The sequence below is a fragment of the Sus scrofa genome, chromosome 13 (genome assembly GCF_000003025.6).
Source record: "Sus scrofa isolate TJ Tabasco breed Duroc chromosome 13, Sscrofa11.1, whole genome shotgun sequence".
Taxonomy (NCBI): Eukaryota; Metazoa; Chordata; class Mammalia; order Artiodactyla; family Suidae; genus Sus; species Sus scrofa.
This window is the reverse complement of record NC_010455.5, coordinates 29620100-29690146: the sequence shown is the minus strand read 5'-3', so window position 1 is coordinate 29690146 and position 70047 is coordinate 29620100. Positions and strand designations below refer to the sequence as shown.

At 46.0% G+C, this 70047-nt stretch overlaps 3 protein-coding genes and 1 long non-coding RNA gene across 7 annotated transcripts; 3 read left to right on the top strand and 1 right to left on the bottom strand.

The window, feature by feature from the left end:
• Window positions 4182-13434, top strand: LOC100515578 (serine protease 45). 4 transcript variants are annotated; one of them, XM_013981592.2, is made up of 6 exons: window positions 4182-4407; window positions 6355-6381; window positions 11099-11246; window positions 11746-12020; window positions 12455-12618; window positions 12937-13434. In XM_013981592.2, the coding sequence occupies exons 1-6, from the start codon at window positions 4296-4298 to the stop codon at window positions 13150-13152; spliced, it is 942 nt and encodes a 313-aa protein (XP_013837046.1). In that variant the 5' UTR covers window positions 4182-4295; the 3' UTR covers window positions 13153-13434. The 4 variants fall into 4 exon arrangements, with proteins under 4 accessions (XP_013837046.1, XP_013837047.1, XP_013837048.1 ...); XM_013981594.2 differs by having other exon boundaries at window positions 4401-4480; XM_021068647.1 differs by lacking the exon at window positions 4182-4407 and adding an exon at window positions 5950-6260.
• PRSS46 (protease, serine 46) lies at window positions 24598-49699 on the top strand. The gene is made up of 4 exons (XM_021071126.1): window positions 24598-24868; window positions 26328-26945; window positions 27684-27847; window positions 49092-49699. Exons 2-4 carry the CDS (start codon window positions 26717-26719, stop codon window positions 49344-49346), a joined length of 648 nt encoding a protein of 215 aa, XP_020926785.1. The 5' UTR covers window positions 24598-24868; window positions 26328-26716; the 3' UTR covers window positions 49347-49699.
• PRSS50 (protease, serine 50) lies at window positions 51153-56572 on the top strand. Its single transcript, XM_021069805.1, has 6 exons — window positions 51153-51243; window positions 51314-51505; window positions 52628-52919; window positions 53885-54168; window positions 55375-55541; window positions 56030-56572. The coding sequence occupies exons 1-6, from the start codon at window positions 51153-51155 to the stop codon at window positions 56258-56260; spliced, it is 1257 nt and encodes a 418-aa protein (XP_020925464.1). The 3' UTR covers window positions 56261-56572.
• Window positions 57131-66242, bottom strand: TMIE. Its single transcript, XR_001300163.2, has 4 exons — window positions 65699-66242; window positions 62206-62323; window positions 58681-58830; window positions 57131-58378 (listed from the first exon to the last, which is right to left on the bottom strand). It is a non-coding gene; the product is annotated as a transmembrane inner ear (long non-coding RNA).

The window sequence follows — 70047 nt, the reverse complement described above, 5'->3', positions numbered from 1 at the left end:
AGATCCTCATGACACACAGTGGCAGCAAGAAAGAAACCCTGGAAGCTTCCCAGCCTGGTGATGCAGGAACCTGCCTCATCTATGCCTACACCTCGGCTGTGGCCTGCCTGCTGGGAAGGGGGGGTGAAACCCTCCCAGCTGGATGGTCATCAGCTTGACAGGTGCACATGATGCTTCATCTGCATCTTGGAGAACGTCTAGCGAAGAAGAGATGTCATCAATGGTGAAAGAGACTTCAACCTGACACTTTATCAACCTGGTCAGCTTGGTGGTGTTGGGAGTTGAGAAGGCATCAGCATGTCCACATCTGGCTTGTTGTCTGGGCTGGGAGAAGGTCCTCTGCTCCCCAGTGCAGGTCCATCTGTGAGTGCCCAGCCTCTGCCACACAAGCCCTCCTGGGCTATTCAGTCTTGGAACCCCCTTCCCAGTGCTCCAGTGGCCACATCCAGGATCACCCCAAGTTGTGTTGAGGCATTAAGGAGTGTGGAGATTTCAGATGTCCACTGAATAAATGCTTGGGAGTTTGTTCTTTTGTGTTCTAATGCTCTGCTCTCCTGGCAATTGTGGGGTTGCATATAACATACTCTGTAGTGGTTTTCATTTGGCTATGAAACTGTTCATGGTTCTTATTAAGCCCTAGAGGCAGAGGTGAGTCCACATGGGCTCTTTTGTGGGTCTAAAGATGGTTTTAGCCGGTTGGGTCCTGTTTCTTGTACTTCCGTTATAGTCAGCATGTCTGCAGGGAGTTTTTTAGCCTTATTTCATAGCCTCTGTAGCTCAGAGTAGAGGATCAAGATAGACTGGAACTAAGAGTAAGTAAAGTTGGGGCATGAGCAATATTCTTCCATCTCTACTCCTTCTACTTGCTGCTCACCTCCACTTTGTTACCAAAGATCTTCCCACAGGAAGAGTTATAAGAGAGATTCACTATATTAGGCACTGGTTCTTTACTCTCATTCCAGGACAGTATCTCAGAGTCTCCGTGTCTTGCTGTTGATTAATTCCCTCTCAATATCCTGTTGCCTGCCCTTCCAGAGACCACTGTTTCTGTTTCCATGTATCCCTGGGCTTCAGAATGCGGTCTGATGTGTTGCCCAAGGAAGGCTGGGGTTGAGAGACTGGGAACTTACACCAAATACAGTCTATTAGTAAGTATCGAACCAGGGGCTTTTGAAAATCAAATCAGCATGGTATGGGCACAATATCAGACATATGGATCAATAAAACAGTATAGAGAGCTCAGAAATAACCCCACACACCTATGGTCAATTAATCTTCCACAGAGGAGGCAAGAATATACAATGGGGAGAAAATATGCTGTTCAGCAAGTGGTGTTGGGAAAGTTGATGGGGGCATGTAAATCAGTGAAGTTAGAATACTCCCTCATATCACAAAAATATGGTTTAAAGACTTAAATATAAGACACGACACCATAGGAGTTTCCTGGAGGAGCAGTGGGTTAAAGATCTGGCACTGTCACTGCTGTGACTTGGGTTGCTGTTGTGGTGCAAGTTTGATCCTTGGCCCAGGAACTTCTGCATGCTGTGTGTGTAGCAAAAAAAAAAAAAAAAAAAAAAAAAAAAAAAGACATGACAGCATAAAACTCCTAGAAGACAACACAGGCAAAACATTCTCCGACATAAACTGAAATAGAGTTTTCTTTCAAGGCAATAGAAATAAATAAAAAATAAATCAAGGGACCTAAGCAGACTTTGTGCCACAAAGGAAACCATAAACAAAACAAGAAGACAACCTATAGACTGGAAGAAAATATTTGCAAATGATGTGACTGACAAGGGCTTAATTTCCAAAATATACAAACAGCTCATACAACTCAGTAACAAAACAACAAATTCATTTGAAAAATGGGCAGAAGACCTAAATAAACTTTTCTCCAAAGAAGATATACAGATGGCCAACAGGCATGTAAAAAGATGTTTGCCATCACTAATAGAGAAAGTCAAATCAAAAGTACAAAGCAGTAACACCTAATACTGGTCAGAATAGTCACCATTAAGAAATCTACAAATAACAAGTGCTAGGGAGGGTGTAGAGAAAAGGGAACCCTCTTACATTGTTGGGAATGTAAATTAGTTCAGCTACTATGGAAAACAATATAGAGGTTCCTCAAAAAACTAAAAATAGAGTTGTCATATGATCCAGCAATCTCACTCCTGGGCACATATCCAGACAAAACTGTAGTTTAAAGAGATAAATGACCTCTATGTTCATAGCAGCACTATTCGCAATAGCCAAGACAAAGAAGTAACCTAAATGTCTATCGACAGATGAATGGATAAAGAAGATGTGGTACATATACACAGTGGAATGCTACTCAGCCATTAGAAAGAATGGAATAATGCAATTTGTAGCAACATGGATGGACCTAGAGATTATCATACTAAGTGAAGTCAGTCAGAAAGAGAAAGACAAATACCATATATTACTTACATGTGGAATCTAAAATACAACGCAAATGAACTTATCTGCAAAACAGAAAGAGACTCAGGCATAGAGAACAGACTTGTGGTTGCCAAGGGAGAGAGGGGTGGTGTGGGAATGGATTGGGTGTTTGGAATTAGCAGAAGCAAACTTTTACATATAGGATGGATAAATCACAAGGTCCTACTGTAGAACACAGGGAACTATATTTAATATCCTGTGATAAACCATAATGGAAAAGAATGTGAAAAAGAATATAGACACATATGTCTAAGTGAATCATTTTGCTGTATGGCAGAAATTAATACAACACTGTAAATCAAATTAATGTAAATAAACTATACTTCAATAAAATAAAGTTTAAAAGGAAGCCACTGAATATTCATAGGTTAACAAAATATACCTTCTGTTCCTATACCATGCCAATCAGGTGTTCTTGGTCAACAGGTGGCTTTTCTCCAGCTTATGGCTCTGCTCAGCCCTGTGGTTCATGCTTGACCTACCTCAGGATTCCCTTGAGGGCTTGGTAAAATATAGATCACTGATTCTATTTCCAGGGCCCTTTTTTCTTCTTTTTTTCTTTTTGCTTTTGCTTTTTAGGGCTGCGCTTGTGGCATATGGAAGTTCCCAGGCTAGGGGTGGAATCTGAGCTATAGCTGCTGGCCTATGCCACTGCCACAGCAACACCCCATCCAAGCCACGTCTGTGACCTACACTACAGCTCACGGCAACGCTGGATCCTTAACCATTGAGCGAGCCAGGGATCGAACCTGCATCCTCATAGTTACTAGTTGTGTTCGTTACCAATGAGCCACAACAGGAATTCCTCCAGAGTTTTTAATACTGTAAGGTCTGGGGTGGGTCCTGAGAATGTGTAGCTCTAATAAGTTCCCAGGTGATACTGCTGCTGCTCTGGGGATTGTGCTTTGAGAACAACTGCTCTGCATTAACACAAGTAGAGAAAGAAACCTCCTCTTCACTGCCTTGGCATGGAAGTGGCACGTCACCTCTTCTCACCTACTTTTGGTGGAACTCATTATGCAGATCCCTTTAGATGCTAAGGTGGGAGAATGTGGTCCCCAGCGATGCATTCCCTACACTAGACAGAAGAAGCAGGAACTTTGGTTGTCATCTCCTAATCTGGGTCACATAGAGCAGATCCAAAGATAGCATTCTTCTACAAAAACACCCTGTTTTTCACCCTCTGAAAGCCCAAGGCCTGGCATCCCACACCATCTCTTTCAGTTTCCACCATCCCACTGGTAATCTGTGGAAGAGGATAAATGCATTTCCTTTCTCAGGACTCCACCAAGGCTTCTTGTTCAAGTCTTATTAGGTCCAGCTCAAATGTCACTTTCGTAAAGACATCTTCTCTGATCCCCTAGCTTTACTGTTCTGTTCTTGTGCTTTCTACATCTTTTCAGATTCTCGAATCAATATAAACTGTGAAACTCTCCGATGTATGAAGCCCAGGGAAACAAGGTTGTGGTTCCTAGGCTGGACCACAAGGTGCCAACATCAGTCCAGGGATTTGGCTGTGCCTTTGCCGGCGAGGCTTTGGGGCAGTCACCAACTAAAGGCACCCGAGGAGTGCTTCTATGGGACTGGCAACACAGAGTTAGGGTCAGATCCAGAGTTCCGCAGTCATGTTCAAGGAACCCAAAAGTGGGAGTACGTGCAGCTGAGCGGTCTCGCCTCTAGGGGCGCCATCACGCGTCCTGACGTTATCACGTGCTGGAGTTGCCGTCACGTGTCCGAGCTCCGTCACGTGCGGGAGGTGTCCGTGAGGCGTCGGGACGCTGTCTCGGCGTCTGGGGCTCGTGCGAGTGTTCCCTGCCACCCTCCGGGGCCTCATGGCCGCCTCGCTGTCCTGCTTCAGCGCTGGGTCTGCAGCCTCGAGGCCCTCAGGCCTGAGCCGCTGCGTCCTGCTGCTGCTAGTCCCGCAACTGCTGCTGCTGAACGCGGGTGAGGCGGCGCCTGATCCAGGCCATTTCTGGTCCTACTTTTCCGACTGCCCCTCCTTTTCTCCTCATTCGAGGTCAGGACCCTCGGCACCCACCGCAGCCCTATAGCCTCTAATTGCCCTTCCTGGCCTCTCCCAGGGCCCCTGAGCTGCGGGGAGAGCGGGGGTGGGGGGAGGACGCCTGTGTTTTCTCCTGGAGGCGTGGACGTCGAGGCCGAGACCCACACCACCCTCTTGAGGGTGAGAGGCATTTTCAGGTCTCTCACACTCCCTTCCTTATCCCCCTCCGTCCCCCACAGCTAGAGACAGGCGTTCTGGGCCAAATTCATGGTCTCTGAACACCGCAAGGAATATTCCCCAATTCACCTTGTTCCCAGACCCTCTGTTCCTAACCCATTGTACCGCACTAGCAGCTGCTTCCTTCCCTCAGGGAACACAGGCCCTCAGGTAGTGTCCCTTGACTCCCTCCAGCCTCTCGAAACCTCTCCTTCAGCATCACCCTCTCTTTCAGAATCAGAGATAGGCCTCCTGTTCAAGGTCAGCCTGCTCACCCCTGCTCTGGACTCAGGGCCCTCTCTGTGCTCTGCTCCTTCCAGCCTCCTCCGTCTTAGATCTTCATCCTCTGCCTTTCTGTTGGCTGTGTTTCTTGATCCTCTCTCTGTTCCCCTCACTGCCAGATTTCTCAAAATGAGTTTTCACTTAATGTTTCCTTCTAGTGCTTCCTTACTTCTCTCTTAAACCTTAGTCTGGCGTCTCTTGTCATTGTCCGTCACCTTTCTACTTCTTCCTCCTTTTTCACTTTTTTTCTAGTCCCCTGGCTTATCTCAGGCCGTGCCTCCTGATTCTCTTCTCAGGGTGACTCCCTTGCTCTTCTGTGTCCCTCCCAGGGCGCCTATGCTCTATTCGTCCCTGACATTGGTCGGTGTTCTCTAGGGTGCTGTCTGGGTTCCCTGTTCACTGCTGCCTGGGTAAACTCGCTTGCCCTGGGCGTTGAGCTGCTATTTATGTGATGCTGCCTCACAAAACAATGTTCTTGGATGTGCAGCCAGCCACTGGGTATCTGTACCTGAATGACCTAGAACCGTCTCAACTCCTTGAGTTCTAAACTTAGCCCTCTTCTTCCTATAAACTGGATGCTCTTACTCTGTCCTCTTGCTCAGTGGATAGTAGTCATTCTGTTCTAAAATCAGAAACTGGGGGAGTCAGCCATCTCCATGTGTCCCACATCCAGCTTACCATGTCTTTTCTCACTGCTACTTCTTCATTCAGATCTCACTTCTTGCCTGGGTTCTGCAGAACCTCTGGTGGGATCTTACTGCCTGTCACCTTCCTATCTCTTCTCCATACTGCCTTCACAGTACAAGCCTGACTGTGTCACACCTCCATTGGCCTCCCTCCTCCCAGAGGGGTGTTACCTAGGTTTCTTGGCCTGACTTTTAAGGCTGCTTATGATTGACCCTTGACTTTCTTTCCCTGGTATCATTTCTTGCCATTACAGGCCTTGGCCTTTATTTTCTGGCATCTCCAGCCTACACCACGGTTTTTTTTTTTTTTTTTTTTCATAAAGAATGTCATTGTTGTTTTTCTGTTTTACCTTCTCATCTTTAAGATCTGCACAATAACTCCTGTCACAGAAGCCTCTCTGTCTACCACCTCTTCTGGGCTTACCTGACACCTGTGGCCTTGTCCTGACATTGATCTCACATGGGTGATTGTGAATTTACTTCTGTCTCCCCTGCAGAAAACCCGATCCTCAAGGGCAAATACAGGATGTATCTTCTGATACACCTCTGTGCCCCCTGCCCTGGCCTTGGGCTCCAGGCTGGAAACAGAGTGGGAAATTAGGAAGTATTTGGTAAATGAATGAATTAATTAGTGAAAAATATACCTCTTCGCCATCATCCTGTTACAAACTCTTACTTCATCTCTGTCCCTCTTTTCTCCTCCAGGTTACAAGGGAGACAACATTAAACCAGGTGGGTAGGGTGAGCCCCTACCTCAGGAAAACCTTGGCTCCCGGGAGGGTTTGTTCTGAAGAGGGTCAAAGAGATAGTGTCTCTGGGTCTATAGGAAGTAGAAATTTAGTTTAAATGGCTTGCCTTCTAAAGAACACCCTATGCCTGCTAGGACCTACGGACTCAACAATGCACAATGAAAGAGTATCTGGGCTTCCTGTGGGAATGCAGAGCCTCTTCAGATTCAACCCAGGCAGCATCCCATCAGGGAACACATCCAGGAAGCTGATACAGACCCTTTCCCACTCAGAAACATTTTGAGCACTAAACCATTCAGTTGCAGATGGAGCATCCTGGGCCCTGTGGCAATGTCTGCAGAGTGTGGATCTTCTGAGGTCTTCCTGCCTTTCTTCCCTTAGACCTCAGTAGTGAAGGGTTGAGTTGCTTCTGCTTGTTGACATGCTTCCATTGTCACGTCCACCCTCTTTTGTTAGCAATTAAGTTATTCCTGCTTGTGGCCGTACCCCACTCCTATTCCCCCTCTTTACCCTCCTCCCAATCTTTCTTGCAGATTTGGTGTGTACCTTTCTGTTTGTATGTGTTCTTGTAAAAATACATATTGTGGTTTTTGTGCATGTATTTTTAACTTACATAAATAGTATGTGCTCTAGATCTTTTCCTGTTTCTTCCTCTCCCCACTCGGCCCCATTTTTTTTTTTTAATTTAAATTTTTTTATGGCTGCACCTGAAGCATGTGGAAGTTCCTGGGCCAGGGAATTGAATCTGAGCCACAGCTGTTACCTATGCTGAAGCTGAAGCAATACCAGAACCTTTAACCCAGGGATTAAATTTGTGTCTCCATAGCAACCTGGGCCACTGCAGTCGGATTATTTTATGGCTGCACTTGCAGCATAGGGAAGTTCCCAGGGTAGGGGTTGAATTGGAGCTGCAGCTGCTGGCCTATGCCACAAGCACAGCAAAGCAGGATCTGAGCTGCATCTGTGACCTACACCACAACTCAAGGCAACACTGGATCCTTTAACCCACTGAGCAAGGCCAGGGATCAAACCTGCGTCTTCATGGTGCCAGTCAGATTCGTTTCCGCTGAGCCACGACGGGAACTCCTCATTCAGCCCCATTAAAAATTTTTTTTTATTGGAAATAATTTTAAACTTAGACTGCAAAAATAATACAAGGAACACACACCTAATTTTTCAGAATCAGTTGAGGATAACATACAGCATGACTTTTTATCTCTAAATACTTTTGGTGTGTGTTTTTAGAAAATATTCTCTTAGGAGTTCCTGCTGTGATGCAGTGGGATAGGTGGCATCTCTGGAGTGCTAGGATGTAGGTTCAATCCCTGATCTGGCATAGTGGGTTGAGGATCTTGCATTGCTGAAACTGAGGCATGGGTCACAGCTGCAGCTCGTATCTAATCCCTGGCTGAGGAACTCCATATGCTATGGGATGGCCAAAAAAGAAAAAAAATTCTCTTAGATAACCACAGTATACTAATTTCAAAAATTTACGTCTATGGCTTATTTTTATCTACTGTCCATATTCCAATGGAGTCAGCCCTCTGCATTCCTACCAGCAGTTTGTGAAGGTGTATATATTGCTACAGACCTTCCAACCCTTGGTAGATAAAGCTTTTACATTTTTAGCCAATTGAATAGGTTAAAAAATTGCTTCTTAGTTTAATTGATATTTTTCTTATTACTAATGAGTTTGAGCATGTCTCAGTGTGCTATTGGCCTCTTGAGTTTCTTTAATAAATTGACTGTCCTTATCTTTTGTATGTTGTCTGTTCTTTTTTCTTACTGATTTCCTAGCATTCTTATGTGATCCTAATAAAAGTCTTGTATTGATTTTATTTTATTTTTAAAATTTTATTTATTTATTTATTTTTGGCTGTACTCATGGCATATGGAAGTTCCTGGGCTGGGGACTGAATCCGAGCTGCAGCTCTGATCTGTGCCAAAGCTGTGGCAACACCAGCTCCTTTTAACCCACTTTGAGGGCTAGGGATTGAACCTGCACTGCCACAGAGACAATGCTGGATCTTAACCAGCTGCACCACAGTGGGAACTCCTGGTTTTATTTTTTCTAATTTATATTTTCTGCATTGATTTCATGTATTGCAGATACTGTTTCCAAATCTGTCATCTCTCTGTTAACTTTGTTCCTGGGGTGAAAAATCCTTGATTTTTTAGTAATCAAGTGAATGTTTAATGCTTTATGGTTGTGGTTTGAGGTTTTGTTTAAAGAATCTTTTCCCATCCCATGTCACATGGTTGGCTGTTAACTTTACAGTTTACCTTTTACCTTTAGATCTTTAAGTACTACAAGAAAGGAATGCAGTTTTGTTTTTCTTATTTCTTTTATGGTGAGCCAGTTTTCCCAGACTGTCTACTCAACAGTCCATCCTTTACTCACTGTTTGTGGTGGCTCTTTTATTTACATTAAGTTCCTGTACTCTGTGGAACAATCTCAAGCTTTCTATTCTTTTTTTTTTTTTTTTTTTTTTTTTTTTTTTTTGTGGTCTGCTGTCTGTCCTTGTTAATAACCTGCTTGTTTTTGTTATTTTGGTTTTGCTGTGTGTCTTGATATCTGCTAGGACAAATGTCCCATCTTCTTCTTTTTCAAAGACTGAATTGTTTGTGAACGTTTGTTTTCTGTTTCAGTTTTAGAGTAAGTTGATCAAATTTCTTAAAAATTCTAACTGGGAAAGTGACTTTATAGATTAATTTTGGGAAAAAGTATATCTGAAATATTTAGTTATTCAATTTAAAAGTTGTGGGTCGGAGTTCCTGTTGTGGCACAGCGGAAATGAATCCGACTAGGAACCATGAGGTTTCAGGTTCGTTCTCTGGCCTCGATCAGTGGGTTAAGGATCTGGTGTTGCTGTGAACTGTGGTGTAGCTTGCAGATGTGGCTCGGATCTGATGTGGCTGTGTCTGTGGCGTAAGCTAGTGGCTGCAGCTCTGATTTGACCCCTAGCCTGGGAACCTCCATTTGCTGCGGGTGCAGCCCTAAAAAGCCAAAAAACAAACAAAAAAACCCAACAACAACAACAACAAAAACCTGTGGGTCTTTATTTATAACAGTCATTTTCAGTGTCTTTTATTAGAGTCATCTTAAAATGTACTACTACAGAAATCTTGCATGGTGTTGGATACGTTAATTCCTCCATACCTTATAATTTTTATCTATAAAATATATCTTATTTTGAAGGTACTTGTGCTATATTCATGTTGGTGTGGTGGAGACATGTTATTGATTTTAAAAGTAAGTTACTGAAGTATTATTTACACCCCCCAAAAGTGTGCAGTTTATGTATCCAGCTCAAGAAATTATCACACAATGAGCGCACCTGTGCAGTCTCCATCCAGGTCAGAAAGTAACGCAATACCAGCACCTGGAAGCTCCCTTATGCCTTCCCCAAGTACCATTATTACTGACTTCTGACAGTGTAATTTTTTGGTCTGTTCCTTAATTTGTGTGATGTTTGCTGTAGGTTTGTGGCATATAAATTTTATAATTAAGGATTTTCTTTCTGTTCCTAGTTTGCTAAGTAAGAGGATTTTTTGTTTGTTTTTGTTTTTTTACTTATAAATCTGTTTTGAAGTCTTCAAATGCCTTTTTCTGTGTCTACTGAGAAGACTGTTTATGTGGAGAATACACCGAGAGCACTTCCATTGCGGGACCACCCTTGCACCTCTGGTACAGTTTGTATTATCATGGTGCATTATTTTTTTTTAAACGTTGGCTAATATTTTATGTACAATTTCTACGTCTGTATTCACACTCATACAGTCTTACAACTTGATTGTTGGAACTGCTTGCAAACTAATAGTGTGTAAGCTGTGAGAAGGGGGGCTTCTGTTGGCTTCATGCTGGGGCTTTTTCTAGAGTGGTCTTTGTAAAGATTCTGACATGGAAGTCTGCAACTTTTCTTTTCCTTTTTTTTATGGTATTAACTAAGCCACAAACTTTATTCAGATTTCATCAATTTCTCACTAATGTTCTTTTGTTGTTCCAGGATGCTGCTTTATTTTTGCCATAGCATCTATCACATTCTGAAATTAAATTTTTTGGTCATTTTTATGTGTCTCTTTTCCATCTCCCACCAGAATATAAGCCCTCTAAGGGTAATGATGCATTTATCTCTTGTTTACCCCTGGGTCCTCAGTGTTGAAGAAATGACCTCGTATGTAGAAGGTGCTAAGTGTTGAACAAAGGAATGAATAAATGCTCCTGGCAGGCAGATCTGATATGGTTGGAACTTTTCTTAACTCTGAGTAGACTAGGTACAGAGGCCTTGTGCATCTAAGAGATGCAACAAGCATTATAGCCTTTTAGGAACATGGCCTAGGGACTTATCCCAGCACCAGAAAATGCATTTCCTGTCCTGGGGTTCCTTCTGTGCTTCTCCCTTGTTTTGAGGGTCTGTGCTGCTTGCTCCCTTTGTGTCTTAGTATTTCTCTCCTCATTCTGTTATGTCTCTCTGTCTCTGTCTTGATGCTCTTGATCTCTGCCATTGTTATTTATGTCCAGCTCAGTGCCTTTGGGTAGGCCACTGCTCTTTTCTCACCCTTAGTTCCCCCTTTGAAATGGAAACAAGCCTCCAAGTTTATAGCCTTGTGCAAATTGCTCTGGGGGCATCTTGTTATCAGTCATTCTTATCCTCATCTATGTGGCCACTGTATCTCCCCTGGCATGCTTGCTCCTGAAGCTTGTGGCAAACCCTGGTGGTCGGAGAATTTGGATGTGACCCGCCATTGGCCCTGGGAGGTGAGCCTCCGCATGGAAAATGAGCACGTGTGTGGAGGGGCTCTCATTGACCTCACCTGGGTTGTGACTGCTGCCCACTGCATCCAAGGGTGAGTGTGGCCCATGGAGACCAGGAGCTGCAGTGGGGCCAGCCTAGCTTCCTCATTTCCTCCATGAAACAATGTGGGGTGGGGCGGGGGAAAGAGAGGGGATGTCCAGAACATGGAAGAGGCATGTTCATGATCTCACAGGGACCAGGGACTGAGCTAGGGGAGGAGCCCCAAGTGACAAAAACTGAATCCTAAACAGGGCAACAGGAAAACCCAGCATACACCCTAGCCCTCACACACATGAGAACATGCATACATGCTAACAGCTGCATGCCTGAACTCACAACACACAGACCAGGCCACCTGGATCAGCTTGACTGATGAATGATGAAGCAGTCATATCTCTGACCCCAAGAACCCCAAGCTGGGTGAGCAAGATGGAGTGAGCAGGGCAAATGAGGTAGGACTTTTGCTAAGGGGAGTGTCCTTGGTGGAGGTAGGAGCAGAGTGTTTCTTGGGAACTTGACATCTACCAGGTGGGGCTCTGTGTCTTCTGTAGCACCAAAGAGTATTCAGTAGTTCTTGGCACCTCCAAGCTGAAGCCCACAGACTCCATGAAGGCCCTCTTGATCCCTGTGAAGGACATCATTATGCATCCCAAGTACTGGGGCCGGACATTCATCCTCAGTGACATAGCCCTTCTCCAACTTGAGACTCCTGTTGTCATCAGCAAGTATGTGCAGCCCATCTGCCTCCCGGAGCCCAACTACAATCTGAAGGTTGGAACACAGTGCTGGGTGACTGGCTGGGGCCAGGTTAAACAACGCTTTTCAGGTGAGCAGGAATGGGGGTGGGTGAGGTGTGGTACCCTAGAGGGTGTACCCCTTTTCTTCGGGCAGAGGGTCTGCTTGAGATGCCTGAAGGAGGAGCAATTGTCAATCAGGTAGTAGAGAGCAAAGATCAGAGGCTGGAGAGGAGCAGCATGGGGATACGGTCTCAATTTCTAAGTGGTTGCATTGAAGCTTGGATTGTAGCCTGCCTGTTCAGGAGCAAAAGCTTCCCAGAGAATGGGATCCTGAAATAGCCATAGAGGGCGAGGTGCTTGCCAGACATGGTCCACACCACAGGGGGAAGGGCCAAGTGAAGGAGGGCAGGGAGGTGTGAGGGGATGTGGCTGAATTTCAAGGATGGAGGTGACAAGAACCTGGGAAGAGGCAGGGCTGAGTGGGATGGGGAGTCAATTCTCACCCCACTGGGCTCCTCCACAGCCAACTTCACAATGACTCCAGAGCTGCAGGAGGCTGAGGTGTTTATCATGGACAACAAGAGGTGTGACCGGATTTACCGCAAGAAGTCCCTCATCCCCCGCTTCGTCCCCCTTGTCCTGGAGGACATGATCTGTGCCACCAATTATGGAGAAAATTTGTGCTATGTGAGTTTCTGGGAAGTTTCTCTCCTTCAGCTGGGATGACTCCATGTGGTGGTGGTGGTGGGGCAATTCCCTGGGGAGGGGTTTGCTTGGCCTGTCTCTTTGTCATCATCATCAGGCAATGCTCTGCTCCCATCTTCCTTCCTTGTAGCTTTGATTTTGCCTGATATTCTGGGTTGGGGTCCCCAACTCTAGATAGTGATATCCTAAGGATTGAAAGAAGCTTCCAAGCAGAACTCAGAGGGTGGGCATTCTGGGTTCCCCAATCCCTTGGTTCGCAGTTGGGCCCAGAACCTCCATCACTCCTCTCTCTTTGCTTAGGGGGATTCTGGGGGTCCATTGGCTTGCGAAGTGGAGGGCAGATGGATTCTTGCTGGGGTGTTATCCTGGGAAAAGGCCTGCACCAAAGTACATAATCCAGGCGTGTATACCCGTGTCACCAAATACAGCAAGTGGATCAAGAAGCAAATAAGTAAAGGGGTTCTCTCAGGCCCCTACACCTCTGTTTGGCTCCTACTACTGTTCTGGCTGCTGTAGCCCCACATGGGCCCCTGATCTCCCCTCTCCCTTTTTCTCCATGCTTTGCCTCTGCTGAATGGGGCCAGATCAAGGCTGGACCAAGGTCATGGGTCTGTATTCAAAAAGAGTCGGGGTGGGGAAAGAGTGGCCCCTGGGAGACTGAGTCCTGCTTTGGCCTCATAGTGGGGAGAGATGTGGTAGATGACAAGGTCTTGAGTGACCAAGAAAAGGGAAATGTGGCCTAGAATGGCTCTGGAATTGGGGACTAGGATAGCAGCGATTAAATTTGTGCAAACATGAGCTGACTCTGTTCTCTTTTCTGGGTGCCCAGGGTGTTGGGGGTTGGTGAGTAGACAGGATCTCCTGAAATTAATTCTGCCAGGAGGATCCCCACAGTGAACTGATGATTTTTGTTGTATCACTTGTGCTAGGACATAGAGAAAGGGCCTGGGCCTGAGGTATCAGCTTTCTTTTTTTTTTTTGTCTTTTTTTGTCTTTTGTTGTTGTTGTTGTTGCTATTTCTTGGGCCGCTCCCGCGGCATATGGAGGTTCCCAGGCTAGGGGTCGAATCGGAGCTGTAGCCACCAGCCTACGCCAGAGCCACAGCAACGCGGGATCCGAGCCGCGTCTGCAACCTACACCACAGCCCACGGCAACGCCGGATCGTTAACCCACTGAGCAAGGGCAGGGACCGAACCCGCAACCTCATGGTTCCTAGTCGGATTCGTTAACCACTGCGCCACGACGGGAACTCCCCAGTTTTCTTACTGTAAAGTAGAACTGCAGTAAGGAAGCAATTGAGACACACCCTGTAGGTGACAGTAGGAAGGACACACATATAGTGCTCCAAAATCAGCTTTCTTTAAAAAAAAAAAAAAAAAAAGGCATTTAAAAAAAAACTGATTACAGAAGTTCTTCTTCCATATTTTTAAAAAGTAAAAGCAATATCTGAATTTTTGTTGTGACTTAACCCCCAAATTAAAAAATACATGTAAAGATTCTGCCTTGCTCATTCTCCCTCACTGCTGATGCTCCTCCCTTCCCCAGAAGTAATCATTGTTAGCATCCTTAAATAAAATCTTATGTTTTTTAAACAAATAGATTTTATATATGTATTATTAATAACCTACATTAAAAAACTATGTCAGTATCTAGAGCTTTTCATAATTTTACATTATTGCATGTGTTCTTTGTGGATGTAATGTATGTTATTATTTTTTTTTTTTTCTTTTTGCTATTTCTTGGGCTGCTCCCGCAGCATATGGAGGTTCCCAGGCTAGGGGTCGAATCGGAGCTATAACTGCCAGCCTACGCCAGAGCCACAGCAACACGGTATCTGAGCCGCGTCTGCAACCTACACCACAGGTCACAGCAACGCCGGATCCTTAACCCACTGAGAAAGGCCAGGGACCGAACCCGCAACCTCATGGTTCCTAGTCGGATTCGTTAACCACTGCGCCACGACGGGAACTCCTGTATGTTGTTGAACCAGTACCTAGTTCTAAGCTGTTTCTGACTTGTCAGCATTGTGGCAGTTTTGCCACGAACATATTCCTTCATACTCGGGTGTGGCAAGGGAGGGCACACTGCAAATCCTTGCTACAGCTGTCTTCCTAGGAGTGGGCTCAAGGGAGGACTATCAAAGGAAACACAAATTTAGTAATTTTGGATGAATAATATCCAATTTACCCCCTTCTGAAAGCTGAACCAATATACATTCACACCTGTGCTGTATGAGAATGAATGTTTCTCCTTTTTGCTAAAAATGGACATTATTAATCTTCAAAAATTTTGCCCATCCAGTGGTAGGAAATTTTATCATTGCTGTTTTAATTTGTATTTTCTTGATTGGAAAAATGTTTTTTTCATGTGTTCATGGAAAAAAGGTGTACCTTTTCTCTAGTAAATCTTCTGTTCATATGCCTATTTTAAAAATTAGATTGTTTATCTTTTTCTAATGGAAAGTCTGTCTTTCCTGAATATTAAGCTTTTGTCAATTGTTTTATAAATATTTTCTCTAGTTTTGCCACTTATCTTTTAGAAATATGTGCAATAGGTGGGTAACTTTCCTGTAAAGACTTTTAAAATTGTTATTGAATGAAATCAGTCTTTCTTTATGGATTTTGTACCTGGCTTAACATGGCCTTATCCATCTCCAGGTTATAAAGGTATTTTCACATATTTATTTTAATATTTTGATAAATTAATTTTTTTATGTGTAACTGTAATCCATTTGAAATTTCTGTTTATGTGTAGTGTGAGGTGGGGTTCTAACTCTGTTTTCAACTGGAGAACAACTAGTTGACATTGTTGCCTTGTAGAAGCAGTCCTTTTCCTGATGGTTTGAATTTTCACATTTATAATAATGAAATCCCAGTGTATTCATGGATATTTTTTTGAAACCTCTGTTATTTCCCACTGATCTGTTTGTCCCTGAACTAGTGCTGTACTGTTTCATCAGCTTTATGTTATGTTTTGTTAAATGGTAACAAAAGCTCTCTCCTTTAAAAAAAAAATTGCCTCATCTACAAAGTTTGCCTTCCATATAAGCTTTAGAATCAGTTTGTCAATTTTCATTAAAAATATTATTGGTATTTGAATTGAAATTAAATACACAGACTAATCTGGGGAATACTATCACTATCACCAGGAGTATGGTATATGTCTCCATTCATTTGGCTCTTTTCTTTATCGATATCTGGAAAAATACTAAGTTTATTTCTAAGTATTTTACAAATTTTAGTTGTGTTTGTTGTGGTTGTTATCTTTTCCTATTACATGTTTTTTGAATTCTGTGTGTTAGATTTTGTTTTGTTTTGTTTTGTTTTAGGGCCACACCTGCAGCATATGGAATTGCCCAGGCTAGGGGTCGAATCAGAGCTACAGCTGCTGGCCTATGCCACAGCCACAGCAGCGTGGGATCCAAACCTCGTCTGCCACCTAACCTACAACACAGCTCATGGCAATACCAGATCCTCGACCCACTGTGTGAAGCTGGGGATTGAACCCACATCCTCATGGATACTAGTTGGATTCATTTCTGCTGCACCACAATGGGAACTCTCAGTGTGTTACATATTTTAAAGCAGTTGAAGGATTTTTTTTTTTTTTTTTGTCTTTTTTAGGGCCGCACCCACGGCATATGGAGGTTCCCGGGCTAGGAGTCCAATCAGAGCTACAGCTGCCAGTCTACGCCACAGCCACAGCAACACCAGCTCCTTAACCCACTGAGCGAGGCCAGGGATTGAACCCGCAACCTCATGGTTTCTAGTTGGATTCATTTCCACTGTGCCACAACAGGAACTCTATTTTTTTGGGGGTAGGGGGTCTTTTGTTTTTTGAGGGCTGTACCTGTGGCAGGCATATGGAGGTTCCCAGGCTAGGGGTCTAATAGGAGCTAGAGCTGCTGGCCTGTGCCACAATCACAGCCACAGCAATGCAGGTTCCAAGCCACGTTGGTGACCTACACCACAGCTCACGACAACGCCAGATCCTTAACCCACTGAGCAAGGCCAGGGATTGAACCCACAACCTCATGATTCCTAGTCCAATACATTTCTGCAGCACCACAATGGGAACTCTGAGCAGTGAACTCTTAAGATGACTATGTAGTTGTTCTTAATTTGTTCACATTAGTAAAACACATTACTAAATCTCAGTAGATTTCTTGGGTAAATACTGTAATACACTGTGGGTTCAATTTCTAGCATTTTTTAAAAATTTTTTTGTCTCAATGTTGGATAGGCCTACAGTTTTCCTTCTTGTTCCACCCTCAGTGTCATTGCTGTGCTAGCCTCTTAAAACAACTTGAGGAGCTTTCTGGTATTTTCCTATGCCCTAGAGCAGTTTAGTTATATAATACCAGCATTATCTCTTCCTTACCTTTGGTAGATTGCATGTAAAACTCCCTGAAACTGATGCCTTTTTTATTTTTATTTTATTTTTCCATTTTTTATTACTCAAATGAATTTATCACATCTGTAGTTGTGTAATGATCATAACAACTGATTTCACAGGATTTCCATCCCACAGCCCAAGCACATCCCCCCACCCCCCAAACTGTCTCCTCTGGAGACCATACGTTTTTTAATGTCTGTGAGTCAGCATCTGTTCTGCAAAGAAGTTCAGTCTGTCCTTTTTTCAGATTCCACATGTCAGTGAAAGCATTTGATGTTGGTGTCTCATTGTATGGCTGACTTCACTTAGCATGATAGTTTCTAGGTCCATCCATGTTGCTAAAAATGCTGGTATTTCATTCTTTTTGATGGCTGAGTAATATTCCATTGTGTATATGTACCACCTCTTCTGGATCCACTCCTCTGTCAATGGACATTTAGGTTGTTTTCATGTCTTGGCTATTGTAAATAGTGCTGCAATGAACATCGGAGTACATGTGTCTATGCGAGTCGTGGTTTTCTTTGGATGGATGCCCAGGAGTGGGATTGCTGGATCAAATGGTAGTTCTATTTTTAGTTTTCTGAGGAAACTCCATACTGCTTTCCACAGTGGTTGCACCAATTTACAATCCCACCAACAGTGTACTAGTGTTCCTTTTTCTCCATACCCTCTCCAGCACTTACTGTTTGTAGACTTTTTGAGGATGGCCATTCTGGCTGGTATAAGGTGGTACCTCAGAGTGGTTTTGATTTGCATCTCTCTAATAATGAGTGATGTTGAACATCTTTTCATGTGTTTCTTGGCCATCTGTATGTCTTCTTTGGAGAATTGTCTGTTTAGATCTTCTGCCCATTTTTTGATAGGCTTGTTTGTTTTTTTGGTATGGAGCTGCAGAAGTTGTTTATAAATTTTGGAGATGAATCCTTTGTCAGTCGATTCACTTGCAAAGATTTTCTCCCATTCCGTGGGTTGTCTTTTTGTGTTGCTTAGGGTTTCCTTTGCTGTGCAGAAACTTTGAAGTTTGATTAGATCCCATTTGTTTATTTTTCTTTTTATTGTCAATACTCTGATAGGTGGATCGGAGATGTTGCTGTCGTTTATGTCAGAAAGTGTTTGGCCTATGTTTTCCTCTAGGAGTTTGATAGTGTCTGGTCTTATATCTAGGTCTTTAACCCATTTGGAGTTTATTTTTGTAACTGATGCCTTTTTTAGAGGACAAATTTTTGACTATTTAAAAAAGATCTTTCATAGTTATTGGCTTTGTTAGGTTTCCCATCTCTTTTTGCATTAATTTTAGTGAAAAGTTCAATTTAGATTTTAAAATTTCAAAGTGCCATGTAAAATTTGAACTTATGGCTCCAATCTTATTTCTAATGTTATTTACATGTGTACTCTCTCATGTGTCTTAATTATTAAAGATTAGAATTTCCAATTCTTTTCCGTTTTTTAGGTGTTTCAAAAAACAACACCTGGTGTACTGTCATTGGTTAGCTTTATGGTAGCCATCCTGCCCACATACTAACACAGATCCTAGTCAGCAGCCCACACCCTCTGTCACGTTGCTTATCATCTTCAGGGAAAAACTGTCTCACTTCTAGCTCCCAAGTGAGTGGCTCATTGATTTGATCTAACTAGCATACCTCCTTCAACAAAAGTATGTTTAGAGGAGAGACCTGCATACTCTCTCTTAATGTGGATGAAGAAACAGAATGATGTTGGCAACCATTTTTCAACAAGGGGACCAACTCAGAGTGAAGCTGCCATCACCGAGGAGAGGAGAGAAATTTTAAGCTTGTTTGAGTGGAAGTGTCTCTTACTTGGGAAATCCTAAGTGATACAAGCTAACTTTTGATTTTAGTGATCAAATCACTTCTCTTTATTTCATGAAAGTTCTTTTAGCTTTAGTAATCCAACCTTCTACTTTGAGCATGCTTGTTTTGTTCTTTTTCTACCTTCTTGAGTAGTATGCTTAATTCATTATTATAGACTTTTTGGGTTTCTAATTCCATAAAATTTCCTATCTCACTTTGGCCATATTTCACAGGATTTGATATGTACTGACTTAAGTGTCATTCATTTCTATATATTTTTTTTGTGGGGGGGTGGGTGCAGGCCACATCTGCTGCATGTGGAGGTTCAGTTCCCAGGCTAGGGGTCCAGTTGGAACTACACCTGCTGGCCTGCACCACAGCCACAGCAATGCAGGATCCAAGCTGCATCTGTGACCTACACCATAGCTCATGGCACCTCCAGATCCTTAACCACCAAGCAAGGCCAGTGATTGAAACTGCAACCTCATGGTTGCTAGTTGGATTCGTTTCTGCTGTGCCATGATGGTAACTCCCATTTCTACATTGTTTTTAATTTCATGCTATTTTTTCTTTTCTTTCTTTTCTTTTTTTTTAGTCTTTTTTGTCCTTTTAGGGCCACACCTGCGGCATATGGGGGTTCCCAGGCTAGGGGTTGAATCAGTGTTGTAGCTGCTGGCCTACACCACAGCCACAGCAACATGGGATCCGGGCTGTGTCTGTGACCTACACCACACCTCATGGCAATGCCAGATCTTTAACCCACTGAGTGAGGCCAGGGATCGAACCCCCATCCTCATGGATACTAGTTGGGTTCGTTAACTGCTGAGCCGTGACGGGGACTCTCATGCTGTATTTCTTAACATGAGAGTTATGTATGGGTATTATTTAATCTGATATATGGTTTAGGGGAGGAGGAGGGGCTTTTTCTCTACTAAAATCATTTCACAATGTGGACTTAATTATTCATTTCAGAATTAATGGAAGTCTTTGTGCCTAGTATTTGGTCATTTTTATTGAATATTTCTTGTGCATTTGAAATGAAAGTGTGTGTTTTGAAACAGTTTCCTAGCTATAATTTATTGGGTCAGGCTTGTTGATTGTGTTATTCAAATCCTCTCAACACTTGAAATATTTTATGTCTTTATAATCTGTTGATTTCTAAGACAATTAAGATGTTGTCTATTTCTTCCTTAAGTTCTAACAAGTCTTGCTTTATGTTTGTAAGCTCTGTTGTTAGGAGTGCAAGGTTCATGCCTGCTGTACTATTTTGATGGGTTATATTCCATCGGTGTAAAATATGCCTGTTGTCCCTTTTACAAAGATGCAACTCATAAAGTTCACTCCTAACTCTGCTGTTCTAATTGCCAAGGGTATAATTTTACATTTTTTACATGTTTCCTATAGATTTTCCTTGGGGTCATTTTGTATCTTTGAGCATTTAATTCATTTCTTTTTGATCTTTGTTATTCACTAATAAATACCTTTAAGATTATGGATTTGCTTTGAACATACCTAATTAAGTTTTTAAAATAATCGCCCTAATTATTTTCATATTATATGTATATATATTTTTTTCTTTTTTTTCCTTTTTTGACTGTCCCACCGCATATGGAATTCCCAGTCCAGGGATCAGATCCAAACAGCAGTTGTGACCTACACAGCAATGTGGGATCCTTTAACCCACTGTGCCGAGCTAGGGATAGAACCTGAGTCCTGGCTCTGCAGAAAGGCTGCCAATCCTGTTGTGCCACAGTGGGAACTCTAGTATATTCTAAATAGTTTATAGAATGTTTCTATTTCCATGAAATAAGTTAACCAAGTTTGTTTTTAAAAATTTCAAGTCATTTGGTTTATTTCACTTACTCATTGTTATTAAATCCTTGTTTCATTGCATCATGGTAAGAAATGTGGCACAGACTAGTTCCGCTTTTAGGGAAGTTATTGTGGTTTTCTTAGTAGTGTAGTGTGTGGTTGATTTTTATAGATGTTCCATCCCTCAAAGAGACAGAGTTGGAGAAGATTCTCCCTCTACAAGTGAGTTTTTTCAGTTTCTCATATATCACTATGTTTTATGTTATTGATGACCAGACCTTTATGATGCTACAGTCATTATAATTTTTATCTTTTTCAACATAAAGTAGCTTTATTTTTATGTATAAAGCTTTTTTCTAAATTACATCTTTAGAAATTAGTATGTGAGTGGATTTTTTTATACCCAGTATAAGAATCTTTGGCTCATAAAAATAGAATTTAGAGGGTTTTTTTTTTTGTTTTTGTTTTTGGTGTTTTGTTGTTGTTGTTGTTTTCTATTCACATTGGCAGTGATAATGGATGTGCTTGGTCTTTATTCCGATGTTTTGTTTTATTGGTTGATTATTCACCCCAAAGTATTACTTTCCCCAAAGGCAGAGGAGTAAAGAGCATTTTGCTTCTCTGGGTTTTCTTCTCTCTCCCTCCCTTTTTCTCCCTCTTTCCCCCAGAGAAAATCTGATTGTGGGGCTAATCATTTTCTTGATTTTCTACCATGTATCCCTAAGAATAGTTTGTGTTGGCCCCCCCCCCCTTTTTTGGCCACACTTGTGATATATGAAAGTTCTTGGGCCAGGGATTGAATCTGAGCCACAGCTGTGACCTGTACCACAGCTGGAGCAGTGCTGGATCCTTAACCTGTTGTGCCAAGCAGAAACTCCTGTGTTCCCTGTTTCTGAATTTCATGGAGTATGTACTTTTTGATGTCTGACATCTTTTACTAAACAGTGTATTTATGAGATTCACCGTGTTGCTGCATGTAGGGGTGTGTTCTTGTTGTTGGTGAGTATTCTCCATCGCACCTTCAAGGGAAACTGGGTTGTTTCTAGTTGGGGCTCTACCCAGCAACACTGCTATCAAGTGTCTCTTGTGTCATTCCTGCTATATGTATGCATGATTTTTCTAGGGCACACAGCTTCTAGTGGAACTGCAGGTTTTGGGGTAGGCACATTCTCTGCTTTACTAAATGATTCCAAACTTTTCCACACTGCTGGCCCCAGCACATCTCCTCTAGCAGTGTGTGAACTATCCCATTACCACATGTCCTTGACAACACTGGCAACAGTTTGGAGCAGGAATGTGCTGTCCTCATTGGCATTATGAGAAGCATGGGCTCCTTGGGGTGGGAATCTCAAGTGGTGGGGAGGGGTCCCAGATGTCGTTTATTCTGCTGATTCATGAAGACCCAGGCTTGCAGGCTGCTTCCTCTCAGAAATTCACCTTCCCAGGCCAAAAACACCTGGTCTCCCTCTACGCATGAGCTGTTCTGTTAAAATGCAGAAACTGGAGTTCCCATCATGGCGCAGTGGTTAACGAATCCGACTAGGAACCATGAGGTTGCGGGTTCGGTCCTTGCCCTTGCTCAGTGGGTTAACGATCCGGCGTTGCCGTGAGCTGTGGTGTAGGTCACAGATGCAGCTCGGATCCCGTGTTGCTGTGGCTCTGGCGTAGGCCAGCGGCTACAGCTCCGAATCGACCCCTAGCCTGGGAACCTCCATATGCCATGGGAGCGGCCCAAAGAAATAGCAAAATACAAAAAAACAAAAACAAAACAAAACAAAAAACAGAAACTGTGGGGAAAAAAGAAAACTCCAGTTCCAACTCAATCAATTACACCGGGAACTAGCTGCCTTAGAGCCTCAGTTTCCACACCTCCAGAGGGGCCATGAGAAGCGCCTCATAAAGGATCTTGGACTGGGCACTGGTGGTATCTCAGAGGCCAGGCACCAGATACTTTCATAAGCTAGACACCTGGCACTATCATGGGCTCAGGATTGGGCATCAGGGACACTATCAGGGCCAAGGCTGAGCCCAGGAGACACTGTCATGGGCTAGACACCAGGTGCTGTCACAGGCTCACGAGCACCATTCCAGAGGGGTGCCTGGCAGTATCACACCATGGCCCTGGCAGGGCTTTGTCACAACTACACTGTCTCTTACACCTGCAACCCTGGAGGAGAGGCCTACTCCCTCCTGCCCTCATAAACAAAGCATGGGTTCTAGAATTCTCACACAGTGGAGATATCCTGCCCCACCCTGCCCCCAAGTCCCATTATGAGGATGAGAGAGGACTGTGCACCTGTTTGCCATGGCATGTGGACCAGGAGATCTTCAGGGCCTCACACCTCCATTCCCTTCGGCCAGAGCTGAAAATAATTTCTATCTTGAGGGTAGGCCTTTGGTAGCATGGAAGAGAGGCAGGAGGGCTCTGTTTTACCTGGGTACCCATGTCAGCTGTCCTCATGCCTGAAGGGCCTCCATTTGTTCTTTCTTTCTTTCTGTCTGTCTGTCTGTCTTTCTTTCTTTCTTTCTGTCTTTCTTTCTTTCTTCTTTTTAGGGCTGCAACTGCGGCATATGGAGGTTCCAGGCTAGGGGTCTAATTGGAGTTGTTGCCGCTGGCCTACACCTATGTCAGCTGTCCTCATGCCTGAAGGGCCTCCATTTCTTCTTTCTTTTCTTTTCTTTTCTTTTCTTTTCTTTTCTTTTCTTTTCTTTTCTTTTCTTTTCTTTTCTTTCTTTCTTTCTTTCTTTCTTTCTTTCTTTCTTTCTTTCTCTCTTTCTTTCTCTCTTTCTCTCTTTCTTTCTCTCTCTCTCTCTCTCTCTTTTTAGGGCTGCAACTGCGGCATATGGAGGTTCCAGGCTAGGGGTCTAATTGGAGTTGTGGCCGCTGGCCTACACCACAGCCATAGCAATGCGGGACCCGAGCCATGATTTGACCTACATACACCACAGGTCACCACAACACCGGATCCTTAACCCACTGAGCAAGGCCAGGGATTGAACCCGCTTCCTCATGGATACTAGTCGGGTTCGTTAACCACTGAGCCACAATAGGAACTCCCATTTGCTCATTCTTGATGAGCACATCATCACCAGACTGCATGGTGTGCTAAGCCTGTGGTCCCAGTGTTGAGGCAGTTCCCATTTGCAGGTGACCATGAACATGAGGAAAGAGTCTTATTAAAAATGGAAACTAATATCCATGGAATGGGTGAGCTTGTTTGGGAAGCACAATTTAGGACAACTGGGACTTGTGATGAGGACAATGTGATATATGGGTGACTGCTCACTCACATAAGGCATCATGTACATGTCTTATGTCTCAACACCCCATGAGGTGGGCCTTATCAGCACTCCCATTTCATAATAGGAACCCAAGGCCTGTAGAACTAAGTGCTGTGGAATCAGGATTCAATACCAGTTTCCAGTAGACTCTTTGGGGCCTCATGTGACAGAAGGTATCTGGGCTCCCACCCTAACTAACCACATGTAATCTTGTGGTGGCAGCTCTGGTTCAGGTCACCTGCCAGCTGCTCATTGTGCCACTTGGCAGAAAACATGCTGGTGTGACATCTGTTAGTAGGGGTGTGTCCCCTGACTTAGGGATATTCCTTTCCCTTCAGTGTGTGACTCCCTTTCGCCGACCAGTGCCTTGTTGAGTGAGTGAGTGAACGAGAGCCTGCCTACTCTGATGCCCTCAGGTATCTGTGACATTTGGGGATGATGAGGATGTACACTGCTGCTCGTAGCTGACTGCTCTGTCTGTGATGATGTGGGGGTGGGGGCCTGTAACCCTGTAGGGACAGAGGTCATGAGCCAATATAGGGGTTCCCATTGCCACACATGAGCGCAGGCAGTGGCATCAGAGCACAATTTGTGAGTGGGAGTGCTTGGACTTTGAGATTCCAAGAATTAGAGGTGGTCTGCAGTGGAATCTGAGCCACTGAGTGTCCCCTGTGTATGGAATAGTGTCCCTGTGCCTATAACACAGGTTGATGTGCAACACCGCAAGTCCCCAAATGATCCATCATGACCTCCCCAGATTCAGCTGCTGTTCTTGATGCTGGCACCTGGTGCTGCCATCTCCAGGCTGAGTCCTGCAAATCTTGCACAAGGTTTTGGAGAAGGAGATTGGCGTCAACCTTGTCCTGGATGTGAATTCTGAGGGGTGCTGTTCTCTGAAACTGGGTTGCCCACTGTGGATGTGCAGCATGGAGGTAAAGCCCAGCCTTGCTTCCTGGAATCATCACTTTTTAAGTGGCAAAATTCATTCTTTGGGCCCCTGGCTCCCCAGGGCTTCAGCTATGTGAGAGAGGGAAGGGAAAGGCTCTGGAAGCCCCTTCTTTCCTCTTTTTGTCTAGATTGGGGCAGTTTGTAATCTGGAACAAGGTAGTTATAAACCCACCACAGTGTATGAGAAGCAGTGGAAGTGTGGCTCCCCCTTGGGGGAGACAGCAAGCCACTGGACAGAGACATTGGCAAGAATGGAGCAATGAGAGGTCAAGGCCAATATAACTCCATGGAGACGTTGGGGCTTGTGTGGGTTCCTGTGGATCCCTGTGGCCAGCCACTCATTGAAGGTAAAGGTGATCAGCCACGGATGTGTGTGGCAAGAGAACCAGCCATCCAAAAGTGATAGTAGAACCAGGAGCCCTGGAACATAATAGAAAAAGCCCAAACATCAGTGTTTTGAGACCCTCTGAGGGATTTCTATGAGGCAGGAACCAATAGATATTTCTGCTTATGTATATGAGTCACAATAGGTTATTAGCCTAGTCTGTTTATTGTTGTACCCCCTCCACCACCATCATGGATCCCCCACCCCCAGGCAGGTACAAGCCTTGGTTGCTGCTGCTGAGTCCTGAAGCTCTGGTTGGCATTGCTTGCTGAACTGCTAAGGGAAACCCTTTCTGGAACCATGTCTGCTTGAGAAGTATAAATACATGTCCAAATTTGCCTGTATGAGAAATTCCATGACCACATGTTACAACTTATTGACAGCCTAAACTTGACTGCAGGCTATACTTAAGAACCCTTTTTATTTGTCTTTACTTTTGATTGCCAACCTTTGCTGTAAATTTCTCCTTTCCTGTCCTAAATGATGTTCAGTTATTAAATACCAGTCCAGGATGGTCCAGCTCAAAATCTCAATCTCATATCCAGTTCCTCCCACTCCTGCAGTTGGGGCCGGTGAGAGGCAGGGAGGGAATTGGCAAAAATCTCTCCTCACTGCCTGGTATGGTCACAGAGAGTGCACCTCCAGGGCTGGTCTTTGAAGGGGGCACTAGAGTTGTATAGTATGATGTTACTACCCATTGCTTTCTGGCTACAGCTGAATTAGCAGCACTGCTCATTGTGCACCATCACTTAATGCTTGACTGCACCCCTCTGATTCTCTCTTCTTCACTCCCCTAACCATCTGCTTGCATGAACAAGGGGGAAGGGGAAGGGAAGAATCCTGGGTTGATGGACTGTAACAAGCCTTGGAGGGGTTGTCTGGTCCCCATTGTTTGGAGGCTCTCTTTATAACGTGGGGCCCCTGCTGTTTCTGGGTCTTTGATTGCCATTTCAGGGATGGTGGGAAAAGCCCATGTGCATGTGGCAGTAGTTGCTTGTGACGGCCAGAAGTCTGAGGGCTGCCCTTTGCTACCTGAGAGTCTCTACCTTTTTCCTAAGGGTCCTGGTTCCAGGCCTGTGGTCAGTCTCAAATCTCCTGCAAGAATGTCAAGGGGAAACTAGTGGAGGTAGGCAAATGGCCATGGCAGGTGAGTATCCTATTCCTGGGCATGAACATTTGCAGCGGCTCCCTCATCCACCACCAGTGGGTCGTTACAGCTGCACACTGCTTAGAGAGGTCAGTCGGGGTGGCCAGCTGGTCTCAGGGGCTTTCCTTTCTGGCCTGGGAGGCCCTGTTGAATCTGGGGATGTGGGAGTAGGGGCCTGGTTGCATAGCCCTGTGCTCAGCCTGAGTCTCTCCAAGACTCCACATTTGACCTCATTGCTGGTGATCTGCCTCCTACCCATGGCCCTGCAGATCCAAGGACCCCAGATCATATTCTGTGAAGATGGGAATTCAACAGCTCTCAGAAAATGGCACTGAGCTCTCGGTCACTCGCGTCAGGATTCATGAGGATTTCATCAACCTCATATCCCAGGACATTGCCCTCCTGAAGCTCAAGGACCCCATCTCCTGGTCCCCCCTCATCCAGCCTGTCTGTCTACCTAGCCCTAAACTCAAGCCATCTCTTGGATCCATGTGCTGGGTGATTGGGTGGGGACAAACTGATACTCAAGGTAAGAGAGGTCCCAAGGTACTTGTCTCTTCAGAACACAACTCCACCACATGCTTCTCCATCCAGTCCTTTATTCACTCATTCCCTCCATCAGCAAACATTTCCTGAACACTTACATGTGCTGCACATGTCCTGTTATCTATTGATGGGAAGATATACGCAGTGCCCAATATGAAAGACATACATGGCATATATGGGCTTAGGTTCCCAAAGTTAAATCCAATGTCAAGTTCTCACTTTGCAGCCTGGAAGGAAATTAATCTTTGGCTATTAATGGGATTCCCTGGCTGCAGGTCCACAAGGTCCATGGTCTCAGGAGGTACCTAGGCATTGGGCAGCCATTATATACACTTGTTCCCTTGAGGTCCTAGAGACGAGGAGACTTTGTGGGTGCCTGCCCTCCAGGGGGTGGCTCACTTTGGGCTCTAGAGTCTTGCTACATTGGCAGATAGCCATGGAGCAGTGCTCAGCCACTCACCCTCATAGAACCTGAATTATTGGAGTATTCCCTTTTGGCCTTATTCAGTGCCTAGATGTCGGTCTGAGCCCCTTGAGAGACTTTTGATTAGACTTTTCAATGAGCTTGGGCTTTTTCAAATGTCAGACTATGTGTTGGGGCCTTTATAAATAACTATCCCAGAAAATGGCCCTACCTCCCACATTGCAAAACTGACCCGCTTCAAATGGAGATGTGACAAAGAGTTGAAGGGATGATGAAGCAGGATCTCTCTCTTTTCAGTGACCTCAAAACCCTCCTACAGGCTTCAGGAGGTGGCTGTCAGGATTGTAAACAATAAGATCTGCAATGAACAGTACAAGTTCCTCTTCTTGAAGGACCAGAAGAAGCTTATTGGGAGTGACATGATATGTGCCAGCGCACAGTGGGGCACAGATACCTGTCAGGTGCGCCATGTCTGGGCTCGGGCAAAGGCAACTTTCAGGGGTCATGCTTTCCTTTCCACATGACACTGGGAGACGTTTTGAAAATCTCCTTTCCCTGGGCTTCACTTTCCCAATCTGTAAAGTAAGGGTGAAGTTACTTTTTGCTCATGTCCACAATGATAGCTAATAATGGCAGTACTTCTCAGGTTATTTGAACACTTCTGAACACTAGTCACATGCCCAGATCTGGGCTAGGTAGTGGCAGAACCAATTTTGCATAAATGGCACCATTCTGTAAACAAGCTTCTGCTTCTTGTATCTTCTAGTCAACATTGTTTTTGAGATTTATCCATACTGATATATGCTGCTCTAATTCCTTAACTAACAGCTCTATCTATGATATTCTCTTTTATGAATATGCTACAATTTCTTCATTCTCTCATTTATAAACACTGAGGTAGCTTCTAATTTTTCATATCACATACTCTGCTGCTCTGAATATTCTTGCATACATTTCCCTGTTTACATGTTCCAGAATTTCTCAACATGGTGCATCGTGCAAGGAACTGGTGTGTCATAGGCTGCACATACTTTCGTCTTTAATAGTCATAGCCAAATTATTTTCCAAAGTGATTGTATTAATCTATATTCTTACAGTAGTGTTTGAGAATTCCATTGCTCCATATCCTTGCCAACTTTTGATATTGTCAGACTGTAAAATGTTTTCCATTCTGATAGAATAACTATGGTGGATGGATGAAAAATAATATACCATTGTGGTTGCATGTATATTTGCCAGTTATTAGTGCAATTGTGTATCCTTTCATATGTTTATTCACTATTCATGATTCTTCTGTGAATCTCTTGTTCTGATATTTCGCACATTTTTCTGTTGTTTGCCTTTTTATTTGTATATTTTGGGTATTGATTTTATGTTCATTGTGTATGTAGCAAATATTTTCTTTGAGTTTTTGAAGCTATTTTGTGCATATTGGCTTTTGCTGAACAGCAATTTAGATTTTAGTCAAGCATATTTCCATTTTCCCTTTTAAAAAAAATCCTTCCTATTCCTGAGGTAATAAGGTCATCTTCCTATGTTTTCTTTTTCCTGAGAGTTTGGAAATTTTGCTTTCCGCATTTATATCTTGAATCCACATGCATTCATTTTGTGAATGGTGTAAATAAGGGTTCTATTTTTATTTATTTCTGCAGATGGACTACCAATTGCCCCAGTGCCATTCAGTGAAAAAAACATTTTCTGTACTGGCTGTCACCACTTCCTCATAAATCAAATTTCTGTATCCACAGGGGCTGATTTCTTGTGTTAAACACCTTAATGTTTTTGTTCATGTTTAATACAAGTATTTTTGTGTTTTTTTAAAATTGAAGTATATATAGTTAATTTATTGTGAAATAGTTTCAGTATTTTTGCAGATATATTCTATTTTAGGTAATTATAAGTTAATGAATTTAATTATATGTGCTATACAGTATATCCTTGTTGCTCATATATTTTATGTATGGTAATTTGTATCTGTTAATTCCATACCCCTTATTTGTTCCTTTTTTCTTTCCCTTTGGTAACCCAAATTTTCTATATCTGTGACTCTGTTTCTGTTTTGTATATACATTTACTTTATTATTTTTAAGATTCCATACATAAATGATATAGCATTTGCTTTCTCTGACTTATTTCACTAAGTATTATATTCTCTAGGTCCATCATGTTGCTGCAAATGGTAATATTTCATTCCTTTTTTTTTTTTTTTTTTTTTTTTTTTGCTTTTGAGGGCCGCACCCATGGCATATGGAAGTTCCTAGGCTAAGGGTCCAATCAGAGCTGTGGCCGCCAGCCTATGCCACAGCCACATCAGATCTGAGCCATGTCTGCGACATGCACCACAGCTCATGTCAATAGCAGATCCTTAACCCACTAAGTGAGGCCAGGAATTGAACCCTCAACCCCATGGTTCCTAGTTGGATACGTTTCCCCTGCACCATGATGGGAACTCTCCTGTAAATTTTTTTGATGATAGTCATTCTGACAGGCATGAGGTGATACCTCAATGTGGTTTTTTTTTTTGTCTTTTTTTTAGGGCCGCATCCACAGCATATGGAGGTTCCCAGGCTAAGGGTAGAATTGGAGCTGTAGCCGCTGGCCCACACCACAACCAAAGCAACACCAGATTCAAATGGCACCTGCGACCTCCACCACAGCTCACGGAAAGGTTGGATCCTTAACCCACTGAGCAAGGCCAGAGGTCAAACCTGCATCCTCATGGATGATAGTCAAATTTGTTTTCTGCTGAGTCACAATGAGAACTCCTGATTTGCAGTTTTTTTTTTTTTTTTTTTTTTTTTTGTCTTTTTGCTATTTCTTTGGGCCGCTCCCGCGGCATATGGAGGTTCCCAGGCTAGGGGTCTAATCGGAGCTGTAGCCACTGGCCTACGCCAGAGCCACAGCAACGCAGTATCCGAGCCGCGTCTGCAACCTACACCACAGCTCACGGCAACGCCGGATCGTTAACCCACTGAGCAAGGGCAGGGACCGAACCCGCAACCTCATGGTTCCTAGTCGGATTCGTTAACCACTGCGCCACGACGGGAACTCCTGCAGTTTTTTTTTAATGATTAGCAATGTTGAACATCTCTTCATGTGCCTGTTGGCCATAGGTCTGCTTTGGGAAAATGTCTGTTCAGGTCTTCTGCCCATTTTGATTTGACTACATTTTTTTTCCAAATTTTTTTTAGGGCCACATCTGTGGCATGTGGAAGTTCCCAGGCTAGGTGTCGAATCCGAGCCGCAGCTGCCAGCCTATGCCACAGTCACAGCAATGCTGGATCCAAGCTGCATCTGTGACCTATACCATAGCTCATGGCAAGGCTGGATCCTTAACCCAATGAGCAAGATCAGAGATCGAGCCCATATCCTCATGGATACTATTCAGGTTTGTAATCCACTGAGCTACAATGCAAACTCTCAGACTATTTTTTTTTTTTTTTTGGATATTGAGTTGTATGAGCTGTTTGTATATTTTAGATATTAACTCTTTGTCAGTCACATCATTTGCAAATATTTTCTCCCATTCCATAGGTTGTCTTTTTGTTATGTCATTGGTTTCCTTTGCTGTACAAAAGTGTTTAACTAGGTTCCATTCATTTATTTTTCATTTTATTTCTTTTGACTTAGGTGACTGATCCAAGAAAACACTCGCTGTGATTTGTGTCAAATAGTGTTTTGCCTATTCTAGGAATTTTATGATATCATGTCTTATATTTGGGCCTTTAAACCATTTTGAGTTATTCTTTTATGTTTGTGGGGGAACTGTTCTAATTTCATTGTTTTACACGTTGCTGTCCAGTTTTCCAAGGACCACTTGTTGAAGAGTGTTTACTCCATTGTGTATTCTTGCCTCCTTTGTTGTAGGCTAATTGATTATAGGTTTCTGGGTTTACTTCTGGCTCTGTTCTGTTCCATTGATCTATGCGTCCATCTTCTGTGCCAGTGCCATGCTGTTTTGATTGCTGTAGCTATGTAGTATAGCCGGAAGTTTGGGAGAGTTGTATCTCCAGTTTTGTTCTTATTTTCTTCAGGAATGCCTTGGCAATTCATGGTCTTTTGTGGTTTCATATAAATTTTGGGATTATTTATTCTGGTTCTGTGAAAAATATCCTGGGTATTTTGATAGGAATTGTATTAAGACTATAGGTTTCTTTGAGTAGTATGGCTATTTTAATAATACTACTTTTGAAATCCAAGAACACAGGATATCTTTCCATTTATTTTTTCTTTTGTTATTTTGCATCTTCATTACAGTATTTGTTTTATCCAGCTTTGGCACACTTCATTATTATTTTTTTTAATTTATTATTTTTTTCATTTATAATGATTTTTATTTTTTCCATTATACCTGGTTTACAATGTTCTGTCAATTTTCTACTGAACAGCAAGGTGACCCAGTTATGCATACATGTATACATTCTTTTTTCTCACATTATCATGCTCCATCATAAGTGACTGGACATAGTTCTCAATGCTATACAGCAAGATTTCATTGCACCCGCATGTTCATTGCAGCACTATTCACAATAGCCAAGACATGGAAACAACCTAAATGTCCCTGACAGATGATTGGATTAAGAAGATGTGGTATATATACACAATGGAATACTACTCAACCATAAAAAAGAACAAACTAAGGCCCTTTGCAGCAACGTGGATGGAACTAGAGACACTCTTGCTAAGTGAAGTAAGTCTGAAAGAGAAAGACAAATATCATATGATATCACTTATATCTGGTATCGAATATACAGCACAAATGAATCCATCTACAGAAAAGAAACTCATGGAATTGGAGAACAGATTTGTGCTTGCCAAGGGGAAGGGGAGGGAGAGGGAGCCTAATACACACACACACACCCACACCCACACACACCCACACACACACGCCTAATACACACACACACAATCTCCACATCATCTTAATCTGTCAGTGGGCATTTAGGTTGTTTCAATGTCTTCGCTATTGTGAATAGTGCTGCAATGAACATAGGAGTGCATATATCTTTTTCAGTGGAAATTTTGTCTGTAAACCCAGCAATAACCCAGCAATCCCACTCTTGGGCATATATCTGGACAAAACTTTTTGCATACAGTGACAGTTTTACCTCTTCTCTTCCAATTTGGATACCTTTTATTTCTTTTCTTTTTTTTAGATTAAAAATTATTTTAATGAATTTATTTTAAATTAATATAATATAAAATAATATTAATAAAATTAAAATTATAAATTAAAACATTAAACAACACTGAAAATCAGCTATACTCTAATAAAATAAACTTTAAAAAAATTTAACATTGCAATGATACAAGTACACATGAAATAATAGAGATTTTGGAATATACAGAAGATTACAGAGAAGAAAATCCAAACCACCCATAATAGATTCACATATTCAGCAAATACTCATCAGGAACCACCAGGGCCAGGGAATGGAATGGTGAATAAGAGACCCCATCTCAACCCTCCTTGAAATCATCACGCTCAAGGATACCTTTTATTTCTTTTGTTTATTGGAATGCTGTGGCTAGGACTTCCAATAATATGTTGAATAAGAGTGGTGAGAGTGGGCATCCTTGTCTTGTTCCAGATTTTAGTGGTAAGGCTTTGAACTTTTCTCCATTGAGTATTATACTGGCCGTGGGTTTTTCATAAATGGCTTTTATTATGTTAAGGTATGTTCCTTCTATACCCACTTTGGTAAGAGTTTCTATCATATGAATGGATGTTGGACTTCGTCAAATGCTTTTTCTGCATCTCTTGAGATGATCATGTGGTTGTTGACTTTTCTTTTGTTAATGTGGTGTATGAAATTGATTGATTTGTGTATGTCGAACCATCCTGATGAAACTGGGATGAATCCCACTTGGTCACAGTGTATGATCTTTTCTATATGTTGCTGGCCTCAGTTGGCTAAGGTATTGTTGAGAATTTTTGCATCTATGTTAATCAATGATATTGGCCTATAATTTTCCTTTTTGGTAGTATCTTTGTCTGGTTTTGGTATGAGGGTGATGGTGGCTTCACAGACTGTCTTTGGGAGTGTTCCTTCTTCTTCAACCTTTTGGAAAAGTTTAAGAAGGATGGGTTTAAGTTCTTCTTTGTATGTTTTGTAGAATTCGCCTGTGAAGCCATCTGGTCCTGGTCTTTTGTTTGTAGGCAATGTTTTATTACATATACAATTTCATTTCTAGTGATTGGTCTGTTCAGTTGGTATATTTCTTCTTGGTTCAGTTTTGGTGGGCTGTAAGTCTCTAGAAAGTTGTCCATCTCTTCTAGGTTGTCAAATTTGTTGGCGTATAATCGTTCATAGTATTCTCTTATGGTTTTTATTTTTATTGTTTGTATTTCTGCAGTATCTGATGAGATTTCTCCTTTTTCACTTATTTTGTTTATTTGAGTTCTTTCTCTCCTCTTCTTGATGAGTCTGAACAGAGCCTTGTCAATTTTGTTAACCATCTCAGCTCTTGGTTTTATTGATTTCTTTTCTATTGTTTTTTGAAATTTTTTTTTGTCTTTTTTTTTGCCTTTTCTAGGGCTGGCTCCTGTGGCACATGGAGGTTCCCAGGCCAGGGATCTAATCAGAGCTGTAGCTGCTGGCCTATACCAGAGCCACAGCAACGCAGGATCTGAGTCACATCGGCGACCTACACCACAGCTCACAGCAACGCCGGATCCTTAACCCACTGAACAAGACCAGGGATCGAACCCACAACCTCATGGTTCCTAGTCGGATTCGTTAACCACTGAGCCATGACAGGAACCTCATGTGTTTTTTCTATTGTTTTTTGAATCTCTTCTTATTGATTTCCTCTCTGATCTTTATGATTTCCTTCCTTCTGCTGACTTTAGGTTTTGTTTGTTCTTCTTTTTCTAATTCTTTTAGGTGGTGGTGTAAATTGTTGATTTGAGATTTTTCTTCTTTTCTGAGGAAGGCCTGTATCATTGTGAACTTCTCTCTAAGAACTGCTTTTGCAGCATCCCATAGATTTTGAATGGTTGTGTTTCATTATCATTTGTCTGGAGGTATTTTTTAATTTTCCTTTTGATTTTCTTGTTGACACATTAGTTTTTTAGTAGTATGTTGTTTAGTCTCCATGTAGTCAGTTTTTTCTCATTTCTTTTCCTGTGGTTGATTTCTAGTTTCATGCCATTGTGGTCAGAAAAGATACTTGAAATAATTTGTATACTCTTAAATTTGAGGTCAGTTTTGTGCCCCAGTACACGGTCAGTCCTTGAGAATGTTCATGTGCACCTGAAAAGAATGTACGTTCTGATTTTTTTGGATGTAATGTCTTGAAAATGTCAATTAAGTCTAACTATTCTATTGAGTCATCTATTGTGTCAACTATTCTATTGACCTCTGTTGCTTATTGATATTATGTCTGGAGGATCTGTCCATTGATGTGAGTAGGGTATTAAAGTCTCTTACTATTATTGTATTCCCATCAATTTCTCCTTTTATGTCTGTTAGTATTTGTTGTATGTACTTGGGTGCTCCTGTATTAGGGACATATATATTGACAATTGTAATATCCTCTTCTTGGAAGGCAGCTGTGCTCACCACTATACCATCAGAGCTAATGTAATATCCTCTTCTTAAATGGATCCTTTTATCATTAAATAGAGTCCTTCTTTGACTTTCTTTATGACCTTTGTTTTAGAGTCTATTATGTCTGATATGAGTATTGCAACTCCTGCTTTTCTGTCTTTTCCATTCGCATGAAATATCTTTTTCCATCCCTTCCCTTTCAATTTATATGTGTCCTTTGCCCTAAGGTGAGTCTCTTGTAGACAGCATATATATATATGCCTTTTTAGGGCCACACCTGCAGCATATGGAGGTTCCCAGCCTAGGGTTCGAATTGGAGCTGTAGCCACTGGCCTACACCACAGCTACAGCAACACAGGATCTGAGCTACATCTCTGACCTACACCACAGCTCATGGCAATGCCAGATCCTTAACCCACTGAGTGACACCGGGTATCAAACCTGCATCCTCATGGATGCTAGTCAGATTTGTTTCCACTGAGCCACAGTGAGCACTCCTCTTGTAGACAGAATGTTGTAGGCTTTTGTTTTTTTATGCAATCTGCCACTCTGTCTTTTGATTGGAGCATTTAGTCCATTGACATTTAGGGTAATTATTTATTTATTTATTTATTTATTTTTTTGTCTTTTGTCTTTTGAGGACCGCACCCATGGCATATGGAGGTTCCCAGGCTAGGGTTCTATCAGAGCTGCAGCTGCCAGCCTATACCACAGCCACAGCAATGCCAGGTCCAAGCCGTGTCTGTGACCTACACCACAGCTCACAGCAACGCCAGATCCTTAACCCACTGAGCAAAGCCAGGGATCGAACCTGAAGCCTCATGGTTCCTAGTCAGATTCCTTTCCACTGAGCCACGATGGGAACTCCATTTAAGGTAATTATTGATAAATATGCATTTATTGCCATTTTTTTTTGTTTTGTCTTTTTGTTGTTGTTGTTGTTTTTGTTGCTATCTCTTGGGCCACTTCCGCGGCATATGGAGGTTCCCAGGCTAGGGGTTGAATCGGAGCTGTAGCCACCGGCCTACGCCAGAGCCACAGCAACGCGGGATCCGAGCCGCGTCTGCAACCTACACCACAGCTCACAGCAACGCCGGATCGTCGTTAACCCACTGAGCAAGAGCAGGGACCGAACCCGCGACCTCATGGTTCCTAGTCGGATTCGTTAACCACTGCACCACGACGGGAACTCCTATTGCCATTTTAAACCTGGTTTTCCAGTTGATTCTATGTTTCTCCTTTGTTCCTTTCTTTTTTGGTTGGATGATTTCCTTTAATTTTATGCTTGTGGTCTCTTCTTTTTAGTTGTTGTGAATGTAATATTTGGTTTTGATTTGCGGTTGCCCTGTTTTTTTAGTATATTAACCCCTTCCTATATCTGCTTTCTTTAGCCTGATAATCATATTGGCTCAAACACATTCTAAAAAAAAAAAAAAGAGTCTAGATTTTCTTGCTTTCCTTCCCCACATTTTATTATTTTAAAGTCCTTTTTAAATAACTTCATGTTTGTCCTTTTGTTATTCCTTGTGTTTATTATAGCTTTTACAGTAGGTATTTTTTTTCCTTTTAGATCTGTATACTGGCTTGTTTAAGTGATTGCTTTCCCAATTGTGATTTCCTCCATCCTATTTCTTCGTGCTTCTTTTTTATTTAGAGGAGCCCTTTCAGCATTTCTTTTAGAATAGGTTTAGTATTGCTATACTCTTTTAGTTTTTGTTTGTCAGAGAAATTCTTTATTTCTCCTTCTATTTTATTTTATTTTATTTTATTTTATTTTTTTGCTATTTCTTGGGCCGCTCCCGCGGCATATGGAGGTTCCCAGGCTAGGGGTCGAATCGGAGCTGTAGCCACCGGCCTACACCAGAGCCACAGCAACGCGGGATCCGAGCCGCATCTGCAGCCTACACCACAGCTCACGGCAACGCCGGATCGTTAACCCACTGAGCAAGGGCAGGGACCGAACCCGCAACCTCATGGTTCCTAGTCGGATTTGTTAACCACTGCGCCACGACGGGAACTCCTATTTCTCCTTCTATTTTAAATGATATTCTTGATATCTCTTTCCTTTAGATTTGGAACGTTTTCAGCCATAATTTCTTCATATATATTTTCAGTCCCCTTTTCTTTTTTTTCTACTTCTGGAATCCCTATATGTATAGATTTGCTCACTTTATATTATCCCATAGATCTGTTATATTGCTTTCATGTTTTTTTCATTTGGTTTTCTATCTGCTGTCCTGATTGGGTGATTTTCATTATTCTATCTTCCAAGTCGCTAATTTGTTCCTCTGCATTATTCATTCTGCTCTTCAGTGCCTTTAAGTCAGTTTGAGTCTCTGCAAATGAATTTTCTAATTTTTCTTGGTTCCTCCTTATATTTCTAGTTCCTTTCTAAAGTAATCTGCATTACTGTTTTTATCCGTTCTTTTTTTAAAGTCTTTTTAGGGCTGCACCTGTGGTGTATGGAGTTTCCCACACTAGGGGGTCAAATCGCAGCTGTAGCCACTGGCTTATGCCACAGCCACAGCAACACTAGATCTGAGCTGCATCTGCAACCTACCCCACAGCTCACAGCAACACTGAATCCTTAACCGACTAAGCAAGGCCAGGTATCAAACCTGCATCTTCATGGATGCTAGTCAGATTTGTTTCTGCTGAGCCACAATGTGGAACTCCCATATCCGCTCTTAATTCCTTCAGTATTTTCACTGTCTCCTTTTTGAACTCGGTGTCTGTTAGACTGCTGAAGCCTGCCTCATTGTTTTCTCCTTTGAGAGAATTCTCCTGTTCTTTTTTTTTTTTTTTTTTTTTTTTTTTTTTTTTTTTTTTGTCTTTTTGCTATTTCTTGGGCCACTCCCGCAGCATATGGAGGTTCCCAGGCTAGGGGCCCAATCGGAGCTGTAGTCTCCGGCCTACGCCAGAGCCACAGCAACGCGAGATCCGAGCCGCGTCTGCAACCTACACCACAGCTCACGGCAACGCCGGACTGTTAACCCACTGAGCAAGGGCAGGGATCGAACCCACAACCTCATGGTTCCTAGTCGGATTCGTTAACCACTGCGCCACGACGGGAACTCCTCTCCTGTTTTTTTTTACTGGGAATTGTTCTTGAGCTTCTTCATTTTGCTTTTATTTTTCTTATTCTGTGAGTTTGGGGAGAACAACTTCTGTATTCTTGGAGAACTATTTATATGTGCAAGCATCCCTGGATATTTGTTAGGGATTACTATTTATTCTTAGGGTGCTGTGTGTGCTTCCAGGGAGGCGGGGGTAATGGGCAGGGCTAGTAGCCAGTGCCTGGTTTCTGGGCCCTCAACATGGCAAGGACCTACAGGAAGGTAGCACAGCCTGCTCCTAGTTGTAGGGCCCTGGAAAGTGAGCATGATCAGGCAGATGTAGGCGGTGCCCGGAACGTTTGGCAGTGGTAGCAGCAGGGCAGGTCTGTTCCCAGGGGAGTGAGAGCGACAGTGGGTGGTGCTTGGTTGCAGAGCCCTCTTCTTTGCTGACCTCTGAGGTGAGTGGTGCTGCAGGTGGAGCCTGTTCACAGACCACTAGTGGTGGTGTGCCTTTGAAGTCTGAGATGACTGCTATGGTTTGCCCCTGCCGCCTGTAGATCACACAAGAGGTGCTGCATTGTGCTTAGGCCCCTGCTGCCCTTAGCCCACACAAGAGGTGCCTGGCCACCCATAGTACAAGAGGTGTCCCGTTGTCTCTAGCCTGCGTTGAGTGACACTTCACCACCCCTAGCCTGTGCCAGAGGTGCCCCACCCTACAAGAGTCCTCACATATGCAGGGAAAGATATTCCTATGGTGATCTGCTCTACTCCTCTTGCCCTCCCCAACAATGACGCCTTGCTTCTCCTCCAGGCCCAGACCTCCTCCTGTGTTCCCTCAGCTGTGGCACTCCACTCCCCAGCCCATGGCACACTGCTCCCTAGCCCCTTAGGCTGTCTCCACACAGTCAACCCTAGTCCTCTCCCTGGAGCTGACCTCCAGAGCCTGAGTCTCAGTGCGCAGCCCCTGAGGTATGGTTTCTGGGGGTGGTGGTATGCACGGTCTGTGTGGCTCTCACTCTGCTTTGCCCTCCTCAGTCCAGCTGCTGTGCTTTTCTCCACGACTTTGAGGTCCCTCTGTCTCAGCTGATTTCCCTGTTGGTTTGGTGGCTTCCCAGAGTGTAGGTTCCTTTCCTCTTTAATAGCTCCCTCTCAGATGTGATAGTCTGGTCCTGATTCCTTCTCTCTCTCTCTCTTTTATTTTGTTCTACCAGTTAGTAGAGGTATTTTTACCCTTTTGGGAAGTGTAAGGTCTTCTGCCAGCGTTCAGTAGATGTTCTGTGTGAATTGTTCTACATGTAGATGGCTTTTTTTGATGTGTTTGTGGGAGAAGGTGAGCACTACATCTTACTGCTCCACCATCTTGATCTTTCTCCATTTCTTTCAGTCATCTTCAGTTTCCTTCATCAGTGTTTTGTAGTTTTTAGCATGTAAATAAAAACTTAATCCTTGGTTAAGATTATTCCTAGATATTTATGATGCAAATTTATTTATTTATTTATTTATTTATTTATTTATTTATTTTAGGGCTACACCCGTGGCATATGGAGGTTCTCAGGCTAGGGGTCCAATCAGAGCTGTTGCTGCTGGCCTACAGCATAGCCACAGCAACGCCAGATCCGAACCACGTCTGTGACCTACACCACAGCTCACGGCAACACCAGATCCTTAACCCACTGAGTGAGGCCAGGGATCGACAAGGAACCAGCAATCTCATGGTTCCTAGTCGGATTCGTTTCCACTGCGCCACGATGGAAACTCCAATGCAATTTTAAATAGGTTTTTTTTTTTTTTTTTTTTTTTTTTTACTGTCTTTCATGTATGTCATTATTATTGTTTATAAATACAACAGATTTCTATATATTAATCTTGTATCCTGCAGACTTAATGAATTCATTTATTCTCATAGTTTTGGGCAGAGACTTTAGAATTCTCTATATAGAGTTTCATGTCATCTGCAAGTGACAGTTTTACCTCTTTTTCAATTTGGATGCCTTTTATTTCTTTTTCTTGTCTGATCACTATGGCTGGGACTTCCAATACTATGTTAAATAAAAATGACAAGGATGGACAAGGATGAATTTAGTGGAAGGACTTTCAGCTTTTCACTGTTGAATGTTAGTTGGCTCTGGGTTTGTCATAAATGTCCTTTATTATGTTGAGGTATGTTCACCCTATACCTACTTTGATGAGTCTTATGTAGGCAGCCTAAAGAGAGCCTTTTTCAAAAATCCAGTCAGTCACTCAGTGTCTTTTGATCAAAGCATTTAGTCCATTGATATTTCTTTTTTGTCTTTCGTCTTTTTAGGGCTGCACCCATGGCATAAGGAGGTTCCTAGGCTAGGGGTCCAAGCGGGGCTATAGCCGCAGGCCTACACCAGAGCCACAGCAATGCCATATCTGAGCCGTGTCTGTGACCTACACTGCAGGTCATGGCACCACTGGATCCTTAACCCACTGAGTGAGGCCAGGGATTGAACCTGAAACCTCATGGTTCCTAGTTGGATTCGTTTCTGCCACACCATGATGGGAACTCCTCCATTGACATTTTTGACAAGTTTGTTGTTTTATTTCTTGTCTTCCAGTTGTTTTTGTAGTTCTTATTTGTTCCTTTCTTCTTCTGTTTTTCCTGTTGTGGCTGGATGATTTTTCTTTTATAGTATGCTTAAATTCCCTTCTTTTTGGTTTTTGTGTATCTATTTTAAGGTTCTGATTTGTGTTTACTATGGGGTTTATATATATTGACTCATAATTATATCTCCTTGCTTTAAACTGAAGTTCATTCAAGTTCAGACACATTCTAAAAGATAAACATTTTTTATTTCCCTCTCCTACATTTTGTGTTTTTTGATGTTCTATTTTATATCTTCATGCTTATCCTTTTACTGTTTATTTTAATTATAGTTGCTTCTACAATTTTTTTATATAATTATTTTTATTTTTTTCCATTATAGTTGGTTTACAGTGTTCTGTCAATTTTCTACTGTACAGCATGGTGACCCAGTTACATATACATGTATACATTCTTTTTTCTCACATTATCATGCTCCATCATAAGTGACCAGACGTAGTTCCCAGTGCTACACAGCAGGATCTCATTGCTAATCCATTCCAAAGGCAATAGTCTGCATCTCTTAAGCCCAAGCACCCCATCCATCCCACTCCCTCCTCCTCCCCCTTACAATTTTTTTTTAAATCTATGTACTGGCTAGTTAAAGTGGTCTTCAATCTTTAATATATATCTGCCTTTCCTATTGGGATTTTCCCTTTCCTATAGATGATGAATTTAGGTGAAACAGTTATCTTTTGTGGTCTTGAAGGGGTGTTTTTATGTGGCAGTGTCCCTATGTACACTGTATGTGCCCAGTGGCTTTGGTTTGAGGGCTGGATCTGATGTGGACACTAGCCATGTCTTTCTTCATGGTGTGCTGACCATTATCACTTGGATAGAGGATGTGGCTGGTATTGGAGGGGCTAGAGCCTGTGTAGGGAGTAAGGCAGGTCTTACTCTCTGCTCCCTGGCTGTGGTTGCACTGTCAGGGGTGGGATCTGCTCCCAAGTTGCTGGAGTGGAATCCCTGAAGGTTGGGCTCAAGCAGGCTCTTTTCCCTTTAAATGTATGTTTTTCCTTCTCCCTCCACCCTTGCTTTTGCCCCAAAGGAGGGGAGTGATAAATCAAGTGGGGCTTGTACACTTACAGAGGTCTGATGTGCTGTACGTGTAGACTTCTGGGGCTCTGCTCAGATACAACCCAAGGTCGGGTTTTTTCCCCTTTAGTTGTCCCAGATCTTGTGCTATGTTGTGGTGTGGAGTGGGCAGGACCAGAGTGTTTTCTAGGCTGTGAGTGGGGATTGTGGTGTTGCTTGCTGGGGTTCAAGTGGGTGCACTGCCACCAGAGATCCAGGCTGCCTCTATGGCGCTGTTCAAGTAAACACCAACAATGGCGGCTGCCACCCCACACCATAGACTCCCCGTGCCACCTCTGCCTCACAAGTCTTTTCCCAGGTCTCAGCTGCCCTAGATCCTGTGCCAAACTATGACATGGAGTGAGTAGGGCTGAGATGTTCACCCAGCTCGAGGCAGTGAGGCAGTGGCCACTAGGGCAAACATCTCTCTATCCTGTCTGTTGGTAAACTATCATCAGCACACTCCTCATGAGTCAAGTCTAGGTTTCTCCAGCCTGTCTGTCCCAGTGGTTCTCCCAGCAGCCAAGAGGGCTTGTGTCCTCTGTGTGGGACCCCAGGACTGGGACGCTCAGCCTGTCGCTCAGTTCACTCACGCCCTAAGGTGAGATTCCACTGTGTGGTCTTTATTTTCCTTTTAGACCCCTTCAAAGGGCCTAGGTCCTTGACCCTATGCTTTTTCCTCCCATCCTACCTGGTTACATGGGAATCTTTCTTGTAGCCTTAGTTGTTTAGGAGTTCTTCTGCCAGTTTCCAGTTAGTTTCCTGTGAGAATTGTTCAACATGTAGATGCATTTCTTTTTTTTAATGTAGCCCCTCTAAGGGGCCTGGGTTGGCAGTACTTGTTCTCCTTGGAGGGGTTTCAGCAGGATCACTCAGAGAGTATAATGTATGCCCCCTGAGGTTGAGGGAGAGTCAGCTGTAAATCTCCCCCTGACAGAGAGCAGGAAATGTTTGGGAGGTAGGCTGGTTCTCCTGCCTCCTTACTCCCCTGCTTTACCTTGGTAGGTTCAGAAGAGAGGCTAGCAGGTGGGATAGGGAGAGCTGAAGGGAGGGGAGAGGAGAGAACATAGCCTGCTTCCTTCTTCCCGTGCCTCTTGTTTGCCAAAAGCCCTAAAGAGCAGTGGGGAGAACTTTGACTTTAAATCAAGTTTACCTTTGTGATTAGTGCCTGGATAAAGACAGATACTCTGATTTCTGAACTGAGATGTTTGTGTGACAGTGTGATCATCGTGATTATGATTACATTAATCGCAGTGAGCAAAATGTTCTAACTCTGCCGCGTTTTCACCCAGGATCAGGGAAAGACCTTACTCCTTAAATACATTTTAAAGGGACAAGGGGGGTTCAAATTAAGATGCTTGTTGTGTTCAATGTACTATTTACATATTTCCCTGCCCTTTGCCCTTGTTTTTCTGCTGGATTACTTTTCTTTTTATTAATTTGTAAAAACTCTGGGTATTATATACTGTATTTACTGGTAAAGGAATATCATGTCTTTTTCAACTTAATTTTAAGCAGTTCATAAATATATGTGTATACACACATGTATGTATATAAATAGAAGATAAAATAAATATGGTTAAACGTTAAATTATTGAGTATGGTAAAAATATACTTGCAGCTTTTCTGCAAGTCTCAAATTGTTTCAAAATAAAAACCTATCAAAAAATTGGGGAGATGGAAGTTTCAGCACTTTGTGAAATGCTTTGTAATATTTTGCCCTACTTGTTCATTGTTTACTTTTTCTTGGTATGGATTTTTTTCTCATAGAGTTAATTAAAATTTTGTTATGTTCATATTTATCTTCATTTCCCTTGATGATTATAGTTTTTGTGCTGTGGTTAGAAATATCTTTCCCATCCTAAGATTATAAAATTCTTTACTCATACATGTTCTTAATTCTTTTCTTTAAATATTTAAATTTTGATTCATCTGGAAGGGTAAAAGAGGAAACCAGTTTTATTTTTCTCCAAATGTAGCCAGTTATGTAAACAAATTTTATTGAATACTTTTGTCTTCTGGCAATGGATTATAAATGCCCTCTTTATTATATTCTACATTCCTATCTTATTTTGGTCTATTTCTGCCTTTTGCAGTCTCATTCCTATGTCACCACTCTTTTTTAGCTCTATAATTCCTTTCTGTATCTGGTAAGGCAGGTCCTCCATTATTCTTCTTTTAAACAGTTTGTATGGCTGCCCTCCTATGTTTATTTGATTTGAACAATCTTTGTCTTGAGATATTTTCTGATTTCTTCTGTGATTTTATTGTTGTTTCATTTGTAGTAGCATTTGGTTTAGTCTCCTTGTGTTCATCCCCCCCATTTTTCATTGAACAATTTTAGTATGATATTAAAAACAAAGTTGGAGTTTCTGTTGTGGCTCAGTGGGTTAAGAACCTGACATAGTATCCATTAGGATGCGGGTTTGTTCCTTGGCCTCACTCAGTGGGTGAGAGATCTGGCATTGCTGCAAGCTGTGGCGTAGGTTGCAGATGCAACTCAGATCCGGTGTTGCTGTGGCTGTGGCGCAGGCCTCAACTGCAGCTCTGATTCTACCCCTAGCCCAGGAACTTTCATATGCTACAGGTGGGGCTATAAAAAGAAAAAAAAAATCATGTGGAAATGTTGGTGGAAATTAATAGATTGATTTAGGGAAATTTGACTCTATTTTGCTCTATTTCTTTATGTCTGTAGAGCAGGAGCTTATAGCTTTCTTTATATAGTTACTGCATGTTGCTTCTGAACTTAATTTCTAGGTTTTGTTTTATATCTCCTGTTGTGAGCAGTTTGGTTTTTTCCAAAATATTCTCTCTCTCTCTCTCTTTTTTTAATGGCTGCACCTCAGAATATAGAAGTTCCTGGGCCAGGAATTGAATCTGAGCTGCAGCTGTGGCCTACACCATAGCTGTGGCAATGCCAGATCCTTTAACCCACTGGGCTGGGCCAGGGATTGAACCCACATGTGCTTTGGTTTCATTCATCTATTCAATTCAGATTTATAATATTTTTTAGAAGGTATTTAATTAATTTATTCATCCAACAGATACCTTGTGCTGGGCTCTGAGCCAGACACAGGTTAGGTACAGCCCAGTCCTGTGAGACATGATCCACGCAGCCTTTGTGCTTTGCTTTCCTCCAGTGAGGCTGGGCTCCAGTTAAGGTGTATTGAGGAAGGTACTCTCTTTGTCAAGTTATAGAATTGGGACTATGCTTCACTTGAAAGCATAGTCTGTGTTCTGGGACATTTGAAATAAACTTGAACACTGGATAGAAGTTGACACTTTTCCTTTGAAGAAGTAGTTTTTTGGGTGTTTTTTGTTTGTTTGCTTGCTTTTTAGGGCCCCATCCACGGCATATGGAAGTTTCCAGGCTAGGGGTCAAATTGGAGCTGCAGCTGCAGGCCTACACCACAGCCAAGCAAAGCCTGACCCGAGCTGCGTCTACGACCTACACCACAGTTCACGGCAATGCCGGGTCCTTAACCCACTGAGTGAGGCCAGGGATGGAACCCACATCCTCATGGTTCCTGATCCACAACCATGGCATATGGAAGTTCCTAGGCCAGGGATTGAATCCCAGCTGCAGCTATGGCAATGCTGGATCCTTTAACCCACTGGGCCAGACTGGGGATCAAACCCGTGCCTCTGCAGCCACCTGAGCCACCACAGTTGGATCCTTTTTTTGTCTTTTTAGGGCCACACCTGTGCTGCATGGAAGTTCTCAGGCTAGGAGTCGAATTGGAGCTACAGCTGCCGGCCTACACCACCGCCACAGCAACACCAGATCCGAGCCTTGTCTGCAACCTGTATTGCAGCTCATGCAACAATGGATCTTTAACCCGCTGAGTGAGGCCAGGGATCGAACTCTCGTCCGCATGAATATTAGTTAGATTCGTTACCACTGTGCCATACCAGGAACTCCTGAAAGTGTAGTTCTTGGTCGATATTCTAAGTTGTTTTGTCCATGATTATTGGACTTATGATTTGTATTTCCTTAGAAATTATTCATTTCATCCAGAAAGTTATAAATATCTTCAGATACGAGAAAGTATTTTTCCCCTGGATGTGATTCTAGTCTCTTTTCTACTCATACCACAAAGGATTTGCATTTTCCTTTTCTTTTACTTTTTTCCTTGGTAGGACTTACAAGGTGCTTATTTATTCTGTTGTTGTTGTTTTAAGAACAAGTTATTGATTTTATTTCTCAAGTCTAACATTTTTCTGCTTTCTAATGCATGGCATTTCCTTTTTATCTTTATTAATTCCTTTTCAGGTGTCTTCAGCTGAATGTGCAGTGATAAATAATTGATGATAATAACAAATAATTTATTTTTATTCTCTCTTGTTTGATATTAAAAGCATTTAGACCAAGGCTGTTCTGTGTGCAATTCAGGTCCACATCCCATGGGCTTTGCAATGTATAGTATTATTATCCTTCTGCACTCTAATTATAGGTTTTAATTCTGTTTTTACTTTACCATTTTTGAAAGTTACTTTCTTCTCCTCTGATGAGGTGGTTCACATTTTGTTTTTGGGTCCTGGTTTTATTTCACTGTGGTAAGAAAATATCCACATGGGATCTGTCTCTCTCCTATTTTCTACCCCCCGCCCTGAGTTCTCTTTTTCTCTGGATTTCCAGAGTCTAGTCAACCATATCTCTCAGGTAAGGGTCCTCACACTATCATCACTGGCCTGATTATCACTGGCTTGGGTTTTGCCTTCATTTTCCATTTTCTCTCCTCACAAAAGGCACCTACTGAAATCTGTTTAATACATGTCTTTAAAGATGTCTGTATCTTTGAAATACAAATGTTGCTATATATGTAGTTTAATTTACAGGATTGATATTGTGCTACATTCCCCTCCTGTGTTTGTTTGTTGAGGAATTTAAATTTATTAGAGAATCTATGTTAAATAGTTTTATTCTTCCAAGTCACTGCCCCCACATGTCCTATGTCAAATCTTCCTGCCTTCTCTTAACATCATTTTGGGCAGAGCCCATAATTTTCAGTTACTTTCAGTTCTTAAGTGCTTTGTCTTATTATAAGTCTCGATATAAAAATTGATTTGGCTTAAACCTCACCAAGCCCTACTCCATCTCCCTCTTCTAGTGCTCCTGGAGCATGGGGGTCTGGACACTGGGAGCCAGTGACTGGGTGATCCCTCACCCCTTAGGTCTTCCTCAACTCTCTGTCTCTACTTGTTTATTTTCAGGGTTTCCCTATATATATCTAAATATTGACTTGTAGTTGATTTTAGAGGAAATGTCCTATCTCAATTCATTATCTATCCTCAATGAGATTTGAATAAAACTCACTGAACAGGAAGTCTTAATTTTGATGTAATTAAGCCTAACATATTTGCCCTTTTCAGGTTTGTAGGTGGTTTTTGTTGTTGTTGTTTATTCTTCTCTTTTATGGCCGTACTTGTGGCACATGGAAGTTCCCAGCCCAGGGATTGAATCGGAGCTGCAGCTGTGGCCTATACCACAGCCATGGCAACACTGGATCTGAGCCACATCTGCAACCTCTGTTGCAGCTTACGGCAACACTGGATCCTTAACCCACTGAGCCAGGCCAGGAGTCAAAACCCCCATCCTCACAGAGATGTTGGGTCCTTAACCCACTGAGCCGCAATGGAAATCCTGGTTTGTAGGTTTTCATCTTACTTTAAAACATATGCTTCATCCCAGGTCATAAACTCTTGGCCCTACATTTTGCTTTATTTTACTTTAATTAATTAATTATTTTTTTTACGGTCGTACCTGCAGCCTATGGAAGTTCCCAGGCTAGGGGTCGAATTGGAACTGCAGCTGCCAGCCTACACCACAGCCAGAGCAATGCTAGACCCACATCTGCAAACTTCATCACACGGCAACCCCGGATCCTTAACCCACTGAGTGGGGCCAGGGATCAAACCTGCATCCTCAAGGATACTAGTTGGGTTCATTTCTGCTGAGCCACAACAGGAACTTCCTTGGCTCTATGTTTTAAATTAGCTTTACCTTTCTAACTTTTCACACTAAGAGTTTTATTTCCTCTTGAGTTTTGTTATGGTAAGGTCCCACTTCATTTTTCTCCACCGGTTTCCCTGCTTCTACTACAGAGATCTCCTTTCCCACAGACATGATGCTTTCTGGAGCATATGCCACATGCTCACCTTCACTGAGTTTGGCCAATCGCCTTAGGGCCCAAGACATCTTCTGGGCTTTGTTGGCAGCTCTCTGGGTTTCAGCCCTCTCTTGGATTTTGGACTCTGAGGAGTCTTTATTTTCTTGACAGTTCACCCATTCATTGAAAATGATAATTTAAAAAAACCTCACATGTTTGGTTATCTTCAGCAAGGTGGGATGGGGAATCCAGACTTCCATACTGCAGGAAACTGAATGCTGAGAACTGACATTTTTACATTGTTTTAAGTTGCCTCATCTAAGAACAATGGTATATCTGTACATTAATATACGTTTTCCTTTATTTATTTATTTATTTATTTTCTTTTTAGGGTTGTACCTGTGGCATATGGAGGTTCTCAGGCTAGGGGTCAAATCAGAGCTACAGCCACCGGCCTACACCACAGCCACAGCAGTGCAGGATCCGAGCTGCGTCTGCAACCTACACCACAGCTCGCGGCAATGCTGGATCCCTGACTCACTGAGTGAGGCCAGGGATTGAACCCGTATCCTCATGGATCTAAGTCAGGTTCATTAACCACTGAGCCACGAAGGGAACTCCCCTTTATGTTGTTAGATATAGTTTTATTATTTTTTTTCCTTACATGTCTTATGTACTATTCATTAGATTTTGCAATGTCTTGTAAGTCTTAGTTTACATTATTATACTCTGTCTATCTATGGGGGGGGGAGAAAAGGAGGAAGAGCATGATCTGTTTTTCTGATTTATAAAACTTTCATTGATACATAAGAGTGTAAGAAAGTTAAAAAAAAAATCATAAACCCACCATCAGCAGAAATAACAGCCATTACCTTTTGATGTATGCTGTTGTAAATGTTATTCTTATTCACACACTTGTTTTACACAAAAAGAGAAGAGGCAGGTTTGCATTTCAAATAGCTTATTCTGTAGGCAGGATTGTAGGAAAGAAGCAAGCCAAATGGCAATACTTTAGAGACCCGTCATGATTTAAAGGAAGGGCAGAGGAGGGAACCAGGAAGTTACAGGCAGAGAGTTAGCAGGAGAATGAAGAGAGGCCAGTGTGATCCTTACCTTGGTCTCCAGTGCAGTGCTTCCATATCGTAGAGCAGGTTCATAGCCATGCCTCATTATCAGGGATAACACTGGTCTAATATAGCTCATGCTAAGAATATGGCCCCGGGAAGGTGCACGTTTATTTATCCAGGACCTGCGAGGAGACCCTCTTGCTACTTCCCTTATGCCTCCCTTCCTCCCCTCCACAGAGTAACTCTGGTGGTTCCCTTGTCTGCCAAGTGAACAAGACCTGGATTCAAATGGGGGTGATGAGCTGGAGCTTTATCTGCAGACAGCGCCGCTTACCAGGCATCTACACCAGCATCTCCCACTTCACTGACTGGATCAAGAGGCAGGTCAATGACGTGCGGTTCGTCAGTGGGGCCAGACCTGCCTTCCTGAGCCCAGTCTTTCTCACTGGCTACATTCTGCTGGTCTCCTTGGGCTCCCTGTGGCTCCTGTGAGTGATCTTTCCAGGGTAGTCCCTTCTGGAGGCTGCTGCTTCCTCCCCTCTGTCTGTCCTGAGGAGACATGGAGACTGGAGGAGCAGAGGACCTCAGAGCAGAGTACCCTGGGGGAGGGCCCTAGAGCCACTGTTTTTTCAATTGTTCAATGAAGATGTTCTTGAATTTTGCGTCACTGAAGTCATCATTTGTTCTTGACTTTGGCCAGACCCTTCAAAGCTTCCCCACCCCCAAGAGGCCTAGCTCTCCTCTCAAGGGGCGTCTCCCCAGTAGTCTTCCTTGTACTTGGGCTCATTGTGTTCCCCTGTGTGAGCTACTGTTTCCTCTTCTGCCAATTATGGAGCTGGACTCTGTGATCCCTACTCCTCGCTTAGTCATCCCAGCACTCCAGCAATCCCTGGGTCCCCATGGCCCTCCCTTGGGTCTCTGCCCAGCAGTTTTCTTCATGCCTTACTATGAGTGTTGGCTTCTTCCCAAGAAACTCGCAGTGACCAGACTTGCACTTGTGGGCTGATTCCTGAACCTGTGGGCCTCTCCCAATCCCTCATATCACCCTAAGGGTCTACAGAACCTGACCAGTTCCTCCTCCCTCCCTGGCCAGGGTGGGTGATGACGAGGTTGGCAAAGAAGGGCAAGGCGGTGTGCCTGCTTGGGTTATTGTGTGAGGTGACTGCACCCTGCTCTCTGAGCTGCATCAGTGATCTCCATACAACTCCGAAGAGCAAGGACAGGCCCAAGCTGGCCAGAATGAGAGGGCAGAGCCCTGCTGCTCCTGTGGAAGGTAGCATGGGGGCTCCTCAGACCTGGGAGGGGGGACGCTTAGGTTCACAGGGGCTAGCTACACTTGCCATCAGGCTCTAGAGGGCAGTAGGTATGATTTGCTGGAGTCTAAAGCCCTGAATGGTGAGCCATAATGTCTCTTCCAAGACAGCAGGCCCTGGCAGAAGTTAGATTGTCCTGGCTTGATTTAACTTTTAGTAGGCTAGAATTTTCGAACAGCTTTGAACTAAAGTTTCTCATAGTATTTCCCTATACTGCTTTTAATTTTTAATTGTATTATCCATCTGTGTCATTGAGCCATCAAAATGTTCCCCAAATTCCAATATACAAAGTGGCCTGCTGCTGCTAGAAAGGCCCAAGGGTTACCATCACTCTTTCTCTGTGAATGGAAATCTCACCTGTGCCATCTTTCCTGAGCAGATGGATCTGTAAGGGAAGGGCATTTGCTGAATATGAGATGGTGCTTAAAATTATGCAGTTTTGAAAAGTCATTATTGAAAATATTTCGATCTGCTTAATTTCAGTGCCCTTGGGCAAAGCTCCAAAGTAGCTACCAGGCTGGAGGGCAGATGGGTGGTTTGGAAACCCCTGAGGCCAGTCCCAGGGATTGGGCCTTTATATCACCAGGCAGGGATGGAAGCGGGCTGTCTGACAAGGAGGTGCAGGAACCAGCTGAGGTGAGGTTAAGGGACTCCAAGAAACTTGCTTGGCCAGGCTGCAGGGTCCCAGAAGGGCAGAGCCGTGGCCAAAGCCAGGCAGTCGGGGGATGCCCTCAGGCCACACACCACTCTGGCCCACCTAAGGGCCGCCAGGGCACCAGGTGCACCATTGCAGGGGACCACTGGAGGGCGCCAAGCAGGCGGGACCAGACTCGCCCACCACAGCGCAGAAGCCATTGGGGGTCGCCATAGTGGGGTGAGCCCGGGCAGCGCCATCGCGAGAGGAGCATCGTGGCACGGTCGCTACTTGCTGCTGATGGAGCCTTGGTGTGGATGGCGGGCCGGCAGGCACAGCCCCCAGCGCCCCATGAGGTCTACCTTCGCCCTTGCCCTCACCCAGACTGGGCTCCGGTTCCTGCTACTGCTGCTGCTGCTTCTGCCGCCGCTGTGGCCCACGGGTGAGCCTCACCCCCGCCCTTCCGCTCTCACGCCCATCCTCCACCTCTGATCCTCCGCGTCCTTCCACAGGTTGCTTGGGCATTGGTGCAGAACCGGGGATCCAGTCAATGGCTGCCTCAGCCAACTCTGGCGCCCCCTGTACGCCGGGTGCCACCTGTCCCTTGGGTGGTGGTCGCTTCCCCCGGCAGGACATCACCACCACCACCCGGCAGCCCACGACCCTGCAGTCCTCTACTTCTAAGGCCGACGACTTCCTTCCTAGTGAGTAAAGCGGCCTCCATGTGGAGGAGGGTGCTGGAGCGTCTTGAGGACCTTAAGGGACAGACGAAGAAGCGGCAGGGAGAGTGAGAGAAGACCTTCCTTTTACTAGTGCTTATTGAGCACCTATTTGGGTCAGGCCTTCCATCCTGGTGGGGAAGGAGGCAAGGAAAGTCAGGGGAGCCTGAGGTGTGCTGCATGGTCCGGCCTCCCTGAAGGGCCTGTGGGGCTGGGACCTCTCCACCAACCCAGGCTCCCTGCCAAGGCCGTTGGGGGTCTCCAGCATGGCTTTCAGGGAACCTGCCCTTGGGTGTCTCAGGGAACAACCACAAGATGTTCTCTCCAGGTGTGGCTTTTGACTATGTTTAAATAAGGACCACTTAAGCAATACTTCTCACCCTGGAATTCAGTGCACGTAGTTTAACTGCCCGGCAGCACTCTCCTGTGTGTGGTAGCCTTTACAGCGGCTGGTCATGGCCCACTTACATTGAGCTTACAATCCATTAGTCCATCTGGAACACCTAGGAGGGAGACTGCTGGTTTTAGATATGTGCAACTTTAGTTTAAAGAACTTTTCCGTAAAAGCTTTTCCAGAGTGGCTGCACTCATTGATACTCCCTTCAGCAGTGAGTGAGCAGTCTGGGGCCGTGATCCTCACCAACACTTAGTACCAGGGACATTTAGTTTTGCCTGGCAGGTGGTGTGAGCAGAACCTCAGTGTGGTTTAAGTCTGCACTCCCCTGAGGGCTAATGGGGCAGAGCAGCTTCTTTGTTTGCCACTGAGGTTTTGTCCTTAGATGTGTGTGTTCATGCTCATTGCCCTTTTTCTCTTAGGTCGTCTGCCTTTTTCTCAGTGAATCACAGGAGAAGGATCCTAGAGGAGGGGGAGGGGTCTGCCATGGCTGAAGTAGGGGAACCAGATGGAAGCACAGATGAGTTTGTGACAGGCTTGGCCATGAGGTCTGTGTAGCCAGGACAAGGGGACTGTGGTGCACCTGGTGCCTGGGAATTCCCTGGGCCCTGGGCTGTGGGAACAGAGAGAGGGATACCTGGGGGGTGCCGAGGTCCTTCTGAGGCTGGAGATCCCAGTCCTCATGTGGATGACATTATGTGATGACCAATGAGGAAGTTTATTGGATGGGTGTAGGCCAGCAGCTAGAGAGGTGGGAGATCAGGCTGAGGGGAGGGAGGAGGGAGAGGGATATGGCTGGAAGGGCCCATTCCTTATCAAGCTCCTTTGGCTTTCCTCCTCAGCCTGTGGCTTCTCCTATGAGCAGGACCCCACCCTCAGGGATCCGGAAGCCATGGCTCGGCGGTGGCCATGGATGGTCAGTGTGCGGGCCAATGGCACACATATCTGTGCAGGCACCCTCATTGCCTCCCGCTGGGTGCTGACCGTGGCCCACTGCATGATCCAGTGAGTCGGGGCCTACATGGATGGGTGGAAAGTTGTTTGGAGCCACTGGGGCCCCAGTCATCCTGCCAGCTGGTCCATCAAGTGAAAGCTCTGCCCTCTGCAGAACCCCATACTCCCAGCCCTCCTTAAACCAGGTCCAAGCAGGTGGAGGTCAAATCCTGAAGATTCCTTTCTGGGATCTGGGAACTTGCTCCTCTCACCAGGCCTGTGTAGTCATTCCACAGAGAGGAAACAGGCTTGCAAACTGCTGTCCAGGCCTCCTTCCTCCTATCTACAGAAAAGAAGGTCCTAATTTTTCTGTTCCACACACTTTGCTTCACTTACTCATCTCTTCCTTCATTCACCCAACAGCCTTGGCACTCTTCAAAGCCAGGTCCAGGCCTGGGTGCTGGGGGCAGAAGAGGGCAGGGCTGCACCACTCCTGGTGCTGGGAAAGTTAGACAAGAAGATAGATGCTCATAGTAGAGTCTGGTCTGTGTGAAGAGACAGAGTGGGCATGCCTATATTTTCAGGCCAGGGAGCAGCCTGAGGGTCACATATGTGCTGGCTGTGAGGTTGACTAGTGGAGAAGCGTGCTCCAAGCCTCAGGGCCGACACAGAGACTCCAGGGGTGCACCAATTGAAAGGATGCCGGAAGGCAAGGCCTGGCCAATTGATTGCATTTCCAGGGCCAGCATGGGACACTGGACAGTGTCTAGAGTTTGGAACCAGAGAAAACTGGCTCCACATCACAGCTCCACCACTTCCTAGCTGTGTAGCCTTGAGCCAGTCACTGGAGCCTGGGTTTTCCTCTCCATAAAATGAAAGGTTGTTTTGAGGACCAGACTACACAGTGTGCGAGCGAGGCCCCATTCACATCTGCTGTGGAGTAGGTTCAGAGTAGAACAGCTGTGTGGAGGGTAAGGAGTGCAGACTGGGGTGGGGTTCCTGGAGCTGATGGCAGACTCCCCTTGTCATTCCCCTAGGAGTAATGTTACCTATTCAGTGCGGGTGGGGAGTCCATGGATTGACCAGATATCAACGTCCACCGTTGACGTCCCGGCACAGCAGGTCATCGTGAACAGCCATTACCGGGCGCATCGGTATTGGACCTGGATTGGCCGGGCCAATGACATTGCCCTCCTTAAGCTTGAGCAGCCACTCAAGTACAACAAGTATGTCTGGCCCATCTGCCTGCCTGGCTTGGACTATGTGGCAGAGGACTACACCCTCTGCACTGTGACAGGCTGGGGACTCCCCAGGGTTGACGGTGAGTAAGTCTCCCCAAAGCAGGGTGGTTGGTGTGGGAGAGGACCGGGGTGCAGGCTGGGGTCTACCACAGACAGACTTTTCTGAGACATCTTCCCCAGGGAGTCCGCTGTCCCCTCACCTTCCTGTCAAGCTCTCATCTCTGAGGCCTCTTTCCCCTTCAGGATCTCAGAAGTTAACATTATCATGGCCATTCAGGCCTTAGGGAACCCAGATTGCTCTTGAGTCCTCAGGCCTAGGCCAGGGCATGTAAACAGGACTTCCTTGAAGGCAGAGGAGACACATAGTAATATCTTGTTGTCTGTACACAATCCCAGGTCATCCACGTCTTGAAGCAAAACATCCAAAAGTGAGAGGAGCAGGATTCTGTGTTTGTAAAAAGATCCCCAGAAGATCCCATGTTGTTGGCTAAGGGCAGTCTGCACACAGAAGATGGGAGTCACTGGAGTCCACTTATGGCTCTCTCCCCCCAGTCCCTCATCATCTCAATTTAGGAGGCTTAAGAGCAGGAGTGCGGTCCCAGGGCCATCCAAGGGCCCATTTCCTTATGGGCTCTGGAATGTCCATTCTCTTCAGGGAACCCTTCCCTATCCCTTTCCCACAAGAGAGGTGCCCTGCCCTCTGGCCTCATGGATTCAGATAGCCTGAAATACCCACAAGGTCTCCAGCCTGGGGTGATGTGGCATTTTTGTCATTGCTGCCATGGCCTCTCTTGGGGAATGGCTGGGAGCATTCAGAAGTCATCTATCCCCCAGGAGCTCAGACTAGGGACAGAGACACGCCATGGCCTGGAAACCATGGAGGGGAGTCTGGGGAAGGTTAGGGAAGGAAGAGGCCTCTGGGGAGGGCTTGAAGGAAAGGCAGGATTTATACCTGAGATGGGTTGGTAGGCTTTGAGGAGAGGGTCACAAAAGCCAAGATACTGAGGTCAGAATGAACTCAATGGATTGGACTCTGCAGGACGTGAGACTAGGCCCATCAAGGCTAGATCATGGGTAGGCTGCCCCAAGGTCTCTTATTGAGGGGCCCTTGGGGAGCATTAGCTGGAGTGGTAGGTGGGCTAAGCCTGGAGAGATTTCCAGGGCTGCTGTGTAGCAAGGAGAAAAGGGTGGAGGAGAGGCGAGGAGCAAGCAGGGATGGACACAAGGCTGCTACCAGTGGGCAAGAAAAACCCTGCCAAGCCTGAATGGGGGCCCCTGTTCCACAGGTATGTGGCCCCAGTCCCGGACCATCCAGGAGAAAGAAGTCACCATTGTGAACAGCACAGAGTGTGACAGCTTCTACCACAGGTTCTTCAAAATCCCCTCTCTGATTCAGATCATCAACTCCCAGATGATTTGTGCAAAGGACGTCAACAGGGAACAATTCTGCTATGTGAGCACCACTTCCCCTTTGCTCACATGCCTTCCTGGGCACCTGGCAAGGAGTGGGGTGAGGGCACAGGAGAGACAGGACCTGAGGGGGTGGGGATGAGCTGGGGTGACCAAGGGGGAAGATGGAAAGATGGAGGAGGATAGGTTTGATGGAGGATGGAGATTGGGAAGAAGGAGATGGGGGGTGGGGCCTGGGTGAGAAAGATGGGGGAGTGGGGATGAAGGTTGGAGGTGAGGGAGGAGGGGTGGTGAGAAGATAGAGGGTGGGTGTTAAAGAGATGGGGGGATGGAGAGAGATGGAAGGTGGAGCCCTTTGAAGAAGGTGTCTTGGGTCAGGGCTTCAAGGACATCTCTCAGCTATGTGACACTCAGGCGCTGCAGGGAAGGTTGGGTGTGAGGGCACACTGCTTGTCCCTGATCTGGATCAAGTCTTCCTCGGATAACATCTGGCCTCCCTGACCCTTTTTGTTCCCCCGCTCCTTCCCACAGGAGATAAGTGGTGAGCCCTTGGCCTGTCCTGTGGCGAGCATATGGTACCTGGTGGGCATGGTGAGCTGGGGACCAGGCTGCAAGAAGAGTGAGGCCCCACCCATCTACCTACACATCTCCTCCTACGAGCGGTGGATCTGGGAACACATCAATGGGCAGACTTTGCCAACCCCATCCAGGGCTCTGCTCCTGGTACTCCCGCTGCACCTCAGCCTCCTTGCTACCCTCTGACACTTGTGCTGTCCCTGAGTGCAGCCTTCCTTGCCCAGGGCCCCCCTCAAACCTCTGTGCCCAGAACGCTATAGGTGCAGCTCTCACAGCCCCACAAGGCAGGGCAGAGAGTAGGTGCTCAATTAAACACTTCTTTTCCCAATGCCTCCTCCTACTTGGCTGGGCCTGCTCCAGTGGGAGATAAGAGAACCAGACGGGGCTGGGATGGGTGACTCTGGGCAGTTTATACTGAAAAGTGCAGAGCCCCAGGATCTGCCTCCAGCCAAAAGTTCAGGGTGGCTCTTGTAGAAGGTGGAGGGAGTGCGTTGGGATAATATTGGGGTCAGATGATGGAAAGCCTCAAATGTACTACCCAGGCTGAATCTGGGGCTGCCAGAAAACCATGTGAGGCTGGGGGTGAAGGTGCAGCTCCATCTGAGCTGGGGAGGTACATGTGTTCTCCTTGACTTTGGCCTGTCTTCTGGCTAGAACATACCCTGTCGTTGTCCTGAAGCACTGTCGTAGTCTTTGACCTAGCCCTGCCCCGTGCCTGGAGACTGAGGCAGATGCCCACTGGGATCAGACATTATCGCTACCATCAGCAGACATGCCTTTTGACAAAGGGCTAGTGGAGGCTCAGGTCAGAGGTCAGGGAGGCAGCCAGCAGAGCCCAGCCCTGAGGCACGGCAGCAGGACTGGTGAGGGATGATCCCTCACCCTCTGCCTCTTGAATACCCTCTCCCTCTGGCTCATCTGAATTCAGCCTGGGAGAAAAGTCAGGGGAGGGAATGTCAGCCTAGCCTGAGTGACCTATCACCAATCACTGTCTCACCCTCCAGGCAAATGCTCCAGGGATGGGGCATCCTGAGGGATCATCTGAGGTCACTCAGGTATGAGAAGGCACTCAGCTTTATTTACAGATCTCCACAGGCTGCAGAGGCAGCCTGAGCTTTGCTAGCAGCTTGGAAACCTCTGGTGTTTGAGTACCAGGCCCAGGTTTGAGTACTTCAGCTGATTTTCGCTGCCATCCAGAAACCCTTCTCTGTATCTCCCCTGTCCAAGGATTCAGTCCCCATGTCCAGTTTGGGTCTTCATCTTCTGATCAGCAGTGCTTCTTTTAGGCACCATGGTTGAGAATAGAAGAGGAAGTGGTGTGCTGTCATATTCAGCAGGTGGAAGGCTGCTGCCTCAATCCCTAGCTGCTCCCTGAAGTGATCTCATGGGGCCCTAACACCTGCCATCATGGCTGAGTATAGAAAGGGCTACCAGAACTGCCCGAGGCCCCCCTTGGCTTCTTAAATATTCCCTGGATTCCCAATATTGGGCCCAAGTGGCAGTTTTCCTTTTCCTTCTGGCCCACTGGCCTCAGCCTTCTACACCCTTGAACTGCCCCTTCAGCCCTCAGGCCTCATGCTAGGCCCCCCAGCAGCCTCAGCGGCATCACTACATGTAAAACTGGTACATCTATTGCCTGGAGCTTGGCATCTATTGGGCTAGGGGTTCTGCTTCTGGTCCCCCTCACTGCCCTGCCTTGTGCCAGAAGCCCTGCCAGGCTTGGGGCAGTCCCTCCCCACCAAAGCTGCTATCCAGCCAAGTCTGAGAACCTCCTGCTGCCATAGCTTCCCCCATTGGCCCTATCCCTTCTTGTGACCAGCCTGGTGAGGCCTTACCTATGGCCCATCAAGGTCAGCCATCCCCTTTCAGAAGAAAAGCCACATCCCATTACCCCTTTAGTCACTGCTGTTCCTGGCAGAAGAGGGAACAGAAGCATGTAGGTGAAGGCCACTTTGGATCTACAGAGGGAGAGTGGCCCAAGACCACCACTGCTGGGCGATCATGTGGACGGGATGAAAGGAGTGGAGTCCAGGCCGGGAGGCAAAACACCTCATGTAGTCTTGTCCCTGCCCTGATAGGCTCTAAGACAGGGTCCTGGGCTTCAGCAACCCTCTCTGAGCTGGAGGAGGATGATCTGCAACCTCTATGGTCCACGTGTGAGCTTGGAGTCTAAGATGTCTGGAGCCACCTCCAGGAAGCTCTCCTATTTCTCGCCTTTCTTCTTCTTGGCCTCCTTTTTCTCATCCTCCTCCACCTTAATGGCCACTGTATCCACACTGTCCTTCTTCTTCTTTTTCTTATCCTCTGTGGAGGAGAAGAAAGAGGTATATGATAGGAGTGAGACTGGGTCCCAGAGCCTGCACCAGAGCCTCACAGTTCAGCCCTTCATTCCTTCTTCCTTACAAACCTCTCCTACCTGCAGAATAGCTTATTTTCCCTGCTTCACCCTGACCCATTTTTGTGCTCTGGTCTGCAGGGACGGGTCTGGGTCTCCTCCCTGAACCAGGTGGAGGGGAGGAATAGGGCAGCTCTGGGTGGCAGGACTGAGGAACTGGCTGGCTTGGCAGGATAGGATGGTGGCGGGGTTGGGGCCGAGGCCTGCTCACCTCCGGGGATTTCTGTGAGCTCATTGAGAGGTGGCACAGTCTCCAGTTTGTCTGTGTACATCTTGGCTGCTTTGCGCTGCAGGTACCGGGCCTCAATCTCCTTCCGGGTCCGTGGCACGCGGCAGTTGAAGATGCAGCAAAGAGTGATAACTATGGGGAGAACAGAGCAGGCTTGGCCGGGGCCAGAGGTCAGACACCCCAGGAATAGTGTCCAAATTTTCAGGCCTGTCTCCACCTACCTATGTGTGTCTCACCCCAGACACTCTCTCAGGAGGCTCCACATTTTGCAAAAACCCACATGAGCTCTGGGATTTTCAAGACATCATTCCCGTGCAGTTACATGGCTTTATGCAGTCACATGCCCCCCCCGCCCCCGAAGGGCCTTGTGCCCTGGTTTAATGGTCTGCTGCCACTTTCTTGAAATTCTTAATTTCTAAACAAGGGATCTCATATTTTCATTTTGCACTGGCCCCATATATCATGTCACCAGTCCTGGTCCTGAGGGTCTTTCTGACTAGATTGAGGGTCTCTCTGAGTAGATTGAGAGGGCAGGGCAGTGGTTTGCACCATGACTAAAGCTACAGTTTCCTGGAGGCTGTCCTATACTTCCAATTCAGGCCTCTGGGCTCCTGGAGCATCCTTGTGTTTCCTCCCCAGGCTCCTGAGAACACCTCAGACCCTGGAGGATGTGGCTGCATCTTCTTCAACCTCCTTGAGGACAAGCCTAAGCTCCTCCTGGCTGTGAGAGCCTGTAAGAGGGCATAGACCTTCCCCTGGGGCATTCACCTCAGACAGAGTTATTCCAGAAGTGGTTTTCCAGCTCAGGGCAGCTGTGCCCACGCAAGCTGAGCCAGGGCATGAAGCTGGCCTGTCTAGGGATGTGTGAGGCAGGGCTGCCAGGACCCGGCTGGACTGCGTTTATTTTTCTAAGGCCCCCACAGTCTGACCACCTTGGCCCCAGCCTCAGGGGAGGGGATGGAGCTGCTTCCTATTATAAATCAGATGACCAGACATAACTTCCTGGCAGACTCCTAGGGGCAGGAGGTTCGGGCAGGAGGTCCAGGCAGGACAAGTCAGACCTATTTTGGGGAAGATGGATCAGACCTACATGGCCTGGACTGGAGCACCCCCTGGGGTCACCTTGTGCAACCTCTTCAGCCAATATTGTGACCCAGTGAATCTCCCCCAGACTTAACAGAATGAAAAAAGGAATGAATGAGATGGTCTTTGCTGCTGAGGATAGGACTGCACTCTGGAGTGAATGTGTGGGGGATCAGCAGCATCCAGGAACACTCTGGGGGTGCTGTGTGAGGGTCTTATCAGTATACGTGACTGTGCATTGTTGTCCAGGAATAGACCTGAGATGACAACAGGCCTTTCTTACCCAAAAACCTGAGTTCTGGTCTGTCTCCAGACCCCTGTGTGCCCAAGGCCCAAATTGGTCCCCCATCCCACTCTACTAGCTTGGGTCACTTCTTCCAGTCACCTGGCCAGTTACCTCCTCAGGACAATGCCCATTCAGACTCTCTGCAAAAGGCTGGTCCCAGTGCCCTAGAAGCCTTGGGCTTCAAAGAGAGCACAGCTGCAACTACTAGAAGCTAGAGTAGGACTCAAGCACCACCCTTCACTCCAGACCTGCCCCACCCAGCCTGTCCTTGTTGCTTTTCTTCAAAGAAGCAGAGAAACAAAGTTCCTTGGATCGAGTTCCATGGCCAAGGCAGGGACTTGGGATAGGAGTCCTTAGGCTGGAGAGGACCCCTAAGAGGCCCCCCATCCAACTCTAGCCTCTTCCACAAGGTTCTGGAATCCGATGCTCCACTAACAGCTGTGCCACCTAGGCCCAAGCAGACTGGGAAGCAGGGAAGATGTTTCCTCCACAGAAGATGGGGCTGTGCCTTCCCTATTCCCTAGAGCACTGCACAGAAGGTAACAAGTGCTGATCTGCTGCTCAGAGGCTTTTGGGACGATCCCTTACCTTTCTCTAGGAAATGGGGTTAGGAGTGGAAGTTGATCTGTGTGGTTGAGATGCAAGTGGCTCTCTGGGTCTGACACTGCAACTTGCCTATGTGACCCCAGGCACCTCTACTATCTAGGGCCAAGAAAAACCTGGGAGAAGCCACTGTGTGCCCTCAGCTGTCCCTGAGGTGCCCCACAACTGCTCCTTGGACCTTTGTCCTGGACTCTTTTGGTGGCCCCTGCAGGGCAGAATCCTTCCTCAACCCTGCCTGTTGGTACTGGGGGTTGTTCCCCTCTCTGGACAGCTGGGCTGGGGCTGCAGCCACACCTATCTGTCTGCAGGGTCTCCACTCAAGCTTGGCTGATCAGTTTTGGCTAGGAGAAAAAGGCCACTTCTTGCTTAGATCCTGCTCCCACTCCAGCTGTGAAGTAATGGTGATGATGAAGGGATGGCTGTTTTCCTGCAGGGAGGGCACTTCTGGTGCCAGGAGAAGCACATACAAATTAGATTACTTGTCTCCTCTGGAGCCTCCCACATCTGGATGGGCACTTGTGATCAGCCCTGCCTCCTGGTGACCTCATCCCAGGACAGCTCCAGCTAGAACTTTAATATCCCTTTAGCTCCTGACCCAGGGTATACTTAGTAAACATTATAGGGGTTATCTGAGACCTGTGTGCAGGCTCTTTCTTGCCACCTCTGCCCATACTGTCCCTCTGCCTACCTAGGAAAACCACTCTTCCATCCTACTGATCTAGAGCCCAAAGGACCTCACCTCCATGAAGCCTTTGCTGGGAGAATGGGTTTTCTTTCCCTTACTGCCTGTATTCCACCCCCACCCCCACTGCCCCCTTAGGCCTGTAGGAACCTCTGTCAGATTCTGCTTTGTACCCTGGCTACCTCCCCCACCCAGCCAGCATTTCTCAGCTCAGCTCCCTTTTTCCCAACTCCAGAGCCCTACTCCAGAAGGACAACTGAAGAGAACATGCCAATCCTGCTGCTATTATGACTTTGCATCAAGCACCTTCCAGGTCCAAGAGAGGAAGGGGTCTCCTGCTTTTAATTGAGGTGGGTGTGAGTCATTCCGGAGAAATGGCTTTTTTTTTTTTTTTTTTTTTTTGGTGACAGTACAGGGTTTGCAGCCTGAGAACCACATCTGCTGGGCGTCTGGGGAGCCTTTGGGCTGAGCTGCAGCCAAGGGTGTCCTTGCTAGGGCCTCTGGGTGTGGGCACTTTAAGCTGGCCAAACTGCAGGAAAAGCATGAGGAGGCCAGCGATAGGGAAAAATGACACGTCCGCGTCCTGGTTCAGTGGAGTCCCCTGTAATTACCATAATTGCCATGTGGCTGCATCCCCAGTCAGGCAGAATACTTCAGGTCACCACCAGCCTGTCAGCCCTCCACAGGGACTTTGTGTGGATCAGGAGGTGCCAGAAACCACCGCGGGCCTCCTGCGGGCGCCTGGCCTGCTTGCACTGCCCGGAATTGCTGTTCTGAGCCCCTGGGGGTGGTGCTGGGGGTGGTGCTGTGCTCCCACTGTGGTGTGGTGGGGAGGGAGGGAGCAGCTACTTACTGATAGACAACACGAAGAGCGAGAAGATGCCCACCACGTGCCACAGGCGCATGTCCCAGAACACCACCGTCTCCTTGGTCAGCGGGGGTGGCTTGGGCTTGGGTGGTGCTGTGCTGGGCTGCAGGTTGTGAGAAAACAGAGTGAGCCAGGCAGAGTCTAAGGGCTAGGACTGGGCCCAGAGAGACCCAGGTCTCAGCAAGAACTTACTCAGCCCAAGCATTTCAGAATTGGCTAGAATCAGTGTCTTAGACATTCATAGCCAATGCCTCAGACCTTGGGAAGTTCCAGATTTAGAACAGAAGAAGGTGGCAGAGCCCCAGAACGATGGAGCCAGGAACTTGGAGTGTGAAGGTGGTTGATGCTTGGGGAAACCAAAGCCCCGAGAAGCAAATGTGGATGGCCTGTCCCAATCAGGTTCAAGGATGCTTCTTTCCTCTTGCTCTAGTCCTGGGCTCCACAAAGGCAGCTTGGGTCTCAGGACCAAGGCCAGAGCCAAGGTGAAGCCTTTACAGCCCTGTGGGAGTTTGTTCTCATATACCTGCAGTGTGGGCTGGGGTATGGAACTGGAGTCAGGGCTCTGTCACTGTTACTTCACCAGAACCCCCACCAGGTGGCCTCAGCAGTCGCCTGTCCTACCCGAGTCCCTTCCTAGGCCAGAATCCTCACCAAACAGGACTAGATAAATAATTTGTCCAAAATGCGATGGTGACACCTGGAGGCTAGAAGTTGTAAGCACATTTGGAGCAGTCTTGAGTAGAGCACAGTGCACCACTTTCCACCTTCCCAGTAGAAGACCACCCTGTCCTGGAGATTTGAGGGGACGTGGCCCTGCCGTGTGCATGTGTGTGGGGGCTGCTGTCAAGCAATACCTGTCCCTGACCTGCAGGACGTAGAGGGGTATGGCCCTATCTTTGTCTCCAAGTTTGGCTCGGGGGTGTGGATGGGGGTTAGTAGTTGGAGAGAGAAAGGACTCTGGGACATCTGTGCATGGCGTTGTCCCCTGACTAACCAAAAGAGGACAGCCATGAAGAGTCTCTTCTGGCTCTCTGGGAAGGAAAGGCAACCCACAGCTCAACCATCTGTCCAGTCTTTCCCCTGGTCCATAAGAATGGATGGGGCACCTCCAAAAGCCAGATACTTCTTCATCTAATGAACACCACTCTTCAGCATGTGTTATGGACACTCAAAGAGGACTAGCAGTCTGTCCCAGGTAACCCAGAGGATCTATGTGCCTGGGATTGGTAGGTTATTCTTAGCTCTTTTCTCTTAAATAAGGCAAACAGAGGTAGAAGTCTTCTTTTCTCTAGGCTTCAGTTTCTCCATCTATAACTTGAGTGTGGTGGTTCCAGGGGTCTCTGAGAAGCTCTCTACACAACCTGAGTGGTAAAATTGGCAAGAAGGCACCCTTCCTCAGCATCATCCCAGGAGAGTCCCATTTGCAGGGTCAAACACATGTGTGGGCTCAGGCACATGTTTGGGATTGGGCACTGTGGGTATAGGGCACATGTGTGGTTGGAGTACATGCACATGTGGTCAGACACATGTCTGAAGAGTCAGGGCCAAGGCTTGGGCCATGATGTGGTTCCCTGATTCTAAGGCTGACTGTGTTGGCCCAGCTGGGTTATATGACTTGAAGACTCTGAGGGCCAGAGTAAAGATCTCAGGTTTAGAGCCTGGGCAGCCAAGAGCTCTCTTCTGACACATTCTGTTCCAGCTTTGTTCAAGACACCCCAATAGGGGACTTGGGTAGAGCATAACAGGTAACAGGCATCCCCTTGAGGTAGGCACTCCTGGGGATCTGCATCTGAAACTTGGAGGCCTGGCCTCCACCAGAACCTCATAGGCTGATGGAGGGTGATGCCTGTGGCAGGGGTGGGTAGTGCCATGGGCCCTAGCATTGCTCATCTAAGAACTGGTGCTTCCCTGGATACTCTGGGCTCAGCCAGGTCCTTGTTCAGACTATAGGCAGATGGCAGGCAGATGGACTCCACATGTAATTTCCCTTAATGAGCTGCAAGAAGACTTGCTTCTAAGGGCTGAGAGAAGTCCTTGACCCTCCACCCTCAGGCTTCTCCTACACCCAGACCAACTCAGTTTCTGCACCTGAGGCCTCTAGGCAGCTGGTGAGGGGCCTGAGTATACTCCATGAGGCTCACACCAGCCTGGCTCCTCTTACAGGAACACTAGAGCTGACATCTGACTCCAGCCCAGCCTTCTGAGCATGCCCCCTGGTCAGCAGCAGGGAGAGGCTAGCATGGGGTGCAGTGCTCTGTCCCCACATCCCTCAGACCCCAAGGATAAGGCTGTGTCCTTCACCCATTCCTGTCCCACCAGCACCTGCCCCTCAAGGGCTTTTCTCAGTGCTTTGCTGTCCCTTATACTTCTTGTTTGCCTGCTCTCACCACTTTACCCCTGCCTATACCACAGGCTCTGACCCCACTCCTCCCTGGTCCTGCCTCTTGGACCTTTCCCTCTGGCTTTTTATTCCAGAATTCTGGGTCTGGTCCACCTCTTTGACTTCCCTTCCTGGCTCAGCAGGACTAGGGTACAGAGGGGCTAGGGAGGCTGCGGATGGCTCCCACCCTTTCTTTTCAGGCCCCAGCCAGGCTCCTGGCCCCTCCCTCTCTGCCCCAGCCACCCTCCTCACTTCTTCCTGAACTATCTTAGCAGCTCCTCCCAGTTCTTCCAACTATGTGCCCTCTTCTAATTTATTCTCCTTCCTAACCAGGACTCATCATTACTCTCCCCTGCTCAGAAAACTTTGCTAGCTCCCAGTTATCACCAGGACCAAGTAAGACCTGAAGTCCTTGGGCCTAGCCTGCCCTGCCCTGCCTGTACCGCCCCCCCATTCCTCCTACCTCTGCTCCAGGGCCTAATGCTATGTATGGAGTCAGACTCAACACAAGGCTGCTCCATAAAGGGTGTCCTCATCCTCCCACCCTCTACCCTTCAGCCTGGAAAGTCCTCACCTCCTGTGCAAGGCTATATCTCCCCCACTAGACAGGGAACTCTGGAGAATCTCTGGAGCAGAAGCTGTTTCTTCCAGCAGATCCTAAGATCAGTGACTAGATCTCATTTATCAGATTATACTGAAGCAAGAGACTATGCATTACCACTGCCCCCACCCCTGTAACCCTACAGACCAAAGACTAGAGGATAAGGGGTGAGTGCCCCCTCATGAGACTGGGCCAGGCTGTTATCTCCAATCAGATTGGGAATCCCTAAAATCAGGGTGAGCCTCCCTCTGAATCAGAAAATGTTCTTGAAATCTGGGGTTGTGCCCTCCTACAGGTCAGGCACACTAAGATTGGGGGCTGAGTCTCCCCCACAGTCTGGAAGTGATTGGAACAGGGCCATGTCTCCCCATTAAGCCAGGTCTCCTAAGGGCAAGGGGAAGGGAAAAGCCAGCTCCTGGCAGAAAGGTACCCCCAACCCTCTGCCTGGAAGGTGACAGCCACCCCAAACCCCTCCCCTCCGCGCTGCCCCACCTCACCTCCACCAACTGCCCGGCGACCACAGCGAAGCAAACCTCCAGCACGGCGCCGCCCAGCGCCCAGAGCCGCCCGGTGCCTCGCCACTGCCCCGCCATCTTCGGGCTCCCAGCGCAGCTTGGCGGCAGGTCGGGGGCGCAGAGGGATGCGGGCTGGGCCGCCTTGGCCCGGGGACTGCCCCCGGGGCCAGCAGGCGCTCGGCTTGGCGATCTGATCTCAGGCTGCTAGTGGGCATCATTTATTCATCAGCGGTGTCTGGTTCTTCTGCTGCCCGCCCCCACATCTCTCCGGGTGGAGGGCCCACCCCCTCCGGAGATCACACCCTAGACTCCCCCCCCCCCCAACTGTACCAACGACAGAGGGGTGGGAGTGAGTGAGAGGGAGGACAGTCTGGGGTCGGGTCCTTGAACAACAGGTTCCACCCTCCCTTCCGCAGTCTGGCCTCAGTTTATCCATTTGGGACAACGGGAGGGGCTGGAATCTGCTGATCTAAGAAGCCCTCCCCATTCTGACGTTACGAATTTGAAAAACCTTACTGGACCCAGGTGGGAGGGTGGGGGAGAGCAGGGCAGGCAGGTTGCTATGGTGACGGGCGCTCAGGGACATCCTGGGCTTTCTGGGCTGGCTTCCTGCCCAGAGGCAGCTCTGGTCACCCTGGACACCAGAGCTGGAGGGGAGGGGGAATGGGGGATGGTATGGTCGAAACAGCCAGCTTTGGTGTGATGGAAGGCTCCCATCTGTAGACTCACGGAATAGGGTGATCTCCCCTGGAAGGGCTGGAGGACCTTGTTTTGTTTCTTGTTGAGCCTCAGCTTTTGCCCTAGACTAAGTCCTAATTCTCACTCCAGTCTGAGTCATGACTCTGACCGTCACTGAACCTGGCCCACACTGCACTCTGGTCTTAACCTCAGAGTGAGCTGTGACAACCCAGGGGTTGAGGGATGGAGGATCAGAGGAGCTGTGGAGACCTGGGGAGGACTTTGGAAGAGGAGTGGGGAGGCCTGGGGTAAGGAGCCTCCTTCTCTGGTCTATCCTCCCTTCTCTCTCTTTTCCTTCCTTCCATTATTATTATTTTTTTCTGCTGAATGCTAGAGAAGCAGCCCTGGTGTTGGACGCATGTATTCCTCATCACAGGGGTACCAGTGGAGACCTGCATAGGCTGGGGTGCTTTGGGCCATGGGCCTGCCCTCAGAACTTGGAACCCTGCAGATTCAGAGCCTTGTGTGGTTCTCACCTGGTGGTGCTGTAAATGGCAAGGATCAAGACAGGCTGCAGCAGAGGTGAGGGCCAGGTGTGGACACCCACAGGCCTCAGGGCTGGGAGATTACAGGGCAGGAAGGAAAATGGGAGAGCCACTGGCAAAGAATGGCTGGCCCAAGGGGCCCACTCAGAAAACCCCTGACAGTGGGTGGTAAACTCTGGGGACTGGGTGGGCTGGGCAACGCCACCCTCCCCAGGCTTGCCCAGGCTAGGCAAATGGGAATTTCACAGAAGCCCAAATCACTTGCTGGAGCTCTCTGCCCACCACTTCCTCAGGCCATCTGTTATGAAAGCCACACTGACCAGCCAGGGAGGTCACCCTTAGGACATAGGGTCAGAGAGGTCTTGACTGGACTGGGCTGAGGTTAGTGAGCCTGACAGTGCCCTTGGGTAAACCATTACTCCTCTCTGCTTCAACATCCTCATCTATGGAATTGAGAGGGTAAGACTCATCACATGGCTGATGGGAGGATTATATCATCTAACGACTATAGGAGTGATCCATACAAGCTGGCTCACCTTGATGGGCTGGCTCCCCCCTGGACTGGAGGGATGTCATTGCTTCTTGTAAAGTTCATTGGCTTTACATCCAAAAAGTAGAGAAAGCCCAATGAGGAAATCTGAAAGGGAATACAGTCATGGGTGTCCCCACTGTCCCCTGAGATGACCATTGCTCCAAAGTGGGTTCCACTTCGCCGCAAGCTCTGGAACACAGCTAAGATCTCACTGTATGCTAATTAACATATACCTTTTTCTCAGTTTTTCCCAACACAACATCCTATATCACCATCTCCCCCAAACACAGTGTGAATACTGTCAGGTAGGTCTTAGAGTTAAACTGACTTAAATAATAAGGTGGCCCAAAAGTCTTAGTGCAGCTGTAAGCTTTAATGATCTCAGAAGTATAAAGCTACAGACTTATAAGAGACACCACTTGAAAGTTTAGTTACTTAAATTTCCTTTTTTGCCCTCTGAAGATGGCAAAACTTGACAGAAAAAAATTTAAAGTTATCCCAAATTCCAAAATTCACATAGAGAAATTAGCATAAAGAAAATGTAAATGGAGTTCCTGTTGTGGCTCAGTGGATTAAGAACCCAACATAGTATCCATGAGGATGTGGGTTTGACCCTGGCCTCAATCAGTGGGTTAAGGATCCCATGTTGCCATAAGTTGTGGTGTAGGTTGTAGATGTGACTGAAATCTGGCATTGCTGTGGCTGTGGCGTAGGCCTCAGCTGCAGCTCTGATTCAACCCCTAGCCTGGGAACTTCTATATGCCGCAGATGCATCTGTAGAAAGAAAGAAAAAAAACAAAACAAAACAAAAAAAGAAAATGTAAGTAGTGAAAAACTTTCTTATTGTGTTTCTTATAAATTTTTAGTTTTATACTTTATAACTTCTGAAGTTACTAAAGCTTACAATGAAGACTTCTGGGGCATGATCATATTGATAACTATGAGCCCTCAGTGGCCTACATAATCTCTCCAAGCTTCAATTCCTCATCTGTAAAATGGGTATAACTATAGTATCAAGGTATCTGTACATTACAAGCCTTCAGTAAATGTGAATTGTTATGAACATTGCTGTCATTGGTAAAGGCAACGTGAAATTACACTGTGTAAAACCCAACTATACCTTGTTCTGTCTATGCCCTATTCTTGCAAATTTTTGTGTTCCCAATTCTCTAGTGTTAAATACCATGGTGAGAGGAAATACTGAAAGCTAAAGTCTTTTCTTTTCATTCCTCTCCTCTGTTTACTTGTGAAGAATTTAGGCTAAGAGAGAGGTTTATGCCCTAAGTTCACTCAGGAACTGGGGCCTCAAGCTCAGTTTTCAGCTCCTATCCAGGGCCCTGCTCACTGTCCAGGACTGTTTCTTCTTCCTATGAGGGTCCTCATATATCGCTGCACCCCCACCCCTATTTGGTCTAAGAGGGGGCAGAGGTCTGAACCCTCAACCTCTCTAGTCTGGCTTTTCTGGAAGATCGTGTCCCCTCCATGCATGGTGGCATGAATGCTGGCCTGCAGAACCCTGTTTGTCCCTTGTGTATTATTTTTAGCTCCTATGAGTTTCCTGTAGGGATCCAGTCCAGCCTCCAGGACCTCTGGATTGGAAGCCGTGGGCAGAGTCAATTAGGAGTGGCTAGGGGACCCTGTGGGCATTTTCTTCTGGAGCCTGAAACCACAGAGCTCAAGGTTCAGCTCTGGGGAAGCAGGGGGTAAGGAGTGAGGATCCCCTTAGTCACAGAGCCAGGCTGGAATCTAGTGCATCTGGGACTCAGTCTGGGCTGGGAGTGGGGGGTGGGCAGCCTAGGCCTGTGACACTGTGGCTGGGGCTGCTGGGAGCTGGCAGTCTCTGACCTTGTTGGCCTCAGGCCTGGCCCAGAATAGCTCTGGGGCTGGGCCGGGCCTGGATGAGACCTGTGTGTTCATAAGCATGTGCTTGTTTTCCAGGGCACTCGAGTACACAGAAGTACAAATGCACTCTGCACTTGCTTCTCTGCACGTCTAGGTGTGAGTCTCAGTGTGTGTTCCATGGAGCAGTGTGTGACTCTCTGACTGTGTGGATGTGTACATTAGCTGAATACATGTTCCCATATACAGGGCCGCCACATGAGTTGTACAACATGGAGGCCCTGCCAGTGGGTTCAGTAGCAGATGAGTCTGGGTAACACAGATGACTGTGGAATCGTGTATGTGTGCTGGGGGTGTGGGAGAAGTTTGGGTAGGTGTGTGCACATCTGTGGTGGGATTGGGCGAGGGCCCTGGGCTGTGCTGCAGAGGGCCAAGGGCAGGTGGACCCTGTGGAAACCATCTTTTGAGCACTACCAAGGGCATTACAATGTACCAGCAATGCCAGGAGAGAGGCTGGGCATGTCTTGCTCCATCTGTCAGGCAGTAAAACTGGGCTTGACAATGCTTATGATGTTATCCAGTAAGTGGGGAGTGGTCGAGGCAAGACTGGCCCCCAGCCTTCCAATTTCCCTAGATATGGCTGAACAGGAAGTCTGGGCTCTGGGGAGGAAGCCAACAGGGCCCTTCCCTTCCTGCTTGAGCCTAGGCAGCACTGTGTTCCCTCAGATACAGGCACA

Bases quoted from the DNA above. Each gene is read 5' to 3' on its own strand.
- LOC100515578 (XM_013981592.2), top strand. From the start codon at position 4,296: ATGGCCGCCTCGCTGTCCTGCTTCAGCGCTGGGTCTGCAGCCTCGAGG. The intron at 4,408-6,354 runs GTGAGGCGGCGC...TTTCTCCTCCAG, and splicing joins ACTGCTGCTGCTGAACGCGG to GTTACAAGGGAGACAACATT. The intron at 12,619-12,936 runs GTGAGTTTCTGG...CTCTTTGCTTAG, and splicing joins ATGGAGAAAATTTGTGCTAT to GGGGATTCTGGGGGTCCATT.
- PRSS46 (XM_021071126.1), top strand. From the start codon at position 26,717: ATGGGAATTCAACAGCTCTCAGAAAATGGCACTGAGCTCTCGGTCACT. The intron at 26,946-27,683 runs GTAAGAGAGGTC...CTCTCTTTTCAG, and splicing joins GGGACAAACTGATACTCAAG to TGACCTCAAAACCCTCCTAC. The intron at 27,848-49,091 runs GTGCGCCATGTC...TCCCCTCCACAG, and splicing joins GGGGCACAGATACCTGTCAG to AGTAACTCTGGTGGTTCCCT.
- PRSS50 (XM_021069805.1), top strand. From the start codon at position 51,153: ATGAGGTCTACCTTCGCCCTTGCCCTCACCCAGACTGGGCTCCGGTTC. The intron at 51,244-51,313 runs GTGAGCCTCACC...GTCCTTCCACAG, and splicing joins GCCGCCGCTGTGGCCCACGG to GTTGCTTGGGCATTGGTGCA. The intron at 51,506-52,627 runs GTGAGTAAAGCG...ATGACCAATGAG, and splicing joins GGCCGACGACTTCCTTCCTA to GAAGTTTATTGGATGGGTGT.